Here is a 72,089-nt window from a genome sequence, read left to right as displayed (position 1 = left end):
ACCAATACAACTGGCAGCATTACTGACCAGTATCAGCCAGCAGCATTACTGTCCACTACCAACCTGCAGCATTACTGACCAGTACCAGCAAGCAGCATTACTGACCAGTACCAGTCTGCGGCATTACTGATTAGTACCAGCCAGCAGCATTACTGACCAGTATCAGCCAGCAGCATTACTGTCCTCTACCAACCTGCAGCATTACTGACCAGTACCAGTCTGCAGCATTACTGACCAGTACCAGCCAGCAGCATTACTGACCAGTACCAGCCAGCAGCATTACTGTCCAGTACCAGCCAGCAGCATTACTGACCAGTACCAGTCAACAGCATTACTGTCCAGTACTAGCCTGCAGCATTACTGACCAGTACCAGCCAGCAGCATTACTGACCAGTACCAGCCAGCAGCATTACTGACCAGTACCAGCCAGCAGCAATACTGTCCAGTACTAGCCTGCACCATTACTGACCAGTACCAGTCTGCAGCATTACTGACCAGTACCAGTCTGCAGAATTACTGTCCAGTACCAGCCCTCATCATTACTGATCAGTACATGTCTGCAGTATAACTGACCCCACATAATGCATAAAAATATGTAAACATGAAAATAAAAATCTTGAAAATTGCAGGACACGGTAGGGTGCTGGCCCTCGACTCATCCTATGTCCGGTTTTGTGCTGAGAACCAGTTCCATTTAAACATAGGACGAGGCACATCATGCCAGGGTGAAATTGATGCACTGTGTCATTCTTGCCTGGCTCCTTTTACATAGACATCAAAAGAATTGTTGCTTGGACACTAGAGTAGACGCCCCAACAATTCCCCATGTTCTGCAAGCAGGGCTGGCTTTAGCGCTTGTGGCGCCCGGTGCAACAGTCATTTTTGGCAACACACCCCAAACCTGACCTCCTCCCCGGATTCCCGCACTACCACCAGGCAAAATTTCCCTAATCTCTCCATATCCCCTTTCTCACATATGTTTAATTTGTTCTAAAGCACTGAGGATAACAAAAGACTGGGGACAAAAACATAATGTCCTAACCAATTTTGTGCAGTTTGTATTCAGCTCTTTGATGACAGTTCGTAATAGTCGCTGCTCGATATTAGGATTGCATCGTCTGATCTGCGGTAACAAAAGGATCTCTGTGACATAAGCAGTAATACACTCAGCTATCCAAATAAAATGGAGATCTGTGATCTCCACTGTGCATGTTCTTTGCAGCAGGCATACTAACCCTCTGTGCTATTTTATGGTGAGTCACAATTGCCACTGACAAACCTCTGATCTCTCTCTTCAGCAGAAACATTATTCACAAGAATTCTCTTGACCTTTTTTTCCCGAAAAATTGATGCACAAGGAACACTCCAGGGGTGTTTTTCAATCAGAAGTTATTGCTAAACACAGCACCCCACCCCCTGATGTAAGCACCCCTTTCCGCGAGTCAGCTCCCAGTGTGGCCGCACTGGTTGAACAACTCTAAAGCTGTCCCTGGCTAAAAGTTTGAATACATCTTATGAAAGCCTTGGGAGTCCTATCTCCGCCCTGCCAGGTCCTGGCTCTTTCTGATTGTCTCTTTGTATCATATGTTTTACTTATGAGGAGATAAAAGTCATATTGCTATGAAAGATACAACTCTGGCTTTAGTTGGGATTGCTGAATGTTTCTTTCTGTGCTGCATCTGAGTTTTAACTCCTGCATCCATTTTTACTGCAGGCCTTGTCTCTCCTAGGAGAGTTGAGTGCCCAAAGGAAGTCAATTGTTTATTCATTTGGAGTGCAATAATATTGTTGGCCCTATGGTCAATGGCATGATATTTATAGAGCGCTTGCACACCAAAGCCTCTTGGCGCTGCTCTGAGAGGACACTACCTGCTCCAGAGATCCTATAAAGTCTTCAGTCATCACTTTCTTCTACTGGGCTGGAGAACTATGATATCTCCCTAGCCACTGATCACTGGCCCAGGCCAGGTGGTGGGCAGGCCTCATGTTATCATGCACCTTGGACCCGCAGGTCAGTCACTCACAAACCTCAGATGAACACCTGCACCTGCAGAGTAAAGGTTTAGGGGTAGATTTACTAAGGGCTCGCTTTGTCCTTGCATCATGCAATGTGATTTACAGGATTTACAGACACACTCAAAGCCACCTTGTGTGGTCTGTATGGTTTAGTTAATCCGAAGTAACACAAGACAGCAGCACATTTCACTACCTTGCATTACCTTGCGGCAGGGAGGTGTTCCATGGGTGGAGCATGGCTGTTTCCACTCCTCCACCTATGGTTTTGGGCACAATCCCAAATTTGCAAAGGTCTGTAAAACTGGGATTATGCCAAAACGGCACACCTCCCTGACTTCTATGTAACAAGAAGAAATCTCTTTATTTTGTCCTTGTTACTTCCTCATTATCTACAGGCTGCATTTAGAAGCACACAAACAAAGAAGAACATGCATTTCAGAATTTTTTTTGGGCAGGACACTTCCCTTCACACACAAAAACAGATCCTGCTTATAACGGAAGCATTGTTGTGCCATGGCGCCAGTGCTAGGAGACAGGAGAAGTGCACCATATCTTACTACATACAGGCGTTACTTCTCCTTCCCTTTCATGTAAAGCAGCGCAGCAAGTTGTCCGGCAGCGGTGTGTGAAATCTCATTAGCGATGTATATCGCTAAGATGCGTAGCGTTAGAAAATCGGCTGCTAACATGCGCTGATGCATGTTAGCGCCGCCTTGTTAATAGGGCGATAAGAATATTGCCGCTTTAGCGGCAAAAAGTGCTGCTAAAGCGGCGTAACTGCCCTTGATAATATGCCCCTATATTTTTTGTTAAATCTAGAAATTATGCAAATTATACAGGAACTTAAATCAATAAAAGCTTTATTCGGAGGCAAAGCACATCCATATAAGCGAGGTACAAATACAGCAATTTTAGCTAGTTAATAAAAATTCATGTTATAGCAATACATACAGAAAGATCTAACAGTTCAAAATCTTTTAAAATTAGGAATAGTTGATCATCAGAACATTTCGAGGGTAAATGAAAACCTAATTATCAGCAAAATTTAAGTAATAATATAAATTAGTTTTTGTATTTTGCGAGGTTTGATGATATACAGCTAACGATCAAAAAAACTAGATAATTAATGTTTAAAGATTTGATCTGTGCCTTAGGCAAAATTTTAAAAACATAGCAATATTAAAACAAATTGCAGGAGACTCTAACATTTGTAGGACCAGTAATGCTGGACGACATTTACGCATTGACAATTGTTTCAGAACAGGTTTCAACCACCGTTTTCTAGGTTCAATAAAATATTTACAAAAAAAAGTAACGTGTAAAAGGGACTGTAAAGAAAGATCGTCGCAGGGACATGTGGAGAGAACCTTTGACCAGTCATTTGGGTTCGGAAAAGTAATTAGTCGGTGGAAGTTGTTAAATCTGAATCTGGTGAGTAGGAAAACATCGTAAGTTTGAAAGCAGGAGGACAAATAAGGCTCAATTTTAAAAGAAGTTTGGATTAGTAGGGAGTGCTGGACGGAAGGTTTGTTGGCTTCCGTTGTTAACCGGAGATTGTCAAGGTGTTTTAGACATTCCATTTTGAGTGATTTGCGGGATATTCTTAGCATATCGCGTGGTGAGGAATAGAAATTCGGGTAACCCAAGTTGTTAAGGAAATTGCAGACGAAGTTTAGCCAGGGAATTTTTTCAAAATGATCCAGTTTTTGACAGTCAGTAATGATTTCTTTGGTTAGTGACGTCTTGTCTGAAGTCCAGATACGGTGCCAGAGGAGGATTGGTTGCAGACGAATGAGATCGGTTATGAATGGCATGCCAAGTTCTTGGTGGCAGGCGTAGGTAGATGAGGATTGAGGGAGTGATAGTAAATATCTCAAGAAGGAGTTTTCTGTTTTTTGGATGCAATCTACTCGGGCATGACCCCAGATACCCGCACCATAAATGGCAGTTGAAATGCATTTTGGGCGATAAATTTCCAGGATTTCCTTCGGGGATCTCTTTCCGAGTCTCTGGGTAAAGGACATTAGAGCCATGGTGGCCTTTAAAAACTGATGGTTTCTCGACTCAATTGCCCTTTTCCAGGTCTCCTTATTATCTATCACCACTCCCAAGTAGGGGTATGTTGTTGTAATTTCTATCTTAGTGGAGGTAATGTATATGCGTGAGTCCTTTATTGATGTTTTACCAGAGGACATAATGAAAGTTTGGTGCGGATTGATTTTTAAATCGAGATTGGACATGAAATTGTGATAACGGGTCAGGGAGCGTTGAAGTTCAAGTGGAGTGCGGGCGAGAATTACCGCATCATCGGCGTATAGTAATGCGGGGATTGGTCGGTTTTTGACCAGGGGTAGGTCCTGGCTCCCCTCCAACATGGCTGCCTCCAAGCCGTTGGTGTAGATGGTAAAAAGGAAGGGTGCCAGGACACATCCCTGTCTTACTCCCCGTTCCACTTTAAAAAGTGATGAAAGTTGGCCCCCTGTGCCGAATCTTACTTTGGCAGTGGCGCCAGAGTAAAGTTCTCGGATGTAATTAACTATGGTCTTATCCACCCCTATGTCCAACATGATTGACCATAGTTTTGAGTGAGAAACGCAGTCGAACGCTGCGGAAAGATCGACATAAGCCATGTGGAAATTGCCTCCCTTTGCGTTCACGTATTTTCCTCTAATCAGTACAAGATTCAGGACCTGGTCGATTGTTCCCAGAACCTGTCTAAAGCCATATTGTAGGTCTGAAATGATATTGTTATGGTCTGTCCAGCACTGAAGTCGGTCAAGTAAAACACGACCCACCACTTTGCCTAGAGAATCAAGCAGAGAGATGGGTCGGTAACAAGTCGGACTGTTGCGATCCCCTATTTTGAATATTGGAACCAATATGGACTCAGACCATGAGTCCATCGGTCCTGTCTTGCTGGATGCATTCAGTACTCTGAGTAGAAGGGGAGCCCACAGGTCAGTGTTGGACTTATATAAATCTACCGGGACCCCGTCCGGTCCTGGAGCCTTTCCCCCCTTACTGGCTTTCAGAGCTGAAGTGATGTCATCCAAGGTGAATTCAAGGTGAAAGGGGTGCGAATCGTGGGTAGAGGACTGGGTAACCTGCAGATGGAAATTTGAGGATGATAGAGAAGAGTGAGTTAAACTAAATATCTGAGAAAAATGATTAATCCATTCTTGCTCCGGTATGGCCACCTCTAGAGAGTTTTGATTTTTTAAAGCTGAGAGGAAGGATGAGTTGATTACCTCCCAAAAGGCTGTAGGATCCTTCGTTTTGGAGCTGTTGTGGAGGGCAGACCAGAGTTCTTCTTTTAATTCTGATTTACGATTCTTCAAGCACTCGTAATAGAATTTTGTAATTTGAACGACCTCAGATTTAATTCGCGGGACTTTTTTTAATGCTAGCTTGAGCGCTTTATGAGCCTTAGAACAGGGGGAATTAAACCAGCTAAATGTAGGTGTTTTTTTAGATTTGAAGGGAATGGTTAAGGCCTTATTAATTTCTGTTATAATAATCTGGAAGTTTGATAATATCTCGGAGGAAGAGGAGGAGTCTGCCAGACAAGATAAAAAGGCTGCCCTGTTCCCTGTAATAAGCTCTTTCAGAATTATTTCAGGGTTGATACAAGACCACTTTAGGGCATAGCCATTTGGCCGGTTCATTAAGAGGTTATTCTGGCGTAGTGAATTACAGGGTGAGTGAAGAAACCGGGTAGATCCAGAGTGATGGAGATGGGAAAGTGGTCGCTGTAAATGCAGTCGTGAGTGGTAAAATTGGTAATCAAATTGACTGCACTAAAAGACAGAAGTATACAATCTATACATGACATAGCACCTCTGCCGTGAAAGGTTGTAGTTAGCTTGATTGGTGGAATTGATGCTGAGCAGAGTTTTCTGTTGAAGATTTATTGAGTTTTTAAGCTCAAGTTTTGTCTATATGTTATGATTAAAATTACTGATTTTTAATTACTAATTATTAGTTTTGTTAAAAGTCTCGATTAACCAACATTACTAATGAGAGAAAATTACACGTGGGAATGCATATATGTTGCTTAATTAATACGTGGACTAAGTTGGTGTGCAGTTTAATTAAATGAGTGTCGCAAAAGTGCTATTTGTTTCGTGTTTGCGCTTTTAACTAACGTGCTCTAATGCTTTTTTGAGTTGCAGACGGCTAGGTAATTACATACACATAAGGGTATTAGTGGGGATTAACACTGTATAATCATTATGATGTGGTAACGTTGTTTTGTGTTTCTTTTAATTAGGATGGTCCGCTTTGGCCTAAACCAAGATGGCTGCTATTTACAGCCTGCGCTCGAGTGATTGAATTTTGACGAGAGGCCCTGCTGAACATGGTTGAAAGTCACCTGACCACAGCCTCTGTCTGATTCAAAAGTTTCCGTGAGGACAGCAGCTCCGGGCATGCTTCCAATTGCCCTTGGAAAAGAATAAAGCCACAATGAACTACGATAAACCTGTGGTGGCTTCGCTATGGTACCAAGGAAGAGTATTCATAAATGTATCGCTTGCAAACTCGAGTTTCCTTCTTCCGTGTTTTTTATTTTTGTGATTTTTCCTGAGCGGAGGTTTTTTAGATGTTGCCAAACAACATCCTTTCCTGCTCGCTCTGCTCAGCGGCTCAACGGACATTCAGAATTTGTTTGTTACTTTTATTTCGCTAGTTTTATTATAAATAAAGTTAGACTAGGGAGGGTCTGAGGCCACTTCTTCCTGAACCCATGTTTGTGAGGATCGATGCTGATTGAGAGGACGGCGACTCGGGAGACTTTACTGAGAGACCTGTCCTGACCCATTTAGCTATAATAGGTAATTATGAGAATAATGATCTTGCTATTGATTGACTTTCATTGAACTAATTTAGATAAAAAAAATGATCTTTGTTTGAATATCAGTGTCGGGTGGTTATTTCTTTGTCATTTATTGAGTTTCAAATGTATTTCCTATGTTTAAAATCATGACTCAGGACAATATCTTTATGGTCGCATTGACCTCGTTTTAGATGTAGATTGGTTTAGGTTTCTCTCCTTTATTCAGTGTGGATAGAGTAATAGTATGAATTTCAGTGTGATGGGCCCTAGCGTATGATGAGTGTATGTGCGTGCGACTGTGGATTTACTCTGTCCGTGGAAGTAGGGGAAATTTATATGCGCCGATCTGCAGCAGTTTCCTGGTAGCAGTATGATGGTATTAGATTATTGTTTTCATCTGATTGATTGCTTGTACATAGGCTTTTGATTCATTGATTTATTGGTTGATGTTGGTATATGTACTAATACTATATGTTGAGGTTGTCGTATTGAGTTTTATGTAGTGTGTACGGCTTCTGGAACGTGGGGAGCTGGTGATGGTTCCGTAGTAGGGCAGAGGGAAGTGAGTGCTGCTCTCGGGAAAAACGGGATTGTTGGCCCTGTACGTATGCGGGGAAAAACATGTGACAATTGAAGTTGCGCGTCACATTGTCTGGGTTCGGAATCAGTGACATCGTCGTGTGTTACTATTAGAGACATATTTTCAGTATAAAAGGAGTGTGTATGGTCGCGAAGGTTATCTGTGAAACTCTGGTCTTAAGTCCCAGGGATCCGTAAGGTTTGCCGTTAAAGCTTATCGCTGGAGAGGTAATAGGTATTCTCTGAGCTTGTCTGAAGGACTGGGCAGAGGTAAGCGCTGTTTGGTTAACGTGTGTTATAATTCTGTAGTGGAACAGACTGTTCGCTGTTCTCGGGAAAGGCAGGATTCTGTGTGGTTGTGCTATATTTTTCTGGTGTGAAAGTGCGTGAATGTATGAGCATTTAGTTAATTGTGAGACTCTTTTGGAGCAGTCCAAGAGGAAACAGTTAATGGATACATGTTAGAAGGGCAGAGTAGAGGGATGTGCTACTGTGTCAATGAAAGTAATTATTCCGTAGTGGAGCAGAGGTAAGCGCTGTTCTAGAGAAAAGCGGGATTCTTGCGAGAAAGAATTTACTTTACTATTCTGTGGTTAGCGGAGCAGACAATGGAGATGTTTATATGTTGTAACTAATAGATTTTGTAGAATCTGAAACGAAGTCTACTGAGAAGGCTTTGTAAAGGAGGGGTAGACGAGTGGCAGGAGACAGAGCAGAAGCGACTGCAGCGACTACTGACGTCATACAGACCCCGCTGTGATTGGGCAGTGGATTGGAACAGTGCTCGCACTAGGATTGGTGCGTTGGTGTGAGCTGCGCAGGGGATTGAAAGGAGTACAGGGTGACGTAGACGCTCCAGGATTGGTGCATTGGTGTGAGTCACGCTGTTATTCGACAAAAGATCGTACAGTTGCGGAAAGGACTAGAGTGTTGTAGTAAACGCGAAAATGTATTATCAACCGGAGGAAAAGAAAAAGAAATCCTTGTTCGGTAAAATTAAAAGATGGTTCGACAAGGATAAAAACATAATAACTAGAGAAGGTGAATTGCTACCTCCAACGAGAACTCCAGCATCCTTCATGGTTGCGAAATATGGGTATCATACCTGTATTTGGTTAGATAACTGGGCTAAGTACACATAGGTGCCAATTACGATCCTGTAAAAACCGGGTACGAACCGTCGGACGGAGCATATTCTCCGTCCGACGGGTACCCGGTCGTACAAAAATACAAACATGGAATTACGATTCGCACGGGAACACCATTTCCGTACGAATCGTAAAAAACCCCGACCGAACAAAATAAACCTACAAATGCGATCCGGGAAAGCGCCGACCTGACGTCGGGACGCTCGCAGCCTGCCATTCACGAACCAGGAATTACGATTCGCACCGACGTCATCCCGCACGGCGAATATTTTCCGGCTGCCAAAAACTGCCGGGAAATCAGGACGACGCGAACAAGGACCACCAGTACGCGACGGACAGACAGGATGACGCGAACAAGGAGGACCAGTACGCGACGGACACCCAGGACGACGCGAACAAGGAGGACCAGTACGCGACGGACACACAGGACGACGCGAACAAGGAGGACCAGTACGCGACGGACACACAGGACAACGCGAACAAGGAGGACCCGTACGCGACGGACAGACATGGACCCGAACCTACGTGTCATTCCGGCCCTCATAGCAGTCCACCTCCTCTACAGGTTCCGACGCAGACGCCGCAGAAGGTCAGAACAACTAAGGGAGGGGGGAAAGGGGTGTGGGGGGGGTGGCAGGACCAGGGCAGGCCACAAACCCCCCACCAAAGTCACACAACACACATGCCCTGGACATACCTGACTCCCAGGCACTGGTCACTACGAGGGGGTGGGGGCGTGTCCAGCTAAGCCAGCGACCGCCACAACGGAAGTCCGTCACGACGCGAACCCGCAACACAACCAGACATGTACGTCCCGTACCCACGCCTGAAGAGCGTGGGTACGAGTCGAACCACGCCCACACCCACGTCACCCCAACAATGGCGGGACGGCTCGTACCCACGTGGCAAAGGCCTGGGTACGGGCCGCACAAGCGTCACATAGCGTGGGGATGGACATGTACGGACCGTACCCCCACCCCGTATGCATGGAGCGTACCCCCACCCCAACAGTGTAAGTACGACACGTACCCTCACCTCGAAAGCATGGAGCGTACCCCCACCCCAACAGTGTAAGTACGACCCCTACCCTCACCTCGAATGCATGGAGCGTACCCCCACCCCAACAGTGTAAGTACGACACGTACCCTCAGCCGCGTACGTATGGAGCATACCCCCACCCCAACAGTGTAAGTACGACCCCTACCCTCACCTCGAATGCATGGAGCGTACCCCCACCCCAACAGTGTAAGTACGACACGTACCCTCAGCCGCGTACGTATGGGGCGTACCCCCACCCCAACAGTGTAAGTACGACACGTACCCTCAGCCGCGTATGTATGGGGCGTACCCCCACTCCAACAGTGTAAGTACGACACGTACCCTCACCTCGAAAGCATGGAGCGTACCCCCACCCCAACAGTGTAAGTACGACCCCTACCCTCACCTCGAATGCATGGAGCGTACCCCCACCTCAACAGTGTAAGTACGACACGTACCCTCAGCCGCGTACGTATGGGGCGTACCCCCACCCCAACAGTGTAAGTACGACACGTACCCTCAGCCGCGTACGTATGGGGCGTACCCCCACCCCAACAGTGTAAGTATGACACGTACCCTCAGCCGCGTACGTATGGGGCGTACCCCCACCCCAACAGTGTAAGTACGACCCATACCCTCACCTCGAATGCATGGAGCGTACCCCCACCCCAACAGTGTAAGTACGACACGTACCCTCAGCCGCGTACGTATGGAGCGTACCCCCACCCCAACAGTGTAAGTACGACCCCTACCCTCACCTCGAATGCATGGAGCGTACCCCCACCCCAACAGTGTAAGTACGACACGTACCCTCACCTCGAAAGCATGGAGCGTACCCCCACCCCAACAGTGTAAGTACGACACGTACCCTCACCTCGAAAGCATGGAGCGTACCCCCACCCCAACAGTGTAAGTACGACCCCTACCCTCACCTCGAATGCATGGAGCGTACCCCCACCCCAACAGTGTAAGTACGACCCCTACCCTCACCTCGAATGCATGGAGCGTACCCCCACCCCAACAGTGTAAGTACGACACGTACCCTCACCTCGAATGCATGGAGCGTACCCACATCCGTGCATGTCATGAGCGTACATATTGTGAAATTGGAGAGGTGGGTGCAGAGTCCTCCCAGCAGTGACCTGAGACAGGAGGGGTGGGTGCAGAGTCCTCCCAGCAGTGCCCAGACACAGGAGGGGTGGGTGCAGAGTCCTCCCAGCAGTGCCCTGAGACAGGAGGGGTGGGTGCCTATCACTCCCAGCAGTGCCCTGAGACAGGAGGGGTGGGTGCAGAGTCCTCCCAGCAGTGCCCAGACACAGGAGGGGTGGGTGCAGAGTCCTCCCAGCAGTGCCCTGAGACAGGAGGGGTGGGTGCAGAGTCCTCCCAGCAGTGCCCTGAGACAGGAGGGGTGGATGCCTATCACTCCCAGCAGTGCCCTGAGACAGGAGGGGTGGGTGCAGAGTCCTCCCAGCAGTGCCCTGAGACAGGAGGGGTGGGTGCCTATTACTCCCAGCAGTGCCCTGAGACAGGAGGGGTGGGTGCCTATCACTCCCAGCAGTGCCCAGACACAGGAGGGATGGGTGCAGAGTCCTCCCAGCAGTGCCCTGAGACAGGAGGGGTGGGTGCAGAGTCCTCCCAGCAGTGCCCTGAGACAGGAGGGGTGGGTGCAGAGTCCTCCCAGCAGTTCCCAGACACAGGAGGGGTGGGTGCAGAGTCCTCCCAGCAGTGCCCTGAGACAGGAGGGGTGGGTGCAGAGTCCTCCCAGCAGTGCCCAGACACAGGAGGGGTGGGTGCCTATCACTCCCAGCAGTGCCCAGACACAGGAGGGGTGGGTGCAGAGTCCTCCCAGCAGTGCCCTGAGACAGGAGGGGTGGGGCCTATCACTCCCAGCAGTGCCCTGAGACAGGAGGGGTGGGTGCAGAGTCCTCCCAGCAGTGCCCTGAGACAGGAGGGGTGGGTGCCTATCACTCCCAGCAGTGCCCAGACACAGGAGGGGTGGGTGCAGGGTCCTCCCAGCAGTGCCCTGAGACAGGAGGGGTGGGGGCCTATCACTCCCAGCAGTGCCCAGAGACAGGAGGGGTGGGTGCAGAGTCCTCCCAGCAGTGCCCTGAGACAGGAGGGGTGGGTGCAGAGTCCTCCCAGCAGTGCCCTGAGACAGGAGGGGTGGGTGCAGAGTCCTCCCAGCAGTGCCCAGACACAGGAGGGGTGGGTGCAGAGTCCTCCCAGCAGTGCCCTGAGACAGGAGGGGTGGGTGCAGAGTCCTCCCAGCAGTGCCCTGAGACAGGAGGGGTGGGGGCCTATCACTCCCAGCAGTGCCCTGAGACAGGAGGGGTGGGTGCCTATCACTCCCAGCAGTGCCCATGGAACGCAAAGGGTGGAGTAGTCACATATACCATGCCCACAAATGTGAGTCAGGTGCACAAAGACCCTGCAGTACATGTACCACATGTGTGCGAGGATGGAAGTATACGCATGCATAGGGCCAAAAACAAAACATTTACACATGAAGTCATGTCAATAGTCCACATACACAAGTACAATGACTACCAAGGATGCCACGAATGATGCAGGTGGAGAATGGCTCAGCATGCATGTGCAAAGTTGAAGGAGTCCGTCACACACCCAGCTAATGTACTCACAGCTCTGCACTAAATATTAGGAACACCCTGCAGGGAAGAAGTCAGGGTACACAGAGGAAGGAAAACACCTTGGGACAATTGCAACATGCAGCAACTGCTTACATGAATGCAGAAAGGTAGCTAACACCGTGTGAGGCACACTGATCCCAGGGTCCCCCCTATGAGCAGCACACCACTACATTTCCCACACACCCAACACATGACCAACACCCACAACCATGTAGCAGCCCCACCAACAGCAATGCCAGCAATGCAGGAGTGTTCCAAGGGCAAAAAATAAATAGCTTTATTCAGCAAGAGCAAAAAACTAGTATGACGTATGTCCAATAATAACAAAGGCCATAGGGCAGTCCAGGAGTCCCAGCTGGATGGGGACACAGTGGGATGCGTGTCCCCTAGCTTGCCTGCACAGTTACAAGTCCTCGTCTTCCACAGGGGTGAGGGCATCATGTGTGGGGGAAGGAACAGGCACCGCAGGGACAGGAGGGCAAAGGGTAGGCGAATTGGGTGCAGGGATGGAGGACTCCACCACAGGGGGTGGGGCAGGGCCAAAGGTGGATTCTAGGATCTCACTGCACACCTTGGCAAGGTCCTCCAGGGACTCCCCTGCACCCGAAGGAACCACAGGCCCCAAGGAGGGGGGGGGTCAGAGGGATGGGTCGCAGCGCCACTGGGGGAGGATGTGGACAGGGGGGGGGACTCAAGCACCCTGACCGAGGACTTCCTTGACCGCTTGCGTGGTGGCGTCACTGTGGGGCTCAGGGACAGAGCGGCCATGAAGGAGTCTTTGGGGGAGATGTGGCCAGGAGAGCTGAGGGGAGGGGATTTGGAGGGAGTGGATTGGGTGGAATGCGGACTCCCACTCTGGCTGCATGTCACACGTTTGCCCCCCGACCCAGTGGGTGTGCCTACTGCACCCTGTGTGTGCGTGTCAGGAGGTGTGCGGCGGACCTTCCCTGCTGGTGTGGTGCCTGTGTCTGTTGTGGTGGGTGCATGCTTACGTCTGGGTGTATGTGGGACAGGCATGGGAGTGGGAATTGTGGAAGGAGCAGGGGTAGGGGGTGGGACGTAGCACTGCAGGAGACCCACTGCTGCAGTCAGTGTGGAGTCTATGGACCTCAGCAAGTTGCGTTGGTCAGCCTGCGATGAATGAATGCCCTCCAAGTATGCCTCCATGTTGTTGAGGACCTGGCTGTGGCCATGGAGGACATTAAGGATCGCAGTCTGACCAATCTGCAACTGCCGCTGGATGTCCACAGACTCAGCATTGGCGGCAGCAGTGGAGACAGGGGCAGGGGGTGCGGTGCCTGGCAGGAAGGAGACATGTGGGGACCGGGCACGCTGGGAAGGGACACGAGCACGTGGGAGGCGGCTGATGCCAATGGAGGGGGCGGTGCCAGATGTAGGGCTGCTGTCAGATGGTGGTGCAGCCACCGCCCACTCGGAGTGATCCTCCTCGAACCCGTCGGCTTCATACTCTGTTGTGCCAGTCGACAGGTCCCCGGGTTCACTCTCCACCGCCTCTGTCCCACTCGAAGTGCCAGCCCCGATGTCACCGCTGGCACTGGTGCTCCGTCCCTCCGCGCCGTCTGTGTCCATGTCTCCCTCCGTGTCCCCCGACGATGCTGTGGGCAGGGTGAAGAGACAGAAAGTAATCATACACCTGTATACATATGTCACATGAGTTAAATCTACGTAGGTTACAGTGCATAGCCTGAAACTAAGGAAGAGTTACATCTACAAAACAAGGTACATATGTAGGGCATGCAAGACACAGTTTTTCGACCCACCATGCCATGGAATAACTATGGAGAGCATGACACACTAGGAAATGAGATGATATGGAATTTTGAGTGAGGATCAAGGCCCCGGGGACAATCCAGCACTGCATCAGCACCACACAGCGTGGCAGCAAATAGGGATGAGCAGGGACCATAGGCAGGAACAAGAGGCACATGCACCATAGGTATTACTGATCACATGCCCACCCTGACTGGCACACTACACCTTGAGTGTATGTCCAGGCAAACATCACACACTGGCCACTCCTAGCAAGGAGATATCAGGTCTTGACATGTCGGACATGCCCGCACCACCCACCCCCTACATGACACAAATCTATGGAGACACAGGAAGCACGTACATCTCTTAGTCTGGGTGAAATACACATGGGATGCAACAAATCAAGGTTGCACACCAAATACCCAAGGTGCGCCTGTCCAAAGAATCATGTACAAATGGGCATCATCAGATGATTGCTACAAGACACACAGGCAATGGCCACCGTGAGTATGTACTTGGAAAATCAGGTCAGGCTGGACAGTGGACACTTGTAATACATCGCACGTCAATATACATGGTGCCAGGGGACAATGGCACAGAGCACAACCTATGCTGTAGACACAGAGATTGTCGACATATTCGGATTACACACATGAGACCTAGGAAAATATGCCCCTGGGGACAGTAGTGGCCACACAACTCCATGCTCCTGAATGGGAATGACTGCAACACACGCTAACATCCCTGCACTATGCGTACCGCACACTCATGCACATCATGTCACAGGCCACCACATAGGACATGCGTACTGTAAGGCCTCACACTTGAGAGACTAACTCCCATGTCTGGACTCAGCATTAGTGCCAACTGACATGGAACCCACAAGTCCAGAATGGGACAGGGCACAGGCAAGGGCCCAAATCCTCTTACACACCACCCCCACACATGATGCTGCAGGCATTGTACACTTGGAGAATGTGTCAGGCTACATGACCTTGTGATGGAGCGACTACACACAGACCAGGGAACACATTGCAAGGAGGGGAAGGGAGGCAGGAGAGCACAGCAATTCTGTGGGGAATAGGATCAGCACAGCACCATAAACCCTGGAAGTGTATCCATGGAACATTGCACTTACAAATGCTGGTGAAACACAACAAACACACACATGTACCTACCCCCTTCCGGCTGCTGCATGTCCTGTAGACGCCTGTCCAAGTCAGGAAAGACCACCGCCAGCACACGTTTCTGGATGTGGGAGAGACGGCGGCGTCCGCAGTTCTTGTGGCTCTCAGGTGAGTCCCCCAGCAGGACCCGTGCGATCCTCCGCGTCCAGCACCGGATATCCTGCCAGCGTTTCCTCACCCGGGACATGCACCGCCTCCGACCTTCCGCACTCCTCACGGCGCTGACGGCGTCCAGCCATATCTGCTCCTTGGCAGAGGCGTCTACCTGTGAGGATGGACACGTGACACTACATCAATACACCTGGCACATGTCACAGGGACACAGATTAGAACACATTCGCTGTTCACAACAAGGCCTAGTATGCATCCAACGCATTGCACCTTTGTCATAGGGACATGATCCTCTGGGGAAGGGCAAAAGCAGTACGTGCCATTGAAAGGACACAGGTGGAATGAGGGCAACGACACAATCAATGATCCAGGCTCACACTGTGCATCACACCCACCCCTCCTGTCTCAGGGCACTGCTGGGAGGACTCTGCACCCCCCCCTCCTGTCTCTGGGCACTGCTGGGAGTGATAGGCCCCCACCCCTCCTGTCTCAGGGCACTGCTGGGAGTGATAGGCCCCCACCCCTCCTGCCTCAGGGCACTGCTGGGAGGACTCTGCACCCACCCCTCCTGTCTCAGGGCACTGCTGGGAGTGATAGGCCCCCACCCCTCCTGTCTCTGGGCACTGCTGGGAGTGATAGGCCCCCACCCCTCCTGTCTCAGGGCACTGCTGGGAGACATCAGGCATTCCCCCCCCTTGGGAACCCCCCTACAGTACATAGCATGTGTGTCACACCTGGACACATTTCCAGAAGTCACAGTCACAAAAAAGGGACACAGTCTGTGGCAGTGGACACTGCACTCACCTGATAACCTGGTCGCCCATACAGCATGGGGTACCGTGGGAGGATCACATCCACCAAAGCCATGTTCTCCTCCAGGGTGAATGGCTGTGACCTCTCCACAGCCCTTGACATGGTTCCAGGGAATCAGTAGCAGCAGCTGGGTCGTGGAATACAGAGATGTGCAGGCAAGTGCTCCCTCATGGGACCTGGCTGCCTTATATCTGCCTTGCTGGCCCATCTCATGCACAGGAGTACAGAGTGATTGGTCACTCACATATGCATCCTATGTTTCCTCCAATCCCTTCAAACCTAGCAGTCTGTGGGTTCTCTATCGGTTTCATTCTCCTGCATGATGTCAGCCCCACAAACACATTGCAACAAAGTAGAAGAATTCCAACTGACTTCTCCTGTGCACCTTCCAGAACAATTTCGAAAATTGAACTTGGTCTCCATGACAACCAGCATGCATGTAGGCCTTAATACTTGTCCCCTATCTAATTTTGAGCTTCACACACAGGTACGGTGCGTTTCGGGGCCCTAGGGCACCCCAAATGCATTCCAACGGCCCGTACACGCGTGCCTACGTTCACTATCACTATGGGTGTCCTCGCGTATGCGTACTTGTAGTGGTACGGGCCGTGCACACACGTATGTACGCTCACTATCACTACGAGTACGCATACGCGAGGACACCCATAGTGATAGTGAGCGTACATGCGTGTGTACGCTCACTATCACTATAAGTCGCCTCGCGTATGCGTACTCGTAGTTGTACGGGCCGTACACACGCATGTACGCTCACTATCACTACGAGTATGCATACGCGAGGACACCCATAGTGATAGTGAGCGTACATGCGTGTGTACGGCCCGTACCACTATGAGTAAGCATACGCGAGGAGACCCATAGTGAATGTGAGCGTACATGCGTGCGTACGGCCCTATCACTATGGGTCTGCTCGCGTATGCGTACTCTTAGTGGTATGGACCGTACTAATGCCTGTACGCTCGCCATCTCGATGGGTACACATACGGCAGCACTCCCATAGTGATTTGGGAACGTACACAGGCCCTCTTAGCAGCAGTACGGCGGTTTTTACACATCACAGTGGTGATAGGCGGCACACAGGTAGGAATAGGGCGAACATACTTGTCCATGGATGGACATCAAGCCATCGTCTGTGCATTACTACATGTGTGGGGCACAGGTGTGACAGGCTGTGATGTGGAACATTACTCCTGAGTGGAGAAGGCACCAGATGTATGAGGAGATGTGTACAGGTGTACTGTGTGACGGTGCAATGTGTGCCAGGCATGACTCTGACTCATTTGACATGTATGCATGTCGTACTGCACCCTTGGGGTGAGCGTCACTGGCATGGCACGGACACCAACACACGGAAGTGTCCCCTGATGGCCGGAACAGGGGTTACCACACCTGCCTTGTCACTACCCACGGTGCACAATGTGACTATGTCATGTATGTGTGGGGGGTTCCCATCAGGTTGATGTTGGAGCACCCTCAAAAGCTGCAGCTGTTGCAGCTACCAACATGTGTCTGTGTGTAGATTGACATTGCACACTGTTCCGCACACCATGCCACATGTGGTATCGGATGTGAGGTGCACATGTATGCATGGGACACGGAGTAGCGTGACAAGGACATGTCTGCATCCTCACAATGATTGTGTGGTGAGTCATGACATGTGCACCTTCATGGCAAGGTGTGTGGGCTGTCCTAGTGTAATGTCATGTGACCTGTGGCTCTAGTGTTCCGCTACCAGTCTCTGCAATCGGCATCCTACTTCTGCTGATGTGTGGGCGTATGTCACTCCTGTCTTGCGTCTGGCTGTTCACTTGCACTGGGACACAGCTATTCCCATGGCATGGAATGGGGAGGTTCTCAATCTCCGTGTGTAGCTGGGTCTTGGTAGGAGTGTCACCTGGCAGCCATACGTGTCCTGGGCATGTAGCACATACCTGACTCCCTATGTAGCATATGTGTATTGACAGATTAACATGTGCTCAGTACAAATGATTTGTTGTTGTGGTGCACTCACCCTTCCTTGTCACTTCCAAATTACTGCAGAGTGCCGCCTCTTCCCCGAGCAATGCCGGACTTGGCTGACATGCAGGAGAATGATCGGATCCGGTGCTACCGCTTCCCACGACGGTTGATTCTGGAGTTGACGGCAAGACTGGCACCACACCTGGAACCGCAGCACAGGTATCCTACGGCACTGACACCCCAGCTGAAGGTAATGGCAGCCCTACATTTTCTTGCCACGGGTACCTTTCAATATACCATAGCTCATGTTGGTGGCATGTCCCAGAGCATGTTCTGCTGTGTGCTGCATTATTTCTTAGAGGCCATGTTGATTCACCTGGATGACTTCATCAAGTTCCCAACCCCTGAACAGTTGACTGCGGTCAAGCGTGGATTCTATGCCCTGGGAGGGATGCCCCATGTCATTGGGTCCATAGATGGTACACATGTAGCTTTGGTACCACCACACGCACGGGAGGTAGTGTACCGCAATCGGAAGCACTACCACTCCATCAATGCCCTTGTGGTGTGTCAGTCCAACATGTTGATTTCACATGTCTGTGCTCGTTTTCCAGGATCAGCACACGATGCCTACATCATGAGGTGTAGCAGGATGCCTGAAATGATGATGCAGCTGCGCAACGAAAGAGCATGTGTTGTTGGTGGGTACAGTCTGTCAGTCCTGTATTATGCATAGCCTACCAGCACGACCGCTTCACCAGTTCTAACGATGTCCATGTGCTTCCCATGTAGGGGACGCTGGCTATCCCAACATGCCATGGCTGCTCACACCTCTCCGCAACCCCATCACGCCGGCCCAGCTCCGCTACAACACCGCCCATGGCCGGACAAGGCGAGTGATAGAGAGGACGTTTGGCATGCTGAAGAGCCGCTTTCGGTGCCTCCACAAGACCGGCGGCGCACTCCCATATGCCCCTGCGAAGGTCTGCAAAATCTTCATGGTCTGCTGTATGCTGCACAACATGGCAGTTGAAAAAGCTGCGCCACTCATCCTAGATCAACATGACGAGGACCATCCACCCGTGGAGGACGAAGGCCTTGGCAATGGGGCTAGTGATGTGGAGGATGTGGAACCGCAGGAGGACATCCGGACTCGGCTCATACGTGACTTCTTTGCTTAGTGGTGAGTACCTGTGTCTGTTTGTGTACGCATTTGTCCCCGTGTGGCATGTGTTGTGATGTGTGTGTCCACCTGCATGTATGGCACGTGAGTCAGAGGTGTGTGTGGGTGTGTCACTGGAGTGATGGTGCCAGTGATGGTTGTATTTCCCCAGTCATAATTGTGACCTAGCATGTTGTCATCCTAACATGTGTCGAGTACATGCACATGCATGTGGCTGTGCTTTTTGTGGCTGACTCCTTGTGTGTCTTTCTTCCCCAGGTACTTGCGCATGCCGTCTGCTGGTTGCATTGTTGTGCCACTGCTATTCCTCATGGACACGTCATCGTGGGCTGACTCAGCGTTACAGGCACGGACACGTTTTGAAGTCTCCATAGGGTAAGGGATGCATCAGGGGTGTATTGGGTGTGGCAGTTGTTCACGATGTATGCACACTGCCCCTGTCGATGTTTGGTTCCTCTGCAGCCATGTAGCATCAGCATGGGACACGACATGCAGCTGGGTACACCTGAATAGATGGTCTGACTGATTGACAGTCATCAGTGATGGGATAGTGGATTGTGATGATGGCATCAATGTGTGTGACACTGCCCTCGGACACATACGGTTAGCATTGGCTTGACATGGTGTGGGACTTCCACATCAGCGGATCTATGGTGTATGGCAGGCTCTCTGTGAGCAGCTGTGGGTGTTTAGCTGTTAGCCGACGCTTGTGTGCCAGTTCCATGGCTAACACGCATTTGTGCTGCAGAAGGGGGGTGCCAGTGTTGGACCCACATGTTACTCCACAAGATGTGTTCATGTGTACTTCAAGTTGCCTCTGCACTCCCGAAAACATGACTAATAAAGGTGTCCCTATGCCTCCAAGGTGCCTCTTCTCAGTCAATGCTGGTGTGTTGCCACGGTGCATCCAGCATGTCTGGCATGGTATTCCCTGATTGTGGCTATGTGTCAATGTGTCGAGTAGCAAGATGCAAGCTGTGTGTGTGGGCTGAGACTGTGTATTGGGCATGATGTCCATGACTGTGTGGGTATTGTGACATGTGCCATCCCCATGCATCCAACGTTGGCCAGGCCCCCATTCTCTGCATCCACCGGACTCAAGCTTGCAGGACATGGTTCTGCCACCTGTCTACACATACCTGCGTGCACCCCAGGACACTCGACATGATCCCTGACCTCTGCGCATGACTGTTGCTGTACTCAATGTGTCTGTCAGCACGGTTGTGCGGCCACCCCCTCAGCTGGTTGGGCCCATCACAGGTGTGTATGGTGCTCCATGTCTGTCTTGCCTAATACACTGTGACCCATGTGTCCTGTGCCAGACTCAGGCCCCAGGGTGTGGATGGTTGAAGTCAAAAGATAACTCAGGCATGTTTAGACTTTACAAGACACATGTAAGGTAATAATGCAACCAGCAGGCATCTTCTCTTCATAGTGTGATTTATTATTGGGGGGGGGGGGGAATAAGTGAGGGGCTTTCCGGGAGTTTGGAATCCAAAGTTCAGTAGGGGAGTTGGTGTCCTTGCCATTGGAAATCCTCATAGTCCATGCCACAGTCTTTGTCAACATTGGTCAGACAGTGACCAGCAGGGCCATGTGGCAGAGAATGTCTCTTGATGCTGTGATGCTGTTGCTCCAGTGGGCCAGGTGCCAGGCCAGGTGTCCTGGGAGATGGTGATGTTGCGCCGACCCTCACGGTCTTCTCCGTGGACGACCCGCCCTCCTGCGGGGACCCTCAGAAGCAGGCCGTGACGACGTCTGGGATGCTCCATCGGATGTTTCCTCCTCCTCCTCCTCCTGATCCCTCCCTGTGGGTGGTGATGTTCTCCGCCTTCTGGCACAGGGAGGGTCGGCCATGTTGTCGGCCATCCGACGGAGTGTATCGTGAATCCCCTGGAACACCGTCACTTGCTCAGCCTGTCTGTCCTCCATCCGTCCTTGGTGTCGCTGTAGACAGGCATGTTGCTGGGCCTGCTGGGTCTTTATCTCATCGAGGGTCCCCTTGATCTCATTGAGGGTGGACACAACCTGGGCCATGCCCGTGGTGTCCTGCCGGTATGTGTCCATGATGTTACGGACATGGGCAAATACCGGTTCCCCAGCCAACTGGTCAGGCTCGCGCCTCCACCGTCCTCCACTCCCACCACCCCAGCCCACTTGCACCTGGCCTGCCCTTGTGGGCACATCGGGTCTCCGGGACCCCTGAGGGGTGGCATTGGCGTTGTCGGCTGCCTCCTCCTGGGTGCCCGGGACACCGTGTCCCTCCTGGCCAGCCTTGCTGCATTGTGGTGTTGGGGCAGGGATCCTGGGTGTCTCCTGGGATGTGGCAGGAGTGGGGGTGGTGGTTGGCACAGTTGTACCTGACGCAGGTGCTGCAGGTGGTTGGACACCAGAGGGGCCAGGTCGGTCGGGGTCGTCCACAGAGTGGTGAGAGTGGTCGCTGCCGGTGGGATCGGGCTCCTGCAGATCCGGGTCCTGTGAGTCTTCCCCCCCAGTGTTGGGGGGTGAACCACGACGTTGACCTGTGTGTGAGAGAGACAATGTTAATTTTGGTGCATGCAACATCCATGTTTCATCAGTTTCAAAGTTGGCACATTTCCTCTTGGAATTAGGATCTGTCTTGCATTCCACTCACAGTGCACTTGTGCATGGGTGTGTCCCTTGGGCACCACTTTGGCCCCTTTAACTATGTGTGGCACGGTCTTACTTGCTGCGTCAAGTGTGACTGCAGTCAGCAGTGGAGTGGGCAGGTGTGGCGAGCCATGCATTGGCGCCTTCCGTGTAGCACTGTACATGTGCACATGGAGTGGATCCACACACTTTTATGATGCAGGTAGCTGTCGTTGTGCTCGTGAACAGGTTGTGACATGGCCCTGTGTTTTGCCATGGGGAAGAGGGGGGGTTCTGGTACTGGCCACCCTTGTCTACATGCACGCTGTCTACCTGCTGACGAGCAGACATTCGCACACGCCACACGGCTGATTTGCTCTCCCTGTGTCTCGCTCCCTCTCTGTCCCCCTCTCCCTCCCTCTCTGTCCCCCTCTCCCTCCCTCCGTGTGTCAGCCTCCTCCCTCTGTCCGTGTCCCTGGGTCTCCCACCCTCTCTGTCCCCCTCTCCCTCCCTCTCTGTCCCCCTCTCCCTCCCTCCGTGTGTCAGCCTCCTCCCTCTGTCAGTGTCCCTGTGTCTCCCTCCCTCTCTGTCCCCCTCTCCCTCCCTCTGTGTGTCACCCTCTGTCACCTCAGGCCAGCTTCCTGGGCACACACTGTTAGCAGATCTTTGAATGGCCCTTGGCTTGTTGAAGTGAGTTAGTTTCTGATCTCCAGGCACCCATTGGGTGTAGTGTCTGTGTGTGCGCTGCTGCTGTGGTGGTGTGTGCTGCCACTCTTTCACAATGTTGGCTGTTCATTAGCTGCTGTCATGTGCAAAACAGTGCCTTCACCCCCATGTGTTGATGCAAGGCGTCCGCCATTTGCTGGCGAGTCTTTCCTGTGTGGGGACACAGTGTTTGTCTGGCTGTGACCTAGGCCATATGGGCAGAGGGCATTGTTGTCTGCTGCTGAGTTGCACTATGTGATTTTTGGGGCCCACCCTCCCGCCATCCGGGTTACCGTGTCATGTGTTGGTGTCTTCTGTGGCCTGTGACTTGACATTGTCCAGCTGGGTGCATGGGGCATGGTGGCAGCAGTGGCATGTGCGTGTTCATGGAGTGTGGTTGAGTCATGCGATAGGTTGGGGCGGTTGCGTGCCTGTTAGTGATTTTGGTTGTGGATGACGTTCCCCCCTTGTGAGGTGCGTTGTTTGTGTACTCACCCGGGTCTCGGAGTCCTTCTAATCCGTCCACTGCCTCCACCGGCAGTATGGCCATCACCCTCTCCTCCCAGGGCTGGTAGTGTAAGGGTCTGCGGGAGGGCCCTCCTCCAGTGGCGTTGGCCTGGTTGTGTTCCTCCTGCATCTTGGCTCGGACCCTCCTCCGCAGATCGTACCACCTGGATTGGCATTCCTGCCTGGTCCTTCTGGTGTCCCCAACAGCATTCACAGCATCGATGATGGTCTGCCACATGGCTGTTTTTGCTGCCATGCTGGTGTTTCTGACCAATGTTCCAAAGAGCTGTGGCTCGACTCTGAGGATTTCATCGACAAGAACCTCCAACTTTCGGTTACTGAACTTTGGATTCTTGGTAGTGGGCATGGTGAGGGGTGTGGGTGTGGATGGTGGGGGGGGGGTGTGGATGGTGGGGGGGTGTGTGGATGGTTGTGGGTGTGTGGGTGTGGTTGTGCAGGTGTGTGTGTGTGTGAATGTGATGAGGGTGTGTTTGTGAAGGTGGTTGTGTGAAGGTGTGCAAGTGTAAGGTGTGGTGAAGCTTGTAGTAAGGTGCTGTAAGTTGTCTGTGGTGTCTGGCAGCAGTGAGTCTGTTGCAAAGGCTCATGGTTTGTGTGTGTGGGCCCTTTTTATTGGTCCATTGGTGGGTGTGGCTGTGTTTGAAGTTTGGGTGGGTGTGTTATAAGGAGTGGTGGTGTTTAGTGCCTCTGTTTGTTTTTGGCAGTTGCAGGTCAGTGTATGTGTTTTTTCAGTGTTTGTTGGCCATGTTTAGTGGCTTTGTGCCATTCGAATAGTGTATTCTTGTGTTGTTTTGTTTTGTCCTGGTTGTGTACGTGCGTTTTGAGCGTGTGTACGGTGTGTAGATGGGCCATTTGGTTGTACGGTGCTGTCCTTGTGTGTGGCTTGGTACGACTCGTACATGCGGTAGTGATGTTGGGGCCTGGGGTGCGCTCCGTACTTAGGAGGTTGTGTTGGGGGTGCGACTGGAACGTACTGGGGTGTACATAGACGGTGGTACGACACGTACAGGGGTGGGGGGGTGTACATAGACGGGGGTACAACACGTACAGGGGTGGGGGTACGACTCGAACGTACTGGGGTGTGGGTACATGGGGGTACGACACGTACAGGGGTGTTGGTACACGGTGGTACGACACGTACAGGGGTGGGGGTACGACTCGAACGTACTGGGGTGTTGGTACACGGGGGTATGACACGTACATGGATGGGGGTACGACTGGAACGTACTGGGGTGTAGGTACACGGGGGTACGACACGTACAGGGGTGTGGGTACACGGTGGTACGACACGTACAGGGGTGGGGGTACGACTCGAACGTACTGGGGTGTTGGTACACGGGGGTGTGACACGTACAGGGGTGGGGGTATGACTCGAACGTACTGGGGTGTAGTACACGGGGGTACAACACGTACAGGGGTGGGGGTACGACTGGAACGTACTGGGGTGTAGGTACACGGTTGTACGACACGTACAGGGGTGTGGGTACACGGTGGTACGACACGTACAGGGGTGGGGGTACGACTCGAACGTACTGGGGTGTTGGTACACGGGGGTGTGACACGTACAGGGGTGGGGGCACGACTCGAACGTACTGGGGTGTAGTACACGGAGGTACGACACGTACAGGGGTGTGGGTACACGGTGGTACGACACGTACAGGGGTGGGGGGGTGTACATAGATGGTGGTACGACACATACAGGGGTGTGGGGGTGTACATAGATGGTGGTACGACACGTACAGGGGTGGGGGTACGACTCGAACGTACTGGGGTGTTGGTACACGGGGGTATGACACGTACAGGGGGGGGTATGACTGGAACGTACTGGGGTGTAGGTACACGGTGGTACGACACGTACAGGGGTGGGGGTAGGACTCGAACATACTGGGGTGTTGGTACACGGGGGTGTGACACGTACAGGGGTGGGGGTACGACTCGAACGTACTGGGGTGTAGTACACGGGGGTACGACACGTACAGGGGTGGGGGTACGACTGGAACGTACTGGGGTGTAGGTACACGGGGGTACGACACGTACAGGGGTGTGGGTACACAGTGGTACGACACGTACAGGGGTGGGTGTACGACTCGAACGTACTGGGGTGTTGGTACACGGGGGTGTGACACGTACAGGGGTGGGGGTACGACTCGAACGTACTGGGGTGTAGTACACGGGGGTACGACACGTACAGGGGTGTGGGTACATGGTGGTACGACACGTACAGGGGTGGGGGTAGGACTCGAACGTACTGGGGTGTAGGTACACGGGGGTACGACACGTACAGGGGTGGGGGTATGACTCGAACGTACCGGGGTGTAGGTACACGGGGGTACGACACGTACAGGGGTGGGGGTACGACTCGAACGTACCGGGGTGTAGGTACACGGGGGTACGACACGTACAGGGGTGGGGGTACGACTCGAATGTACCGGGGTGTACGTACACGGTGGTACGACACGTACAGGGGTGGGGGTAGGACTCAAACGTACTGGGGTGTAGGTAGACGGGGGTAGGACACGTACAGGGGTGGGGGTACGACTCGAACGTACCGGGGTGTAGGTACACGGGGGTACGACACGTACAGGGGTGGGGGGGTGTACATAGACGGTGGTACGACACGTACAGGGGTGGGGGTACACGGTGGTACGACACGTACAAGGGTGGGGGTACGACTCGGACGTACTGGGGTGTACATTGACGGTGGTACGACACGTACAGGGGTGGGGGTACGACTCGAACGTACTGGGGTGTACATTGACGGTGGTGCGACACGTACAGGGGTGGGGGGGTGTACATAGACGGTGGTACGACACGTACAGGGGTGGGGGTAGGACTCGAACGTACTGGGGTGTACATACACGGGTGGGGGTTCGACACGTACACGGGTGTACATACAGGGGGGGTATACATTAACGGGGAGTATGACTCGAACGTATGGGTGCTGGGGGGAGTGTTGGGCGTGTATGCGGGCACATGTCTCCATGGTTGCAATGGGAGTTCGGTGCGGACGGTGTTTTTACCATACGGTTGTGAGTTCGGACGCACGGGTGGGTTCGTGATTCCTCGGTCGGACTTCACTTTTCACATTTGTACGGTAAATCATCCGAGGACGTGTCGGACACATTTTCCGACCCGAGGACGTGTGGGGAATGATTCCCAATGCTGTTCGTATGGACTTTTTACCATGCGAATCGTGATTGCCAGTTCGTACGGCACTTGTACGATTCGTACGGTAAAAAGACCGGATACGAGTCGCACGGGGAAATTTTTTACCGGATCGTAATCGGCACCTAAGGAGGATGGTGTTTTAGCATTTCCAGAACATGGTTCATTTAATTTGGCCGTGTTAAGAAATTTACGGGAAAAAATGATGTGTCTAGAGCCTAGACCAAGGCCGACACAGTTCGAGGCGCTGGTAGAATGGGAAGATGAGGTGCATGAGCGAGAAAAGCAGAGGAGTGGAGGCAATTATAGGTACATGTTCGGGAGGAAATATGATCGTGAAACTCATCATGATCGAATGAGGAGATGGCGAGATGCTAGTATGTCAGAGGGATTATATCCTATGAGGACAGTTGACGAGAAGGAAGAGAGGAAGGCTACAGAAAGGGTGCCTGATACAGAAGTGAGAAGGTATGGGGCTAATGATTATGAGGATGAGGTCTTGGATGACATGATTTACAAGAGACCACCTCCATATAGACCAGAACCAGAAGAGAGCACGCCAGTTGCTACTCCAATAAGAGATCCTTTGCGAATTGTGAAAACTGAGGTTGTGACACCTGATCTGAAAAATGGTAGCTCTTTCATGGAAAGGGAGAGAGAGAGAGAGCGGGAGAGAGAGAATCGAGTCAGTGACGAGAAAACAAGAGAATTACCCAGAACCACATCTGAACTGACTGAGAAAATTAGAGAGCTGACGAAAAATCTGGAAGCTGTTACAGTGCCTGTAACAATAGGTCCGGTTGTGCCTATTTTTGATAAACAAAGAATGGGTGAAAATGGTTTGACAGTTCCCTATGTTGGAAATGGTTTGGTTGGTACTTGCACTTTGGAGGAATCAGGAATGAGGACAGGAGGAAATAATTTGAGACAGTCAAGACATGACACATGTAGTGGAGGATTAGATGTACAGCCTAATTCAGGATTGAATACTGGTTGTCTGGGAGGAACGATTTTGGAACCACAGAGGATGGCAGAACAAGTGGGTGCAGTGAAAAAGTCTACTGAAATAACAGCTGAAGATTTGAATGATTGGTTGAAAGTTCTTCAAAAGAAGGATAAAGATTCACAGGCAATTGATGTAGCAAGGTTGCGCATAGAATTGGAGGAGATTATTGCAGGAACAATTCCTACAGAAATATTGAAAAACCATGAGAGAGAAAGAGAAAACAGTGGATGCTTATCCTATGAGAGAGATTCCTGGAGGAGGATATGTTCATGTCCCAGGCAGGATATTTTGTCATTTACGAATGATTTCCCTCGACTGAGAGAAAAGCCCGTCGAGTGGTATAGGCAGGTAGACAGGTTTGTGAAATTGTCAAAAGTGCTGTGGATTGACCTGAATAGTCTGTTTGATATAATTGTTCCAGCAGACTTGTGGGCAGAGTGTAAAATAGTTGTAGATTGGCCTGCTAAGGAGTATCCAAGAGATCTGAAAACAGGAGCATCAGATCCAGAGGTGATGAAGAAGTATGATCAGGTAATCGTGTTCCTGAAAAATAAGGTACCCCCAAAAGAGACAGACTGGGTTAAGATAGATCGAACACATCAGGAAGCAAAAGAATCAGTTCATGCTTTTTACGAAAGGCTGATACTGGCTTTTAAACAATTTAGTGGAGATGAACACCTGGGTGACAAGGATTTAAGTCATTTTGTATACAGATTTGTATATGGCTTGAGACCTGAAATCAGTGAAAGAATACGTGAGCATACGGTTGATTGGCAGAGTAAAAAGATTGATGAAATCTTGAGACATGCAAAGTACTTCAGTGATGAGATTGAGGCAAAACAGAGAAAGCTGAAAGAAAAGGCAATGTGGACACAGGTGAAAGTTGCTGAGAGACAAAAAGCACAGTTGGTGGAACAGGCAAATAATCCAGGAAATAGACCCAGATATGCAGGAAAAGGGAAGGGGAATCTAGAGGAAGCAAAGAAGAAGTTCCCTTGTCACAACTGTGGACAATTGGGGCATTGGAGATCCGAGTGTACCAATCCACCGTTAGTAAGTAATGAGAATAAACCCTTGAATCAACAGGTGCAGAACGAGGGGTGTAATCATCAGCAGCAACAGCAGAAGGTTGTCAGACAGCAGAGTCAAGAGCCAAAACCACCCTTGCCGCCGAATAGAGGGTCCCACAAGTATAACCAGGACTCAGGATTCTACAATGATGAGCAGGTAAACAAACTGAGACGTTCAAACCCGGTACAGCAGTACTGGTTAAAGAATGAGGGGAGTGAGTCTGAAGGGGACTATTGACGGTGCCGAAGAGAGGAGGAAGAGTGCATACTTGGTGCAACTCTAGAAATAGACCAGGCAGGACCATTTGTAGATGGGAAAATAAATGGGGAGAGTGTTACTTTTTTGGTAGACACAGGAGCGACGAGATCAACTGTCAGGTCAGCAGATATTAGAAATCTTCCTCTCTCGGACGAAGCAATCCAAGTGGTTGGTGTAGCAAATACACAGATTAAGACTCGTTTTACCGAACCAGTAAGGGTAAGAATAGGGAAATTCTCAGACATGCACAGGTTTGTAGTCTGTGACACTAGTCCAATGAACTTGTTAGGTAGGGACCTATTGTGCAAGATGAATTGTACAATTTTCTGTACTCCGGATGGAATAGCTTTTGAAACACCAGATGAGGATGTTTTGTATCGGATGACTCTAGATAATAGAGAGAGTGAGATTGTTGGTACATATGCAGTGTTTAACCCAGATGATTTGCCTCAGGAGTAGAGACACACAGTGAAAACAGCAGTTTGGGATTTTACTGGAGAAGATGTGGGATTGATGAATAATGTAGATCCAGTGAAGATTTCAGTGAAAGAGGGGATTGTTTATCCTAATATTCCTCAGTACAGATTGACACCGGAGATAATTGAGGGAATTACTCCTATAATCGACAAGATGATTCAACAGGGTGTTTTGAGAGAGTTACTGAGTAGCCCGTGTAATTCACCGATAATGGGGCTAAAGAAACCTAATGGAAAGTTCAGGATTGTGCAAGATTTGAGAAAGGTTAACAAAATTGTGGTGGCATGTTGTCCCATTGTGCCAAATCCTTCAGTGATTTTGTATCAGATTCCTCATGATGCTGAGTGGTACACAGTGATTGATTTGTGTCATGCTTTCTTTTCAATTCCATTGCATCATGACAGCCAGACGATTTTTGCATTTCGGTTTGGGCAGCGTATTTTAGCATGGTGTCGTATCCCACAGGGGTATACAGAGAGTCCTTCGATATTCAATCAGTTATTGAAGAAATCATTGGAGAGTTTGATCATGCCTGAAAGCTCAGTACTAGTGCAGTACATCGATGACTTACTTGTGGCATCAAAGACACGTGAAGCTTGTGAAGTAGATACCATAGCTTTACTGAATCATCTGGCAGATGGAGGGTTAAAGGTATCTCCAGCCAAATTGCAATTTTGCAAGAAAGAGGTGCATTATCTTGGACACAATATTGAGAAGGGTCTGAGAAAGGTGACCGATGACAGGATCAAAATTATCAGAGGAATGAGAGCCCCAATGACCCAGAGAGAAGTGAGGATGTTTCTGGGGATGGTGGGTTATTGTCGTCAATGGATAAGTAATTTCTCCCTGATAGCAAAGCCACTGATTAAGTTGACTAAAAGTGAGGTGAGAGACCCATTGGAATTGGATGGAGAACAAATGGCAGCATTTGAAGAGTTGAAGAGCAGAATGTGTGAAGCCCCTGCTTTGGGAATGCCAGACTATGAGAAAGAGTTTGAGTTGTACCGCAGTGAGAGAAATGGATGTGCACTTTCAGTGTTAATCCAGAAGCATGGACAACTGAGAAGGCCAATTGCGTACTTCTCATCAACACTTGACCCCGTAGCTGTGGGTTTGCCAGGTTGCCTGAAAGCAGTAGCTGCTACATGCAGAAGCTTAGAACAGAGTGAGGGCATAATAATGGGATATCCTGTACGGGTATTCGTACCTCATGATGTGGCAATTCTTTTGACAAGAAGCAGGACTCAATATATGTCACATAGTCGGCTGACTAAATATGAGAAAATCATTCTGGGAGCATCAAATGTGACTCTCGGGAGATGTGTGAATGTGAATCCAGCAACTCTGTTGCCAGATGCTGACAATGTGAATGTGGGAGATGATGTTGATCATGATTGTTTGGATGTGCTTGATTACTGCACAAAACCAAGACCAGACATAAGAGATCTGCCATTACCTGAGAGTGATCATGTGTTGTTTGTGGATGGATCATGTCTGAGAACTGATGATGGTGTGCTAAGTGCAGCATATGCGGTGTGCAAGGTTTCAGAAGTTATGGAAGCTTCGCCTTTGAAAGGAGTAAGATCTGCTCAAGTGGCTGAATTGGTGGCATTGACGAAAGCTTGCAAAATTGGGAAGAATCTGAGAGTGACTGTGATGACTGATAGTCAGTACGGATTTGGAGTCGTTCATGATTTTGGCCAGCTTTGGCTACAGAGAGGTTTCTTGACGTCGAGTGGGACTCCAATAAAGAATGCTGAAGTGATTGGAAAGTTGCTTGAGGCGATACAGCTGCCTAAAGAGTTAGCAGTTGTGAAGTGTGCTGCTCATGGACAAGGAGATGATTTTGTTACTCTTGGTAATCATTTTGCCAATGACATAGCACAGTATTGTGCAAAGAACAATCATTCGATTAATAGGGCACGAGAAAGGGAGATGTCTTTTTGTTCTGTGATGTTTACTAATGTCCTAGAAACGTGGGATGAAGTGAAACAGTTGCAGGATGAAGCAGGAGATGAAGAAATGAGAGATTGGATCAAGGCAGGTTGTGCCCCAAGAGAGACAGATCATGTTTGGATCTATAGAGATGGTAGACCAGTCATGCCCAATTCCATGTTGTCAACAATGGCAAGAATGTATCATGGCCAGGGACATCTGGGGAGGGACGCAATGATTAGGTCCTTTAAACAAACCTGGTACAATGCAAAGTTCAGGTTAATTGCAGAGAGCATCTGTCAGAGATGTTTGATTTGTCAGCAGTTCAATACTGGGAAGAAGACAGTGGTGAGTCTAGGAACAATAGGCAGAGAAGGAGGTCCTTTTACCAGAATGCAAATAGATTTCATTGAAATGCCCCAAGTGAACAGATTGAGGTATGTTCTAGTGGTAGTCTGTTTGTTCTCAAGATGGGTGGAGGCCTATCCGACTAGGAGGAATGATGGAATAACAGTGGCAAAGTTACTGTTAAGAGAGTTGATTCCTAGGTACGGGTTACCAGTGACAATTGAGTCTGACAGAGGTGGACACTTCTACAATGAGCTCATGGGTTTCATTTGTGAAGCATTGAGCATACAGCAGAAACAACATTGTGCATACAGACCAGAGGCTTCTGGCGTCGTTGAACAGATGAACGGCACAATAAAAAACCGAATTGGTAAGATGTGTTTAGCCACTGGAATGAAATGGCCTGATGTCTTGCCTCTAGTGCTGATGACTATTAGGTCTACTCCAGATAGAACCACAGGGTTGAGTCCGCATGAAATATTAATGGGACGTGCGATGAGACATGCATTTGTGCCTGTCAACAAGTTGATGACAATAACTGATGACATGATTTTGGATTACTGTAAAGGCCTGGCTGACACAGTTCATTCTGTGTTTCACCAGGTTGGAGAAGACGCTACCACACTTGAGAAGAAGCAAGCCCATGATCTGAGTCCAGGGGACTGGGTGAGGATTAAGGTACACAGAAGAAGAAATTGCTTGGTTCCAAGGTGGGGAAGGCCAAGACAAGTTATTTTGACTACAACGACTGCAGTAAAGTGTGCTGGTGTGAAAAACTGGGTGCATGCAAGTCACACTCTGAGAGTTCAAAATCCAAAGGATGGGACTGGTAAAGAGTATTTTGAAGAGTCAGATTCCAGTGATGATGCAGAAAATGAACCAGTGAGAAGAAAAAAGAATCCTGAAAGGGGTGAAGGAGAAAGGGAGTCAGGTGATTCTTTTTTCTTTCCAAGGGAGGCTTCAAGAGAAACATTGAGAGTCTCAGAGGAGAGATCGGATTCTGTAAGAGTGCCTGAAGTTCCAACAAGCAGTGGAGAAGAAAGAAGAGAAAAGAGCAATTCCACAGTGACTACACCTGAATCAGATGAAGAGGTTGAGAATCCACTTGAGATTACACCTGAAGAAGCAGGGTCAGTAGAAGATAGAGAGGGACAGATTGCGGAAGACCCCCGAGGAGGTGTAGGGAACATTCCTGATAAGCTAGGTGAAGGGACAAGTAGACAGCAAGAAGATTGCGTGTCGGAGACCCGAGGAGGGACAGAAATAGGGAAATCTCAATCAGTGGTGGAAAAGACTGTGGAGCGAAAGAAAACTGTTGAAGAACAAGAGGCAAATGAAACAGAATCAGATGCGAGTGAAAATGAGAAATCAGAGGGTCGAGTTCTGAGAAAGAGAACTTGGATTGGAGAAAGAAATAATAAAGAAGTGAGACCAAGGAGGGTTGTAAGGGGAGATCTTTGGCCTAACAGGATAAAGAGACTGAGGTACAGACTGACACGAGCAAATTCATCGAAAGCTGAACAGGTGAACGAGGTGTCGAGTCAGAATCAAGCAAAGGGTGAAAAACAAAAGGTCTCAAAAGAACCAGAGGAGATCAAGAGAATCAGAAAACCTAACCAGAAGTATAGGTCACCGGAATGGACGTACGTGGCACTGTCTGAAGGTGAAGAGGCAGAGAGTCAAGGAAATCCAGAGGGGACCGTACGAGAAGTGGTTGAGGAGAAAACTGTTGGAATCCTGAAAGTTATCCTGACTGACATTGGAGAAGAGTCGGATGCACAGGATGTTGTTGAAGATTTGATACAATTTGATGTTGCTGAAGAAGAAGTGAAAAGTGATGAAAATCCAAATTGAGTGAACTAAAGGAGTCACTTGGAGAAAAGTCTGAAATTAGCTGTTTGAAATAATCTAGAGTTCTAAAACTCAGTAGTGGAGTAGAAGAGGCTAAGTCAAAAGACACTGCCAAAGTAGTAAAATGGCTAACACAGAGAATAATCAAAGTAGATGTGCCTTTTTGAAAAGATGGTGTAGAATGTGCTGCTGCTGTACTGGATTATTAATGCTATTATGGGGTATACTAGCTTTACTAGTTACTTTTAGAATTACAGTAGATACTTTTGGAATACATACTGAAATGTGACTAACATAGAGAAGAGTTCACAGAAAGTAGTTCCAACTGGAATTAGTAATATTTACATACATAAAGATAGGTCAATTAATGATTTTTCTAGCAATGTTTTTTCAAAATTATTGTATGAATACGTAAAGACAATGGAAGTTAGGGATTGCTACGTTTGTATGCAATTACCTGCATCCGTTTCAGAAGGTGTTACTTATCACCATTTACCAGCTACGTATGGAATTTCATGTAGAGTGCTAAGTAGTGTTTTTTATTTGTTAGGGAAAATAGATTATGAAATGTCTAACAAAGATAACATTTTTGGGCAATTGCCTATGAACAAAAAGCTGAATCCAGCTAAAGAAGCTAACATTTTTGGTGAGATTTTTATTGAGAAAGAAGAATTAACATTAGATTACATTTTTAGAAACAATTTAACTTGCAGTTTGAAAGAAGAAGAAACGGCTTTCCTAGACATGGTAGAGGAAAGGAGAATGAGCACGCATGAAAAGGCAGGGAAATATAAAATGAGTGAGACAATTTGGGATATTGAGATGGGAAAGGAATTGAGGAATGGGGCCAGTCCAACTTTGGCTTTAGATACACCACAGAAGGGTAAACTATGCATTACCAGAAAGAAATCCCAATATTATAGGTATTTTGTTGGGACTAGTGAGTGTCATGATACATACTTCATTGCAACAGGATGGGGTTTCAAGGGAGGAGAAGATCCAGTTTTCCCGGGAGTGTATTACGTTTGTGGGAACAAGGCTTATTACAAGTTGCCTGACCATTGGTATGGCACGTGTTATGTGGGCCTGGTCTTTCCAAAGATTTTTCATATAGATAGGATAGAAGATGTAGAACACATTAATTTACTAACACGTTTTAAGAGAGAAACTTGGTCAGAAATCGTAGGTGATATTTTTGGAGCTTTAATTCCAGCAGTGGGAATTTCTTTAAATGCATATGGAATTCGGAAACTGTCAACAGTGGTGGATCGCTTATCGACAAGTACCGCTCGAGGGTTTCTTTTGGTAAATACGGAGATGATTGCCGTACGTGCCATGTCCATGCAAAATCGACTTGCCCTTGATATTCTGTTGGCCAAGGAGGGTGGAGTCTGTGGAATGCTGAAAGTTCAACATTGCTGCACTTACATTCCTGACGAAAGTAGAGATCTAAAGGTCTATATCAAAAATATTACTAATTTGCATAAGGAATTAGTACCACTGGAAGCTGAAAGTATCTGGACTAAAATAGCTAATAAGATAGTTGCTGTTAAGAGTTTTATTGCTAACATAGGTAGTACCATTATTGGTAAAATATTATTTCCATTGACATGCGTAATTGTTGCTTTATTGATACTAAGATTGGGGTGTTTGTGTTGTGAAAACAGGGGAGGGGAAAAGAGAATAATTAGAGGAAATACTGAAAAGAAACGAAAGAGGTTAAGGAGAGACCCACAAGAAATAAAATTAGAAGAATTGATGGAGAGTGTTTATTTGGAGTCGAAGAGGGATGATGTGAGAGAGTCTGGTGTTTAATGTTGTGTCATAAAAGACATTTTCAATTTCTCCTAAAAATTGGGACAACATTTTTTTTTTGGGTTGGTTTTTGTGGTGATAATATATCACCAAAGGGGGGATTGCTGGAGCAGAGTTTTCTGTTGAAGATTTATTGAGTTTTTAAGCTCCAGTTTTGTCTATATGTTATGATTAAAATTACTGATTTATAATTACTAATTATTAGTTTTGTTAAAAGTCTCGATTAACCAACATTACTAATGAGAGAAAATTACACGTGGGAATGCATATATGTTGCTTAATTAATACGTGGACTAAGTTGGTGTGCAGTTTAATTAAATGAGTGTCGCAAAAGTGCTATTTGTTTCGTGTTTGCGCTTTTAAATAACGTGCTCTAATGCTTTTTTGAGTTGCAGACGGCTAGGTAATTACATACACATAAGGGTATTAGTGGGGATTAACACTGTATAATCATTATGATGTGGTAACGTTGTTTTGTGTTTCTTTTAATTAAGATGGTCCGTTTTGGCCTAAACCAAGATGGCTGCTATTTACAGCCTGCGCTCGAGTGATTGAATTTTGACAAGAGGCCCTGCTGAACATGGTTGAAAGTCACCTGACCACAGCCTCTGTCTGATTCAAAAGTTTCCGTGAGGACAGCAGCTCCGGGCATGCTTCCAATTGCCCTTGGAAAAGAATAAAGCCACAATGAACAACGATAAACCTGTGGTGGCTTCGCTATGGTACCAAGGAAGAGTATTCATAAATGTATCGCTTGCAAACTCGAGTTTCCTTCTTCCGTGTTTTTTATTTTTGTGATTTTTCCTGAGCTGAGGTTTTTTAGATGTTGCCAAACAACATCCTTTCCTGCTCGCTCTGCTCAGCGGCTCAACGGACATTCAGAATTTGTTTGTTACTTTTATTTCGCTAGTTTTATTATAAATAAAGTTAGACTAGGGAGGGTCTGAGGCCACTTCTTCTTGAACCCATGTTCGTGAGGATCGATGCTGATTGAGAGTACGGCGACTCGGGAGACTTTACTGAGAGACCTGTCCTGACCCATTTAGCTAGAATAGGTAATTATGAGAATAATGATCTTGCTATTGATTGACTTTCATTGAACTAATTTAGATTAAAAAAATGATCTTTGTTTGAATATCAGTGTCGGGTGGTTATTTCTTTGTCATTTATTGAGTTTCAAATGTATTTCCTATGTTTAAAATCATGACTCAGGACAATATCTTTATGGTCGCATTGACCTCGTTTTAGATGTAGATTGGTTTAGGTTTCTCTCCTTTATTCAGTGTGGATAGAGTAATAGTATGAATTTCAGTGTGATGGGCCCTAGCGTATGATGAGTGTATGTGCGTGCGACTGTGGATTTACTCTGTCCGTGGAAGTAGGGGAAATTTATATGCGCCGATCTGCAGCATTGACAGTTCATTGGAAAAAGTTATTTGCAAAGAGGACATAATTTGATTCATCAGAGAACCTTTAAGGGAATGTGAAAAATGAGTAACGGGGGATTCGTTGGAATCCATAAGGCCACAAGTGATCTTATTTTTATCGCATAGTGATAAGTTGAAATTTCCCCCCCAAATCAGGAAGGGATTGTTAAACTGGGGCTGATGAAAGTAGTCCACTAGAAAAGATTGAATTTCTTGCAATAATCTTAACAATTTTGTGTCTTGCAAATTATTATAAAAATTAACTATCAGAAAGTGAGTGTTACTGTTTTTATTTAATATGATGGATATGATCTGATAGTTAGATTCGGCTTTTAGTACATTAATGAGTTGACCTGGAATGAGATTCGAGATGTAAATCACTAAGCCTCCCTTCGCCCGCCCTGAGGGTGAGGGAAGCGCGGGGGAAGAGAAAGTTTTGTAGCCATTTAAATGAATAGGTAAAAGAGCCCAGGTTTCCTGCATACAGATGATATGGTAGCAACTGACAAAGTCAAGCCAGCCCTCGTTTTGAATTTTTGAGTGCAAGCCTGCAATGTTCCAAAAAATGTACCTTAGTGGGTGACAAGAGGAAGGTTTTAGGGGAATATTTGATGTAACGAGTTGTGAAGTTGTTTGAATAGGAAGAGGAACCTCGGGGATTAGGGTTAGGTTAGAGTCTATGTGAAAAATATTTTGGGAATTATCTAGAATGTCTGTAAGAGTTGGGAGAGTAGATGGGACTAACTGGGAGAAGATGGGAGGTGATGAGACATGGAGAGGAAACAGAGATGGTGGGTTGCTCATTGGAGGGGGTACTGGATCAGTATCAGTATTTAATTGAGATCATTTGTTACTGGGAAATTGAACAGTTATAGGCATTTGAGGGGACTTTGGGGCCAAAAGTAGTCAATCAACTTCCTCAATTGGTGAGAGGGAGTTGAATCTATTTTCCATTAGGATTGAGGCGGTCGGAGGGTTGGGCAGATAAACAGAAGGACGGTAGAAAAAGCCAAGAGGAAGAGCAGAAATTGCGGTTGAGTTAAGGAAAGGATCCTCTTTTTGCGCTAGGATCGAACTGGCGAATTTACGATGATGCAGTCGCCCTGGATCGTTTTTTCTGAGGGACCAATCCAGTCTGTTCTTCGTGCCATGATGATTTGGCTTGAGTTATGACCATTAAACTGTCTGTGTTTAACAAACCAGTCGACCACTTTATTTTTCAGGGAAGGCCAGGACTCGGTCGCTCCATGATGCAGGGAGGGGACTCCAGTTAAAACCACTATGTATGGACAAGTGGCAGGCGGCAAATTTGGGCGGACTGATTTTGGAAGAGACCGTTTGGTAGGGTTATTGAGGTTGGAAGGAATGCTAGAGTTTTTTTGTGAACAAGGCATTGTGGATGAGTTATTTTCTGTCAGACTCCTGCTAGTTGGTAAACTGAGAAGTGTTTGAGGGGAGCCGTTAGGCGGGTTGTTTTTTTCAGAGTGGCAGAATGAGTCTTTTTGATGATTGGCGTTAGTGAAAACTTCAGTGGGAATAATGGAAGGATCACCAAGAGGCATAGGTTGTTCTTTAAGATTTATTAGTTTGGTCTCAAAGGATCTAAGTGCTTCGTTCATTTTAGCATAAAGGCTTGAGGCCATAACATCCAATTTTTGTGCAAAGATGTTTCCTAAATCGTCAAGATTAATATTTACAGTTGGTGGTGAATTTGAATTAGGTAAAATTACTTTGGAGTAAGACTGGACAGTGGGAGGGAAATCCGCCTGGTCAGTTTGAGTGCCTTGGGTTAGCTTTTTTAGTTTAGTAGAGTCGGTACGTTGTTTAATTACCCTAGGCCTTTTCTGGGATTTTCCTGATTGCGTGACTTGAGAATGTTTCGTTCTGCCTCGCGTTAATGGGCCCTTAGAGGAGGCGATGGGAGAGCGAGGGTAAGTATCATTATTATCTGATGCGATTTGGGTGATTGGGGGGTGAGATATAGATGGGGAATTGAGGTAAGGACTTTTGGGTATGGAAGAAACTGTGCTGTGGGAGGAGTGGCTGGGCGGGAAAGGGTGCGATGGCTCAACGGACAGTCTACGTTCTATGAGATCGATTTCATTACTTATAATTGTATCCACCCGCAGAAGGTAGGCGTCCAGAGTCCCTGTGGAACAAATACGTTTCTCCATAATTTTTACACACGTTTATAGCAATGTCAATGGTTTGCAATAGGATACAAATGTCCGGAGCTAATGGTGCAGGCGGGACAGTAGGCCAAAAGATACTCACAAAATTACTGCCTGAGTGATCTGAGTGAGGACTAGATGGGATTGCTGTCGTCGTGACTCCACACCAAGGCAGGATAGAAGATGACTGGGACGTGGCCCAGCCCAGCCTGCTTCAGCCTACGACGGCCTCAGACGGTCCCGCCCTTGTCCCGGGCTTCTCCCGGCGCGACCTCGCGGGAGGAGGGACCAAGCTTGGCTTTATAGTGCCTCCTGGCGCACTGCAAAATTGCTGGCGGGGGCGTTGCTGCGGGGCTGCTGGTCTCTGTAGTCCCGGACCTGTTCAGATCGAAGAACCGCCGAGCCCGGCCGGCACTGTGGTAGGTAGTAGAGTGAGTCCAGTGCCTCAGCGGGGCTCGGAAAGGGTCAAGGGTACTGTGTCCCACGAAAAGATCACCACTGGACTCGGCCCCAAGCGTGGCTTTATAGCGCCTCCTGGCGCGCTGCAAAATCGCTGGCGGGGGCGTTGCTGCGGGGCTGCTGGTCTCTGTAGTCCCGGACCTGTTCAGATCGAAGAACCGCCGAGCCCGGCCGGCACTGTGGTAGGTAGTAGAGTGAGTCCAGTGCCTCAGCGGGGCTCAGAAAGGGTCAGGGGTACTGTGTCCCACGAAAAGATCACAGGAACTTTGTTAAAGCCCTAAATATGTGGTAAACACTGCAGCCACAGAAGCACATACATCCACTGGCCCTCACCCTTCTCCTAAGTTTTTGTAAACAATGTAGTCATGAAAGGTAAACAAAACCTAAACTTTCTAATTGCAGTCAGTGGCCATTGTTACATTTCAAGCCATCCACCCTCATCTTTGTAGTTTATGGTACTCACCAAAACCCCTCAAGGACAATGCTGGACATTATTACACATAATACAGTTATTCGTTGTACATCTTTTATATTTTCATTATTGATTGAATTAGAGAAGAACTCCCCAATTATAAATCGAATTGGGAAACAATTTCACTTCACCAAATGTCTCTTCCTAATTAGAGCAAATGGAAGATGTGAGTCTATAAAAAGAAAACCTACACTTCTGACAACTTAAATAAAGACAGTCCCAAATAAGCAGGGGTACAATCAGTCTTCTTCCACCAGTGAGATAAGAGACTCCAAACATGGATTACAGATTCTTACGTCAGATGGGTTTGCCACCTTTCCGAAGGAGTCTGCAAAAGACGAGACGTCAGGCTTAAATAGAACTTCATATAAAACCATCTACATTCAATCAGCCAATCACTAGACTCTTTATTCGGTAGTACAACTATAAAGGATGGAGACCACCATTACAAAATACAATTCATGCATGAAAAGCACCAGAAGTACTGGTCTAAAGCTAGGGGATCTCTCTTCCTTACACAATTTACAGAAGAAGATTCCATGTCGGTGCATTCATGAGAGAGATCCTCACACTGGACCTTACCGTTCACCCATCTTTGGATGAATGCAACCCTTCCTATCTCAGCTTCCAAAGAGACCTAAAACGCCATCTCCTCAATAAATACTGGAGTCCATCATTTCTTGGAGAAGGTGATCATAAAGTTCACCGCCCTTACCTGGAGGCGTCAACATAAACCTGTGTTGGGCATCGGTAACTGCGGATTAATGGAATTACAGATGCAATGAATGATCCATGAACGCTTCCCTCTGAGATTGCTTCTCTTCACAAGGATTCAATCAATGAAATCAAGTTTATTTTCATAGTTAATTGAAACCATTGCATACCATTACTGTAAAAATAGAAATAAACTATTCTGATACATTCTTTTAATACACAAAGAATGCAGTTCTAAAAGCCTTACTTTAACGAGGTAAGCCTCAGCTAAAGATGGCCGCTATAGCACAGTGAACCTAGTCATTGGACCCGGGTCTTTCGTTGGCAGAATATTGCACCTATCCTTGCTCAGTTCGCTGACAAAGTACAACTTGCGGGTTTGCAGGTATTGGTTTCAACAGTTTTTTTTCTTTGAGCCAGAGGCACTGGACACAGGCAAAAATGTGTTCTAACGACTCTTGCTTGTATCCACATTTTTTGTGTTTTCCAGCCAGTCCAGAAGAAGATCTTTGTTGTCTATGACCGCATGAACCGCTGCTGTAAGGCCCTAGAAATTCTGCTGAGAGGTATTCCTTAGGTTTCAAGTTGATATATGAGTAGGGGTGGGCGGAATTTGCGAAAGTGACTTTCGCAAATTATCGCGAAAATGTTACAAATCTCCGCAAACACGCGGAAATATTGCAAAGATGCGGAAGTTTTTTTCCCGCCCGTTCGCGGTATTTTCTGCATGGTCGGGGCTCGCCAACTTACCCATGCGGTTGCTTGCGGGCGCGGCCATCTTGTTTTCACTCTTCTCGCGGTGCATGATCGCAAGAAGAAAGACGTGATCAAGCGACCAATGGCATTACTGCGGGCACGAACTGTCGCAAGACAGCGCAAATGGCTACCAACAATCCAACATCTTGTGGAGAACGCGAACGGATCGGGAAAACTTGTCGGCGAACGTGGGGATTCAGGTAAGGCGATCGAGCGCTCGCGAGAAAGTATTATTTTACAGCGCGAGCAAGAACCAAATTATCGCTAAGCTGCGGAATGCGGAAATTTTGACATTTTCGCGCTCTCCGCGGAACGCAAAAATGTCAAATTATCGCAATTTCCGCAAGCGGAACGGAAATTTAGCCCAGGCCTATATATGAGTTAATCACGACCAGGCATGCCCTCTTCGTGCTAGGGCGTTTTTATCTGTTAAACGGGAAAGGATCCCAGCTGAGGCATTAGTTCTCTCTTTTAAATTCAGATTTTCTCATACTGGTAGCCCAGGTTTCCTGCATGCCTAATTCCTTGATGGCCTGTCTTAAGTATTTCCCCCCCGAGCCTTTTAAGTTACTGTGCTGTTGCTCCTTGATTTCCAGCCAACATCAATTGTTGATGGAACCGCTCTCAGAAGCACACACTCTCCGGCATAGTTTGATCAAAGTACTCTTGATTTGAAATGATTGATTTTTTAAGCCAAACTCTAGACATACCTGGGCCGGTGATGCTGATTTTGGAATGTACAACACAGTTTTGTGTACTTTCGTTTGGATCCTATTAAGACTGACTATTTCATGACCCCGCCTCATTTCCGTGACTTCTTTTTTCCCTCCAGCAGTTTTTCTAGTATTGCGCTCTCCAGCGTCCCAGTGTGGTTTTGTCCTCCCTCATATATTGGTTTATCTCCTTTGCCCCTTTTCTTGTTTCTCTTTCTATTTTCATGAGCAAAATAAATGATTGCAGTATTTGAATAGCAATATCTCAAGGCCCCCGATGAGCTCCAGCTACAACATTTGATAATAGGGGAGTCTGACTCGAATTAAACAATCAATTAATAACACATTTTTAAACTTGAAGTTACATTTTAAAAAATTTAATAATTATTTAAATTAAGTTGATATGTTTAGGCCATAAATAGATTTATTAAAAGGTCAGCATTGGCTTTAGCTGTACACACATTGAACCCAAAAGTTAACGACTGTGCTTTAGCCTGAATAGCGGCGAGATGTTTGAAAGTCATTTGTGGTTCCACGCTGACTCATAGATACAGACTTTTAAACTTTAAATTAAATATTAATATATTTAATAATTATTTAATTGCTTTTTTACATTTGTATATATTATTTTTATATTAACAGGTTCCGATGCTTAGGCCATTATTGGATTTATTAAAGTACATTAAGGGGCCGATTGAGATGCAGCTGTAAAGCTCTGACCCTCAGTCAGAGCCTTTATGTCCGCATCGTAATGGGCAGGTCAGTTTACTTTACGATGTCCTCATCATGATGGAGGTGGTCGTAATCTAAACCTGACGGTCATTCTGGCCAGCTTCCGGCAGGCTCGTAGAGCCCGTTGACCAGTTGGAATCCGGCCTGCAATCTCAAATGGTGGGCATTTCCACCATTGAGATTACAATGTCAGGTTTCGGCAGCCTTTCCATGCCGGTCTACCTGACACGGAAATGCTGTTGGAACTCAACTTTGGGGGCCCCCTGCAGGGCCATCTTGGGTGTCCCCCTGTTGATCCCTGCACAGTGCCTGCCACAGGGTGCAGGGGTGAGCTGCACCTCCCTTTTCTCAATGGGAGCTTGTATTACGCCAGGTTTCTGGCTGTAACACAAGCTCCCATTTAGAGAATAGCTCATTTTAATTAATGGGCTGGTCGGGACAGCCGACCGGGTGTCAGTCAGTCCCAGGACCGAGTCGGTGTCCGACAGAAGGAATTCCACCCGACATCAAAATGAGGCCCCATGTGTTTGAAGAGAACTACTTTTTCTACTCTTCATACTGGAGTGGGAATAGTGATTGTAAACCCTCAGGTGTCTAATGTGTTCCTTCCTGTTGCACAGACTGGAGTGGAAATAGTAAATTTGACCCCTTTAGAGTCCAGCACTTTCTCTATTTTTGCCCAGACTGGAGTGGAAATAGTGTGGCTGTTTTCATTTTATATTATTATATATATGTGAATGATGTTTCATTTTTGTAATTAAAATGTTATTAAATGTATCGTTTATGTTTTTTTTCTTTTATTTTTTATATTACTAAGTTAAAAAAACACAAAACATGTATGTAATTTATATATATACCTATATATATATATATATATATATATATATATATATATATAATCCAAGTCTTATGCTCCAAGAGAATCCAGGAATAAGAAGACAGCACACCAGGAAACCGCACAAATACTTTATTGTGCGCTAGCTTTAGAAGGACGACGCGTTTCGGCGTTTGCCTTTGTCAAGTTACTTCCTGTGTGCCCATCGGCCATAGAAATACGAATGCATCATTCATAAACATAGAGAACATACTTCGAGAATACATTATTTCGCAACCACTATTACCGTAATGAATTCATTAGGTCATGTTAATAATTCAGGCACACCAATAAATACATATATATGGATTAGAAGGCAATTGTCTTAAAGAAACATGCTGTTTTACGTGCGTCAAAATATTGAAAATAAGGTTTGTCCGAAATGTTCGGAAACAATAAAGTTATAGTGAATAAATAAAATACGCGTGAGAATTCACTGCTTGTTATGAACAAAGTAATTCAAATTCATTCTAATGCATATACCTCTCCGTGTGCTAGCATGCTGGAAGCGCCTACAAATAAATCTATGTGGGCTGCATCAGTAATCCAAATGGAAGTAATCGCTCCACCCAATCTGAATAGACATGCTAATCACACTGCGAGCTAACGAATTCACGATTACAGCATATGATTCAAAATAGTAATGATGAAGAACGGCATGCTGCCTAATCAATGTCAATACACCTTAATGAAAAGAAAAGGTTGCGCATATTGAGAATGAGATTGACACATCATCTCAAACAATAATAGTTCCTTTGTAGCACCTTGGATAAAGAGTTAATACTGCGCGCAATTGCGCTTATCACATGGCAAACAGAAAAATTAGTAATGGACACAATTAGCCATATGTGTAATTAATGGTACTGTTGCCTTAATATGTATCCAGAACCAAGGGTCAAATGTTATTTGGCTAAGTAGAGAGCCTTTAGTGAGTGATGCTGGATGTGTCAATAATTCCCAGTGGTTAGGTAATGTACTCTCTTGATATCCAACCGGTTATGTGATGGGCAAAATTCGGAAGTATCCTACTAGTGAGAGCTGGAGATGGGGGGGTGAAGGGAAGGTGGTGTATATAAAAAAATAAGTGATAGAGGAAGGGTATAAAGGGGCACAAGGGAAAGCTCGTGGCTGTATCCAAGAGCAACCGCAAATACGGTAAATGTTTGTATACTGTCCCAATTGGGGAAATAATATATTAACCTAAGTGCACCTGGATCCCTATCTTAATAAAAGTGAGATAAAAGGTGAAAGAAATGAGAATAAAACAATTTAAACTTAAAATCCCAACGATATATCGGGAGTGCTCATATTTTTCTTGGGACCATATAGTAATGATCAGTTTGTCTGAGAGGCCATATAATGGGTAACTACAAGCCTATGTGAGTTGCAAGTTCCTCCCCACTGTTGAGCCCTTTCGGTATTTTACAATCCAGATCAATGATGAATCTGGATTCTAATACTCTTAGGTCTTTTTCACGATCCCCTCCTCGAATATGTTTCGGGATTCTCTCCACTCCAAAGAATCGTAGGCTACTGTTGTCACTATTTTGGAGTTCAGTATAGTGACGGGCTACCGGATAGTTGTGATCGCGGTTGGAGATGGCACGTAGATGCTGCAAAATTCTGAGTTTAAGTGGCAATTTTGTACTGCCCACATACCTGAGGCCACAAGGGCACTCAAGTACGTAGACAGTAAAATCGCTGTTACAGTTAATTTGGTGTTTTATAGGTCGTTTGTAGTTAGTACCTATACTAAAATTGATGAAAATGTTCGAGGCACGCTCGAAATCTAAGTCCAAAGAAATAATAACCAATTCAGATGATCTAGAAACACGCAATTTACAAATACAAGACATGGAACTACTAAGAATTATGCATGACCTAGAAACTGAAGACAATCATTGTAGCGACGACAATTCGTTATTGCAAGCATGTGGCGTTACCAGTATGCAACACACGCATAGCGGTCTCAAAAGGAAATCAAAGTTCAACCCCAATGTGCCTTTTGATAACATTGAAGCATACAACTCAGCGGTCATTCTTGAACTCAGGAAATCACGAGAGTCATTCCAAAAATCGAAATGGGACAATCTTTCAAAGACACAACGGGAAGCCATCAAAACCTTGGAATCTGACACCAAAATCATAATCAAGCCCTCGGACAAAGGAAGTAATGTTGTAGTAATGAACATGGAACATTACAGATCAGAGGCGATGAGACAGCTCTCAGACGAAACCTGCTATGAACTCATTGATTGGGCACAATACAAGGAAACTATTCAGGACTACCATAAATTATTAAGTGATTGGTATTTTCATGGTCTTATTGACACTGATGAATACAGCTTCTTGAGAACGGATAAACCACGCATACCATGCATTTATTTTTTACCAAAGATTCATAAGCATGCCACTTTACCACCAGGGCGTCCCATTGTCTCATCAAATGGAGGACTTCTTGAAAACACATCAATTTTCTTGGACTCTTTTCTGTCTAAATATGTTCTTAATTTAGCATCATATTGTAAAGATAGCTCAGATTTCCTACGCCAACTTCACGACATGCAATGGGAAGACAGCTACACTATGATTAGTTTAGACGTCTGCTCCTTGTATACGTGTATAGACCAACGGAAAGGGGTGGAAGCATGCATGCACTTTCTAAAGAGTAGACATATAGACCTCTGGGAACACAACAAAATGTTGGAGACCATGATGTTGTTCTGTCTCCAAAATAATATCTTCCTCTTCGAAAAATCTGTGTATCGCCAGCGGTCAGGTACCGCGATGGGTACTTGTTTTGCCCCCAGCCTAGCGAATTTGTTCCTAGGTTGGTGGGAAGAACAGATAGTGTGGACTGATGAGTGGAAAATGTATACCGACCATATACTTGTATGGATCAGGTATATAGACGACCTGTTCCTGATCTGGAATGGCCCCCAAAATCTTGCCAATGAATTCATTGACAAATTGGGGATCAATGATCTGAACTTACAGTTTACTCACAAGATCAGCCCGACCTACTGTGAATTCCTGGATATTGCAGTTGAAATTAAAGAAAAGAAAATTACAACACGTCTCTTTAGGAAACAGACTGCAGGCAACACACTATTACACGCAGCTAGTCATCATCCAGTCCCCCTAAAACAAAGCATACCCTATGGGGAGCTTCTTAGAGCACGTCGTGCTTGCAGTACCAACAGGGACTTTATGAATGAACAAGAAACCATGCTCACACGTTTCAGGGTAAGAGGATACAAAGAGGAAACCTTAGAGAGAGCCCAAAATAAAGTTAAGGATTTAAATCAGCATGACATACTCTTTAAACCTTCCATGAGTACTATTAAAAGAACTAATAATGACAGCAACCAAAGGAATATTCCGAGAATGATAACCAAATTCAGTAGGGGAGCATGGACTCTCAACAAAATTATGAAGAAACATTGGAGCCTATTAAGAGCAGACCCCATTATTGGTGAATCTATAGGCACCAGACCACATATCACTTTTAGAAAAGCCAGGTCACTTAAGGACAGATTAGTCCATAGCTACCGTGATGAGACTACACAATCACATTGGCTCACAAGGCCTAACGGTTTCACTACTTGTGGAATGTGCAAGGCAGATCGCAATGGCATTAACTGCAAAGAATACAGTATAGGTACTAACTACAAACGACCTATAAAACACCAAATTAACTGTAACAGCGATTTTACTGTCTACGTACTTGAGTGCCCTTGTGGCCTCAGGTATGTGGGCAGTACAAAATTGCCACTTAAACTCAGAATTTTGCAGCATCTACGTGCCATCTCCAACCGCGATCACAACTATCCGGTAGCCCGTCACTATACTGAACTCCACAATAGTGACAACAGTAGCCTACGATTCTTTGGAGTGGAGAGAATCCCGAAACATATTCGAGGAGGGGATCGTGAAAAAGACCTAAGAGTATTAGAATCCAGATTCATCATTGATCTGGATTGTAAAATACCGAAAGGGCTCAACAGTGGGGAGGAACTTGCAACTCACATAGGCTTGTAGTTACCCATTATATGGCCTCTCAGACAAACTGATCATTACTATATGGTCCCAAGAAAAATATGAGCACTCCCGATATATCGTTGGGATTTTAAGTTTAAATTGTTTTATTCTCATTTCTTTCACCTTTTATCTCACTTTTATTAAGATAGGGATCCAGGTGCACTTAGGTTAATATATTATTTCCCCAATTGGGACAGTATACAAACATTTACCGTATTTGCGGTTGCTCTTGGATACAGCCACGAGCTTTCCCTTGTGCCCCTTTATACCCTTCCTCTATCACTTATTTTTTTATATACACCACCTTCCCTTCACCCCCCCATCTCCAGCTCTCACTAGTAGGATACTTCCGAATTTTGCCCATCACATAACCGGTTGGATATCAAGAGAGTACATTACCTAACCACTGGGAATTATTGACACATCCAGCATCACTCACTAAAGGCTCTCTACTTAGCCAAATAACATTTGACCCTTGGTTCTGGATACATATTAAGGCAACAGTACCATTAATTACACATATGGCTAATTGTGTCCATTACTAATTTTTCTGTTTGCCATGTGATAAGCGCAATTGCGCGCAGTATTAACTCTTTATCCAAGGTGCTACAAAGGAACTATTATTGTTTGAGATGATGTGTCAATCTCATTCTCAATATGCGCAACCTTTTCTTTTCATTAAGGTGTATTGACATTGATTAGGCAGCATGCCGTTCTTCATCATTACTATTTTAAATCATATGCTGTAATCGTGAATTCGTTAGCTCGCAGTGTGATTAGCATGTCTATTCAGATTGGGTGGAGCGATTACTTCCATTTGGATTACTGATGCAGCCCACATAGATTTATTTGTAGGCGCTTCCAGCATGCTAGCACACGGAGAGGTATATGCATTAGAATGAATTTTAATTACTTTGTTCATAACAAGCAGTGAATTCTCACGCGTATTTTATTTATTCACTATAACTTTATTGTTTCCGAACATTTCGGACAAACCTTATTTTCAATATTTTGACGCACGTAAAACAGCATGTTTCTTTAAGACAATTGCCTTCTAATCCATATATATGTATTTATTGGTGTGCCTGAATTATTAACATGACCTAATGAACTCATTACGGTAATAGTGGTTGCGAAATAATGTATTCTCGAAGTATGTTCTCTATGTTTATGAATGATGCATTCGTATTTCTATGGCCGATGGGCACACAGGAAGTAACTTGACAAAGGCAAACGCCGAAACGCGTCGTCCTTCTAAAGCTAGCGCACAATAAAGTATTTGTGCGGTTTCCTGGTGTGCTGTCTTCTTATTCCTGGATTCTCTTGGAGCATAAGACTTGGATTATATCACAGTGGCTGCTGCCGCCACTGACAGCACCAACGTTGCAGGCCTGGGGGCTGCTCTCGCAGCAAGCTACGGACATATATATATATATGTACATATTTATTGAATATTAGTGGTTTGTTATAGATACGTATATGTAAAAATACATGCACATGTGTTTTTATAATTTTATGTTTATTTTAATATACAGTGTTACTTAAATGTATGTAGTATACATTATGTTCCAGACACCTTTAAAATGTTTAAGTTTTACTATTTTTAATTGTGTGTTTATTGGTAAAAATATTATTCTTTTAACGATACAAGTGCAAACGATATTTTTTACTCTATCTTTTTATACTTCGTATAAGCATAGGAAAACGATATTTGTGTCAATGATATTTTTGACACAATATTTGTGTTGTCAATATTCTTTCTGTCACTGATCCATTCTGTCATATTTTCAGAATGACCACCTCGTCATAGGGGAATGTCTTTTAGATTACTGAGGTTGCGCATCGCCTCAGGGGGTAGATATGACATAAGAGAGTTTTAATCTGTTGATTGGCTGGTATAGTGTGGACTGTGTCTAGTAGGCCTGGGCTAAAATTTCGTTCCGTTCGCGGAAATTGCGATAATTTGACATTTTCGCGTTCCGCGGAAAGCGCGAAAATGTAGAAATTTCCGCATTCCGCAGTTTAGCGATAATTTGGTTCTTGCTCGCGCTGTAAAATAATACATTCTCGCGCGCGTGCGATCGCCTTACCTGAATCCCTGCGTTCGCCGACAAGTTTTCTTGATCCGGTCGCGTTCTCCATGAGATGTTGTATTGTTTTTAGCCATTTGCGCTGTCTCGCGACAGTTCGCGCCCGCAGTGACGTCATGCGTCGCGCGATCACATCTTTCTTCTCGCGATCATGCACCGCGAGACAACTGAAAACAAGATGGCCGCGCCCGTGAGCAACCACATGGGTAAGTTGGCGAGCCGCAACCATGCAGAAAATCTCGCGAACATGCGGGAAAAAACTTCGGCATCTTCGCGATATTTCCGCGTGTTTGCGATAATTTTTAACATTTTCGCGATAATTTGCGAAAGTGGATTTTGCAAATTCCGCCCACCCCTAGTGTCTAGCTTGGTTGGCAAGGTTGGTACAGGTGGAGGACAGACCATCTTTCTAGTGTCCCTGGTGTTTATGGCGTCTCTGGCGACGCTTTGTCATGCAGCCTGTGTGTTTAAAGACCTCCAATAAGATCCAGGGGACTATTAAAGGTCAAGGGCTTGACTAGCCGTGACTGCGTGTGGTAGTTTACTTAGCTCGCAGATAGAATTGACACACAAATAACTAGACATTTTTTGTCACTAACTGTGCATTCCAGGGAGGATAATGTTGTTTTTATTCCCTGCAATCTAAATGATACTGAGTCCACTATATCCTTGATGACTCCCTCAAAATATTTTAGCAATTGGTCACTGTGGCTAATATATAATGTGGCGTCTGATGCAACACCTCCCATCCCCACATCTCAACAGAACCCCCATTATGGAAAGTACAGGTCAGTATTATTAGTTAAATTTGCTTTTGCAGGAGGAGGGCCCACTTGGAGCCTCGGGAAAGTTCTTCAGAATGTTGATGGTCCAGAAAAGCACATGAACAGATTTACATACAGATCGAGGTAGATTTGCTGTCTCCTCAGTGGTGGAGGGCTGTTTTTCACTACAGCTCCCAGTCTAGTGTCCAGCCTCTCTTCAAACCCCCGAAGTGTTAGTCAGAAAACTACTGATGGGGGGAGTAGCTGAGCAGTCCATACCAGAGGGAATTGATGGGATCTTCCATTATTTAAGCCTTTGAAAATAGTGGTCCTCAAAGCTCAAATTTAGAAAAACCCAAAGTTCTGGTCCAGCCCAGGCTCCACTTTGCTAAGATGTAACCGGTCACAATTAAAGTACAGCGTGTACTTTGTGGTGCTGGGAAAATGAACCTCTCTACCTAATTACATGGGGCCCTGGTGAAGCATCAGTTGAGCATTCCCTAAAACATCCATGAGAGCAGTTCTGCTAACTAACCTCCTTCACAAAAATTATTTAGCTGTGCCACCACTCAACAACCACTTCCTTTCCCTCTACTACTGATTCCTGCTGAATCCTTGTTAGGTTAATAAAAAACTGTCATTGTAATCAGTATTTGCTTCACCTTAATCGGTGGTTCACTTTGTCACTTCCAAGTAAAGCAATAAATAGGAAATTATCTTTCATTTCCTAAAGCAGACAGGCCTCCATCCAAATGGTCCTAGTCATAAAACTTCCTCATTTGGACTGTAGCCACAAGGAATGTTGACACCGCAAAGCAAATAAACAAATTATACAAAGTTATAATGTTGATCTGAATGTCTTTCTTTATCAAAGCGAGCTGCAGAGATTTACAATGAGGAATAGCATAAGTTTTGCAAAGGAAAGAGAAAAGCAAATATTATTCTTTAGTGCGCAGGTCTTCTTGAAGTCTGGCACCAGAACGCGTTCATATGAGCTCCTGACCACGTCAAGGTAAAGTCCCACAGCAATACAGGATACGGTCACAATATAAGTCCTAACAGAGTGGCTACATAGTTCTATCTGTTTCTACTCTGTAAGGACTAGTGACCTGTCTCTTGTGTCAATAGACTTGATATCCTTTTTCAAATTCATAGAAGGAACGACCGTTGCACTTGCAAACCTTACTTGTGTTACAGTTTTCTGTAACTAAGTCAAGAGATTGCATTCGCATAGATATTTGGAATATACTATAATTGCACAAATGACCTTACTTACCTTAGCTGGGTTCTTTCTGACAGGTGAAAGATGAAGTCCTGAAATACAGAATCCTCTTTAGGAAACTGTCCCTCAGGGACTAAAAGTATCATATATTTCAATGAGCTACCGCCACTGATTTTTGATGTCTACATTTTAACACAGAGGGACTATAGGAGGCTCCTTACTTGACAGAGGGATGGACTCCACCATGATTTTACTTGAACTGCCTGAAACAAGGTAAGTACATTTCAACGTAGGGACTGATTACGATGCCGTAGGAAATGGCTCCAACCCTCGATCAGAGCCATTCCAATGGCATCATAATCTCCTGTTTGGATTAACTTCAAACTGATCCATTTTAATGAAGTCAGTTGGAATTCAATCCAAACAGGATTTCCGAATGGCTTACGACGGGCTCAGAGAGCCTGTCTGCCATTTGGAAAGGGGCCTGTAATCTCAGGGGCAGCTCTTTCTGCCCAAGGGATTATGATGGCAGATTGCCACAGCCTTTCAGTGCCGGCCTTTCTGACACAGAAAGGCTTTGGGAATCTGACTTTGGGTTCCCCCAGCAGGGCCCCCATGGCTGTAAGGTTCAGGATGGCTGCATAGGGCGTACCTATGGTGCACCCCTGTTGATCCCTGCACCCAGTAGCAGGCAACTTGAGTTGCCTGCCACGGGGTGCAAGGATGAACTGCATCTCTGCTTTTTACAATCAGGGCATTCATTCCCTTTGCCATGTAAGCTCCCATTGTAAACAAGAGGACTTCCTGATTTGGGGCAGCCAACAGGAGGTTGGTCGGTCAGTCCCACGTCCAGATCGATGTCGGACGGACTCATTCTATATATCAGTTTTTATAATTATTATTGCATAGTAAAAATATTTGTTTCATTAATGTGGGAATTTATTTTTTAATTGAAACTTTAGGAAAATATTTTTATTTGTTTCTATATACTTAACTAATTGAAAGTTGTAATTCAAAATTAAACAACAAAGTGTTGTAGCTTTTTTCTTTTGTTTTACATTTAAAATAAATATATAAATGTTATTTCTAATAATATTTAATATGGTAATATTTTTACAAATGTATTGTAAAACGCAATCAACTATTTTGAACTTTACCTATATTCTACCAACGGGTAATCTCTCGTTGGTAAAGTGGGCAGGGGGTGCTCACTGATCATTGTAGTGCTAGCAAATGTCGATGCGTACCCCATCCCAGCCTGGAGACTTTGGTCGTGTTATAGAGTTTGGCAAATGAGATGCTCCTGTCCCTCCAACATATTGCAAGTGCATTATATCCTATAGCACTTGTCGTACAACAGATGGGATGTCGTATTTTCAAATACATGAAGCTGTAAATGAGACCCTTATTCTTTGGATTCGCACCAATCCACTTGCAATGAAAAACTAAATTTTCATAATTGATGGCAAACAAGGAGCAACTGGGCCACCGTTCCCATACAGATTATGTAAAAATAGGAGAATGTGAATTTCCTTAATGCCTTCAGCTTCCAAAAACATGTAGAGGAGATGTGTTGTGAATGTGCAGAGAAAGAGAGCTCCTTATCCAGCCTGTTTCCCACATTTCTGTCTGACTCTGAGGGGATTGGGGGTGGATTAATTTCTGACGGCCACCACAGAATGGGCAGAGGGGAGGGACACCTGGCTAAAGAACAGAACTTCCATTTATTCTAAGAACACCAGTTGCATGTTTTCTGCATAAGAGTAGCCAGTGGGGTGAGGTAGATGTTAAAAAGCAATGGGCGCGGTACCAAGCCTTTCGGTACCCCGCACTTCAGAGGTTTCTGCAATGAGAGGAAAGGGCGAAGAAACACCTGTTGGGAGCGAGTCTCCAAAAATGATCATAACCAAGACAATGCTGTGTCACGCACTCCTGCCTGATTTAATCACTTGAGCAAGATCGTATGTGCTACCATATCAAGTGCTGCCGATAAATCCAGCAGCACCAACATGGCAGAAGCGCCTTGGTCCATGGACTCTCGTATTGATTCACAGACTTCTAAAAGAGATGTCTCTATGCTATGGCCTGCTCTGAAGACCGATTGGGAGGCATGAAGCAGACCATTGGTTTGTATGAAGGTTGCCAGTTGCTTATGCACCATCCTCTCTAAGATTTTGGCTGGGGTAGGTAGCAAAGAAATAGGTCTGAAATTGCTAAGAACCCCAGGATCAGCCGCTGGTTTCTTTAGTAGCGGAAGTAGGAATGTCTGCTTCCAAGCCTCAGGGTATACACCTAATTTCAAGGAGGTGTTCCAGATCTGATTAAGTATGGGGTTTAACCAATGCGCCAGCATACTGAAAAAGAGGACAGGACAGGAATCACCGGGGGAGCCTGATTTACATCTCAGTAGCTCAACTTGCAATTCATCCAAAGGCATAGGGACATCTCACATTGAGGTGTGGGAGTCTGGGAATGGCAGTGGGATGGAGGGGTCCTCCTCTGGAGGAAAGGTAGAATAGATATTGTGAATCTTAGTTTCAAAAACATCCAACAAGTTTGTGCAGAGCACAGGAGAGGGAAGAAATGGGCGGTCTAAAGCTATAGGATTCATAAAAGATTTTGCAATCTTAAAGATTTCTTTGGCGGAGTTGTCTGCACTCTCACTGCAGTTGGCAAAATCTTTTCTCATCTTGCAATGCATCAGACTGTGAAATATTTTCAAACCTTCTTTATATAAGTCCTTGTCTGCCTGATTATAGGACTTTCTCCAAGTACGTTCCAACTTCTTGCATCAACTCTTCTCCCTTTTCAGTTCCTCAGAGAACCAATAGGCTGAAGGTTTGGATCTTTTCCTAGAGGTCGGCCTTAGGGGTGCTATTGGATCTGGCAGCAGTGACCCATTCATTGAAACGGGAAGAGTCATTGTGTGGGTCGCCAATCAACTGTGGCAGAGAGTGCTGGCCCCAGGGCCTATCTGGTAGCTTTCTGCCAGTCCCTTTTCCTTTCAATGTTTGTCCAATACGCTGAAGGTCTAGCCTCTTGTGCTAAAGGTAAACAGTACTAGAAAGTGGTAAAACCAAGTCAAACATAGGGGGTACCCACTCTAAGGTTTGCTTTATTGGAAAAAATCATACCTAGCATGTGGCCCGCTCTGTGGGTAGGTGCAGAGACAAGTTGCCATCCTATGTCTCCAAACACTGGACCACCTAGACGCAGCTATGGTAATCTGCATGTAGATTAAAATCTCCTAAAACTGTGAGGTTGGTGTACTGAAGAGAGAGTTGTGCGATAATATCATAGATCTCTGACTAGTGAGTGGAAATGGAGTATGGGGGTCTATACAGTAGAAACGCAACCAAGCAGGTGGATGGTGAGGGCCTGATGCAAAAGGAGAGAGCTTCAATATTCCCAATGGGACCCAATCTCTCTGAGGTAATCTCCCACCCATCTCTAAGTAGAACTGCAACTCCACCCCCAGTCCTATTCTCCCCTCGGTTAGCACACACTATTTGAAAACCAGGGGAGATGGCTAACATTAGGTCAAGATTACAACCTTCCTTTAGCCAGGTTTCCATTAGGAACATCAAGTCCCAGCCACGCGTATCTAGGGAGAGCCAGATATCGTTCTCATAATTCAGGAGGGATCTACAATTAATTAGGCAGGCTCTAACTGCCAGCTGATTGTTTATGCTGGGACTTGGGGGGCAGTGTTTCCTCTTAACAACACTACCTCTTTCACCCGTTTAAATTTGCAAAAGTTACAGCAGTATTCCGTTTCCTCTAACATAATGTCCAATTTGGCCTTACCTAAGCAGTTGTTCATGTTCAAGGCTAATAGCGAATGTTTTGACCAGGAAATGGTGTGATCACTGTGGATGTGGGCAGCATGGCTGGCGCTCGCCGCAGTCTGGACATGGACATGACTCTCATTTTATGTGATCTTGGGCATCCAGGCCGGTCCAACCACTAGCCTGCCAACCCCCAAGATGGCACCCAGACGGTTTCCCGACCGAGAAGAGGAGAAATTAACACTCCTTCGGCGGTAAGGAGAAAACCCCAACACTCCCTTCCGGGTTGACAACCGGACATCAGTAAGGTGTGGCCGAACCCTGCACCCTGCAACATGTAGCAAAGCAGAGAGGCCTAAGTTATTTAAGAATATACTTTAAAAGAATTAAAAGACAAAACACAGAAACATAAAGCGCTTTACACAGCAATAATGCAGCCCCACTTCAATCATAAGAGTCTGCTCTTTGGGTGCACTGGGCCATGCCTACATTTATTTAACAGAAAACTAATATTAAATGTGGGTCTGCATTACGCCCCTATGCTTGTGGGCCCCCCGGGCAACTGCCCAGCATGCCCATGTGTTAAGACTGCACTGCACTAAGGCATTGTTCAATATGATTACCATTAAATGTTCTGAATACCAGTTTCCAAAAAACTGTTTTATCAAGTTTGTTGCACACCTCCCTCCACTCGTTCCAGGAGAACTAACCTGTGCTGTCTAAGAAAACCTGGTAGTGTTTTTATAGTATGCTCTCTGATCTGCATATAACAAGCTTCCTCTCTGCCACAGTTTTAATGGTGGTTGAGAGGAAACAACGGGGGACCTACAGGGCTCGCTGTTACCTCAGGGCCCCCAGGTATATGCAGAGGGGCAAATGTTTTGCCCCCCCTGTGTGCCTGCACCCCATTTCCTGCTCAGCATGGACTGCAATGGTCCATGTTGTGCAGGAACTGCCTGTGGTGCTCCCATTGCGGTGCCCTTTTTAAGGGGCACCACCGTGGGACCACAAAAAAGAAATGCCCGCCAGATGTGAAAAAGCTTGTAATCTGATGGGTGGTGCTCATGCTGCTGTGGCGGTGTGGGAGCGGGGTGACGGCATGTACAACCCCACTCCCACTCTGCCAAAGTCTTAATCAGGCTCTAAGTTATGATAGATAATTGATGGTCCACACCTCCCTAGTGAATCCATGGAAGTGGATATAATCTGTCAAACTCCTCCTCTGAGAATCAATCCTTCCATCCGCATCCTTGCCATCTGGGATCCCATAAGACATGTAGGGTTTCCGTGCTGACAGCCCTGAATCTAGACCAGACCATATCTTGGCATTAAAATCACCCATAATGACATAATGACAGCAAGCAAAGTACACCATGATGCCTCATGCAAAAGGTCTTTATTGCTTTCAAACATTTGTAAGATTAGTTAGATGAGACAAAAGCATCCCTAACTCAAAATTGTACCACAATCTAGTGTTTGTTGGATCTTATAATTTAACCTCAAGACAGAAAATAATGGCTAACAGCAAAGGCTACACCTTCTTAAGTAGTGAGGAGTTAGAGAGCACCCCATGTTCTGTGCCTGAAAAACCATATATTTTGTGACTCATTCATGTAGTTATCCCCTTGAAAATTAGATATTTTCATTTATATTATTGTCAGAAACATGTGCCCTAATGTTGGTACTAACAAATGCACAATGCCTTCTATTACCATGAATGGAAGTGTTCCTTTAAATTCACCTGCTGGACAAAAAACAATCCAGCATTCATAAGCACATATACATGCATAATCTGCTATATTATTCGCTTCTCAAAATGATCACCAATGCAAACACAGGACTTTAATTTATAAACTGGCAGGGCACTGTATTGGATTTCAAGGTTTGTAATGCCCACTTTAACTGTGTTATAGCTCTTATTTGACCCTTCTTTTGTTCTAAATGACTACAGCTTCTTTCAGAGGATTAAGGGCTGGGGAAAATATAGTTGCAATTGTGTATACTCCTTTTGAGAGTGCCTGGAGCCCATTGTCTCCGACTTTAAACATGGTTTGCATAATTCTTTGGCAGTTTCTCTAATTCTTTGTGAAGGTTCCCTTTCTGAACCATCCGCTTTAGAAAGAAACCTGTTCATAAATACATCTGCAACTATTGGCAATAGGTGAACTCCATCTGAATTAAATGCAGTCTAATTATATGTTCCTTTTAGCACCATGTCATTCCGGTAGGCATTGGTAATGTTTTACTTCTGTTGCCAGCCTGAGAAATGCGTCAAATCAACTTTTGGAATACATGATGTCTTGACATCTCTAGTAGAGGCAAAGGCCATTCATTTAGTTTGCTGGATCGTTTTGTTAAAAAATATAATTTTTCAGGGAATCATGCATTCTTTAAATTAAGTCTCTGAACCTATAGCAAAACGTGGTTACCAAAGCACTTATTACATTCATATTTTCCGATATTATAACCATGAATACCAAATATATCAATGAACTATGCCAAAAAGATTAACCTGCAGTTGGTGATCATTTTTTTTATTTTTCTTGTTCTTGGGAATAAGGAAAGCCAGAGGGTCTGGCCTATCATTACTATTAAAGTATGGGAACCTTATCTCGAAATATCTAGGAGTATTTATGAGTGGGGCCCTACAATACTCTCGCTGTATATAATGATATATTTCATGAGGGCTATATTTTCAATGAATGTAATGTTGTCCATAATGATGAAAACAGAATACCTCTTGGTGATTTTCAGCATTTAACCCTATCTAACATAGCATAGGAACTGAAATCAGGCATCAATTGTTTAACATCATCTATGCCCCATAAAATCACTAAGGGGCCAGGAATTATGATGACATCAAAGGCAAAGACAATTATAAAGCATAGGGCATTTGCATACTTTCGGTTGGATCCATAATTGTACTGGGAACCTTTTCCAAAATGACACTGTGCAGCACCTGATATGCAGTGATGTTCACAACATGAACATATTGGCATGCTCTGTGAGAAGAAGAATGAGGCTGCAATTTTTGAATCAAGGGAAACTGCACTATTCTATCAGGACCTGAGTAATCAACATTATAATTCACATTAAAAGGGAAAAAGGTCCAGTAGCGATTTCTCCAATATTTTTCCTCTCTGTCCTGCAGTGTAATATCTCTGTGCACTGAAGACAAGGCAATGTACATCAAGAAACTGACCATGCATGCAAGCACCACTACAAAAATCAGACAAATACTTTGTTTTACAACAAAAGTGAAAAAGGTAAATTTTCACACACGTAGCTCCATCTAATAAGGTATTTTACAATACAAATGCATGGCATAAATTGTTTATACAGGTATCTGCACTCCAGGTTTAGAAAAGGACTCCATAGGTTGTAACGTTATATGGTTTTGCTGAACATTGTCAGTTGGAGCACTGTTCATTAGGTGGGGAACTGTTGGGACCCTATACAAGAACATATAAACACAGTAATTTGCACAATTACATAACATATTTAGATGTTGATCCACAATCTACTGAGCAAAGTTCTAACGTTCAGGCTGAGAGGTAATTTGGGAAACGTGTGGCATCCAGGTAAACATGGACTGTAGGAGAGGGGCATTCAGAATATGTCAAGTGCCATCACTAAATGTTTGAAATGCTTGCTTGTCTTGTTGGTCCTGTTATGTTTCATATAGGTACTCTCATATAGGTCCATGGAAAGTCATACCCTTTCACCTACATCATCTCCCCTACATTTCACATGAGCAAGCCATTTAGGGACATAACGCCTTATCAGGACAAGAACACCTAATAAAGACAGAATGCCTTATAAGGATTGAACGCCTTTTATGGACTAAACCTTTCACCTAGTTCCATGCAGAGGGAGGGTTTTTCCCAATCAATACTGCCTAGGATGTCTTTCTTAGCACATATGAATAATTTATGAGGATACTACCCAGGGGGTATACTTCACCTTCCTCCTATCCACGCACAAGGTTTATCCCATACCTCATCCTCATACTAAACAATGGCTAACACACACAAGGCACAAAAGGACTCAGTATAAATACAGCACCTCTTGCTATCAGTAGTTGGAGGGAACCGAGACTTCAAGGCCGACACACTGACCAGAGATGCTGACTCTACTGCATGCAGTCGCTCCAGCTGACAGTGGTCTAAACATCCCTTGCTGGGTGTCCAACTTGAGACCAGGACTAGGTCCCACAGGTAATGGGGTTCGACTAAATTCTAGCGGGATTCTTGGCTCGTAGGCTTGTTAGCTCTTTTGCACCTACTCACATGCTAGGTACACTTAGGTACATCTAGACAGGCATCATAGGAGTATGCACTTTATTTTATAAATGCATTTTATATTCATGTATATGTTCATGACTATTGCAAAATTGTAGAACTGTACTATTCCTTTTTATTCACTGTACTGCTGATCCTATATCTCTGCTACTGTGTGACAGTTATAGCAGCACATATATTTTACACTAGAAGAACAATGGTGCAATAAATTTTTATTGCAAACACGCTTGACTGTTTCTTCCATGTATCTCTCTGAGACCAAATGAGCAAGCACGAGTGACTGGGTGAAAAGTAGTATATTGTTTCCACGAGTCTGAGGAATCAGGGTTATTATGTTCAAAGGTTGCCAAAAACTAATCTCTCTGATAAAAGGAGACTCTAGTTGCATTGTGAGCTAGCGAATGGAAATAAGGCTAACAAACGCAGTGGGGGTGCACAGAATCAGTCTACCACCAGACTCACTGTGTATGTTATCAAAAAGCACAGGTCCAGCAGGGGTACTATAGGAACTACACTACATGGCGCCACCAACGTTTGGTTTGGTACTTATTTAGCAGTAGATTCTGAGTAACTCAGTCGTGCTTATTCTCAGAGACCCCTACTCACAAAAACCAGAGACGTCTGGAGGTAAATAGGTGAGATACCCTATTTATTGGCTGTTGGTTAATCAAGCTAGAAGGACATTTATCCCCAAATTGTGTGAACCACCTAACCTTAATTGTGTTGGACAGGTATTCCGTGTTCTTAACAATGACTATTGAAACAGGAGATTTATACCAACGGACATAGGCACTTACTCAATCAGAAGACGAGGAAGATGCCGATGCAATACATATTTCAGCCAGTGTAATACACACATTGACAGTTAAACTCGTCAATCATGGGTTACTACCCAGAGGAGGTGCAGTAATATTTGTGATAGAGGCACACAAAGATTTCCAAACAGAGGTGTTCTATTCATGGGTTACATTCCCAGCAGCAAATGCTGTAACAAAAACTTTTCATTATTATATACATGACGAAGTCCCAGCAGTCTATACTCCGTTTGAGGAGACTGAAATTCCGCTTACCTACCAGGAACTTTACAGAAACATGACACAATTCGTCATGAGCATACTTGCGGTCCAGCCAACAGTAATTACACCAAATATAGCTCCTACACAGAGCACAGCTACTACAATTACTCCACAAACATTACACGCGGTAATGGGTAAATTGCCCACAAAATGTGAATGTTGAAAAACACAGAATGTTAACAATCTGCTTTCCCATGGGGATTACACGACAATTAGAGTATTGTACATTTTGGGGTACAATATTTGCTACCATATATATCAGAACTCATGGTTTTCCTTCATTAATAGTGATACCAGATGTATTAAGACAAATGCAAAATGAGTACGGAGCAGAGCCTGCTCTAAACTTAGGAAGTTATTAAATAACTACGACCAGGTATCGGCCATAATACTAGCTAACATTAAAGGGGAAGCAGCATCAGTGACAACCCAACAACGCCTACAGGAGTTCTCTCCATCAGAACAGGAAAATGAACAACCCCAAATATTTGAAACTGCGTATGCAGAATTAGGCAAGGATCGTTTTGGGTTAAAAGCTTTAAAACATCAACTACTGGGAAGTCTCAGAAGGACACTTCTAAGCAGACATCTACTTCTTTTAAAAAGAAAGTGGGATAATAAAAAACAACATTTTAAAGACAAAAGATCTCAGTCCTGAGGTAGGTCTCCTCCACAGGAGCCCTCTGAAAAGAGGAACAACCTTAGGAATAGGGATATTATTAGGAAACCTGACAGGTATCAGGATACTGATACACGTTCCTCTCGTTCCTTTCAGGGCTCGAAGAAAAGCTCCGAAAGAGAAGGACGGTCAGAGCATAGAGAGGAGCGTACACAGTCCAGAGACAAGCAGCGCACTCAAGACTTTACTTCTAAAAAAGAAGATAAGGCAAAATCAAAACCTCAATTTAAGAAAAAGAAAGTTGCTGGTCTGAAAATCAGACATGCCCAGAATTCTGAGAACACAACTTCTGAACGGGGAATGGGCTCTGACGATGCTAGACAGTGCGGCAGAAGTAACAATAGCTTGCCAGAATCTGAAGGAATTTCTGGGGACAGTGGACTTGAATGATTACATCACGGTGGAAACACCAGACACCAGGGTAAGCGTCCCACATAAGTTACATGAAATAACACTCCGGATGGAGGGGGACAAGCCCAGGAAAGTAAAAGGTCTTTTTTGGAAGAACTTATCATCTGGTTATGATATCCTGTTAGCAGAACAAGATTGGCCGCCAGCATTCGTAATGTAGTGCCCCAGGGGAGACAGTATAACTTTTCTTGCATTTTCCGATCATGTTCCCATTCACCTTAAAAATACATATGCACGGGAATGGGCAGTAGCCCAAGCTCCAGCATTGTACAAAAATCTTGCTGAGTGGGATGAGAACTCAACCTACCACGTGATCCCGTTAAACGTTTCACCTAATGCTCAGAGGCAATACCCAATAAAGCAAGAAGCTAAAAAACAGGTCAGGGAGACCTTAGATCAACTTAAATACCAGGGGGTCATTGAAAAATGTACCTCTCCAATGAACAATCCTTTGTTTCCCATCACTAAACCCTACAATACATATTGTCTAGTTTTAGATTACATACATTTAAACTTATACACAAAGACATTTTCTGTCCAAAATGTACACAGTGCCGCATTAATGAATAACATTGTACGCAAAAAATACAAAACAACACTTGATATCTCAAATGGATTTTTCTGGCAAAATATAGCACCTGAAAGCAGGAATATGACCGCATTCTGTGCATTAGGGTCCCAGCGGCAATTTTGTCGACTAGCCCAAGGGTTTAAGAATAGCCCCGGCATATTTTCAGCAAGGGTAACAGAGTTACTTCAAAAATTTGATGAAGAATCGTTGTCCTATGTGGATGATATTTATCTAAGGCACTTGACCAGGGTAAACACCTATATTATGAGATTTGCCACTGAGGGCTACAAATTTAAATTTAAAAAATCAAAAATAGCCCACCTCAATGTCCAGTTTTTTGGATATGAGCTGTCAAGTGAAGGGAAAAGTCTGGAAGCAAACTTTTTTAAAAAGTGTGCTCTGCTTCTGTCTCCAAAATCATTAAAAAATTGACAATCAAAACTGGGATTCCTAAATTTCAGAAGAACATACATTTTAGATTACGCACAAAGGGTAAACCCTTTCTACGACTTAATAAAACCTGACTTTTCAGCCAGAAATTGGACACAAGAACATACTAATATTCTACGTTCACTTCAGGAAGACATGATAGCTTCCAATCACATACAAATACATGCAAACGTATACCACTTGGTGATCCGTAAAATTGCGGGTCAAAGCGGGTACACTTATTTAACCTTCAATGAGGGCGGAACAGTACCTATCGCATACAATTCACACATGTACACAAATGCAGAAATGCTTTTCACTTCAACAGAAAAAATCCTGACAGCTGTTCAGACGGTTGTAGCGAGATAAAGAGCACTGGATCAGGGGAAAAGCATTATTGTCGTAACCCTTGGACCGGCTTTCGAAGATGTTACAAAGGCCAGCATTACGAATGCGAAAGCGTTACATCCAAGATGGATACAATGGGTTAATTCTCTTACTGCAACAGATGTTGAATACAGATTTGATCCAAGCTTAAAAACACAAGCATTCCTGCAATACGGAATCGAATATCCTCTACCAAATGAAATCTTGCCTCTCGATCAGTTTAAATATATTATTTATACTGACGGATCTGCGCAACCAGCCATAGAAAGTAAGCAGCAATACAGCTCGGCGTGTGCTATCATTAAAGGTCGCATGCGTGATGGCAAATTCCATCCTAGTTGCTCAAAAATGCTATCGATATGAGATTGCACGGCACAGTTGGCAGAACTAAAAGCACTGATACTGGCACTTGTAAATACGGATCACAAAATCCCCATTCAAATTGGGTGTGATTCTCTTTACTGTGTACAGTCGGACAATGAGTAACTGTGGGCAATGAACTCCGCTGCAGTGCAGAGATTTGGTAACCACACATTTCATTGATAAGACAGAATTCATGCAATAATTCCCACTCCGCTACATAGTGGAATAAGGTACTGCACCCACAACCCTTTGATGAAACAACTTTACCTTTACTTGCTAAAAAGCATACAACCATTCACAAAAGTGAACTTTGAAAAATACCAGGCAATGAGAGAGGTGATGATTTTGGTGTCACCCCTAACCTAGGGGGAGGGCAAGCAGATGCCTTGAACACAAGGAGCATGTCATGCTGAACGATTCGGTGGTGGTCCCATCCTCCTAGGACCACCTCAAGCAAAGTTATGGGCAAACATACAAAGCCAACCAAAGGCCCAGCAGAGCATTATGGGGTGAGATTCTAGACTTTAGTGAATATTATAGTATTAGCTCTCAGCTGAGCCCAGGAGCCTGCCCCTTGAGGAATGTTTTGATATTGGATACTATGACACTGCACTCTAGAATATATTCCCATAATGCTTTGCAGGGCCTTTGGTTGGAATTGTATTTTTGCCCATAACTTTGCTTGAGGTGGTCCTAGGAGGATGGGACCACATCCGAATCGTTCAGCATGACATGCTCCTTGTGTTCAAGGCATCTGCTTGCCCTCCCCCTAGGCTAGTGAGGACACCAAAATCATCACCTCTCTCACTGCTTGCTGAATTTTCATTTTCACTTTTGTGAGATGATTATATGCATTTTTGTATGTATAGAGAGAGTTACTTGTTATATTGTCAAGGGTATGTGAGAATTCCGTTTTATTAATTGGGGTGAGACGGAGCAGAGTTCACAGAGTTTTTCATCAACTCTGCAGAATTCCGCATAGTGGTACTCTGCCAACTATGCCCACCCTTAACAATGAGTACTTACATCACTGCTAGCAAAATGGGTTTAAGGATGCAAAAGGTGGCACAATTAAGCATAAAATGCTATGGGAACAGGTAGCAGAGTTGAAAACTGAGCTACCAAGGACTCACGTGATCCATACACTGAGTCATAAACGTGATGGCTGATGAAGCCGCAAAGGGGGCTGTTCGCGCTGCTTCCGTAGCTGCATTCACCCGTTCAAAAATGAGAATAGACGGAGATATGATGGTAGCTGTCAACACTTCACGCGAAGGCAGCATTGCAGTACCTAAAACATTTCCACTCAAATACTCTTACAAGTTAGATGCACAAAACATTCCATATGCTCACATTCCTGGAGTGGGGGATAGAGTAATACCAAATATGGATCGTAGGCAGGGTTTAATACTAGCTGCACATGAGGGCTTGGGCTCTGCTCACACAGGCATTACAGCAACTATTTTTTAACTGAAACAGCGATATTGGTGGCCAGGATTAACTAAGCAAACTAAAGACTATGGGGCATATTCACAAGGAGTTAACTCCGATTTAGCTCCACCTTAACGCAGCAATAGTGGATATAGATTTAACACCCCAGTCACAAGCTGGTGCAAACGGCAGACAACACCAGTATTCCCGCGATAACTGCCCCCAAATGTATCTCCACGGTGGACACCACCAACTAACACTAATGAGAAGCAGAGTAGGCATTCCCGTGTAAAAACACACGAGAAAACCACAACACCACATTCACAATGAACTGCCAGATCTGCGAAGCAAAGCAAAAACAGGGGATAAACCGCGGTAGCACCAGGGATTTTACACGTGCCTTTTGCTGGTGCTAAGCAGGACGACTACCCACAGCATGGAAGGGAGCCCAGCCAAGAGCCACACCTGAAGACCTACAGATGCCATGGAGGCAAGGACCATGCAGCTCCGATACCCATCAGGATCACAACACCCACCGCCACCACCCCCAGTCCCCCCACCATATTTTTTAATCACCTGCTAACCCCTCAGTATTCACCCGAGAATGCATTTCCATCTATCACTTGACATCCTGACCCTCACATCCTAGGGCCATGTTCACAATGCGATATCGCCTGGGTTGAGAAAGGTGAGTTATCTGGCGATGATGTTCCTATCCACAGCTATCACCTGCTAACGCAGGAATAACTACCGCCATTGGGATGTTGTTGTCACCTGTTTTCTCTGCCAGTCACTGTAATTATCGCCATGTAGCGCGGGCTTATGAATTCCACGCTGTCACGGCAAAAAAAATCAGGGTTAGGCAGAGCTAACTTTTTGCCTATAATTTACTTTGGCGATAGTAATCGCACGTTCTTGTGAATATGTCCCTATGTCTTGAATTGTGACATCTGCCAGCAGATGAAAGGCTCCACGGTGTCAAAACCCGCACAGACACCTTTATTAAAATCAGACAAGCTTTTTGCATGTGTGTGTCCTTGGACAACTGCGCCCCCTTCAAACGGACGGGGCTTACAAGTATATCATGGTTGCAGTGGATTCCTGCTCGAGATTCCTATGGGTATGGCCTCAGCGCTCAGCTGATGCTCAAACTGTTATGAAAGATTTGCAAGTCTTTATCGGCACATATGCAGTTAGCACGTTACATTCTGACCGCGGCCCTGCGTTTAGCTCTCGGGCTTACAAAGAGTCCATGGAAGGAATGGGCGCAGCATTGCGGTAATCCTCTCCATACCTTCCTGAGGGAAATTTGAGACAAGAATGTGGGTATCTGATCTTGATTGTGAAGGCGCAGTGGCGGATGAAAAACCATTTGATATCCATGAATGTTTGGCTATTTTACAGGATCTAAATGAATCCAGAACAAAACAAAGTAATGTCCATCTAGAGCAGACTGCCACTGGGGAAGTCAAGGTAGTCATGGCAAGAGTTGTCTGGATCCCAAAAGTCGGGGATCTGGTCACAGAGAAAACTACAGACAAAAAGGAATTTGGACCTTCATACAGAACACCTGTACCAGTCCTTGCAGTACAAGGAACAAGAACTGTACTTTTACCGCCTCTTTCCATGAAAAAGTAGAAAAGATTTGTCTCAATTGACTTAATCAAACCACACTATGTGGCTGATACTGAATAGTAGGCCTCATGGACTCCGCTGTAGCAGACGCCTTCCACTCGCTACAATCCAAGAAGTTCAAACAGAAAGACTCATCACTTTTAAAGAGCCACCTGTAAGGAATGAAGGACTAATTCACAACAATGCTATGGAATTTGTTCCACTTGAACCAGACATTCAAATTCAAAATGAACATCAGAATAATTCACAAGTTGCAATTAGACCTAATACAGAAGTCTACATCAACATGTCTCGTTGAGAGGAAAATAATATTTCAACTAATCCTGATGCAATTCCTACAGTTGATCGAACTGCTTCTGCCTATTTCATGGACTTTGATACGTTTTCACTGGATCCAAGCGAGCCGGAATCGACGCCAGCTAAAACACCATTCAAGCAACAATTAAAGAACTTTCTTCTCTTTCTTCAAAAGACATACCTAGTATTGCCTTGGATTGAACTCTGGGTAATTTCTGGGATATTGTTTTTTCTTTTCTGGCAAGGCTTAGTAATAACTTTTAGTATGCTTATTAATGGATGCTCTCTTCAACAAAGTTCCACAGCCCAAAAGGTCAACATCCTACTGAAGCCACATCCATCATCACATCGTGAACAAAGAGACTTGTCATCAGTGAACATTCCAAAAGTTCTATACCGGATGGTATAGTATAGGACAAGGTTGATTTTAACATATTCGGCCTGACCGAGCTTTTAAAAATTAATCATGTGTTTAAAATGTTATTAAGTGATATCATTACCTCAAGTACATGTTCTGATGATTGGGACACTGAAACAGTAAATAACATGTTGTCTGATTTAGAGAAAGTAGCTGCATTTTCTATTAATGAAATGTTAGAGGGTACTTTGGATTATGATACATTGTACTGTTACCAACATTATGGTCATCATTTCCTGCACAAATCCATTTCACCTAGGAATGTTTTTGAGTACCATCAGTGGGAACATTGCCCGACACCACCAAAAACGAGTTCATAAGCGTTTGCACAGAAATGTTCATACTTTTCAGGGTTTAACACAACAGATCCAGCCTCATATTACTCTAAGGTTGCACCAACATCAGCACTGAAAATTATGTTGACAAACACTAAACAGATTTAATCTGCTTCCTTTTTGGACCAATTATCTAAACAGGGTTTCGAGCTTTGGGAAGACAAAATTGACTCAAAATCAATTTGGGGTTCGGGGGACTGGCAAGTGCAGGGTACAGAGGCTCTATTTCAAGGATGCCTCATTCCACAGCAGATTATCTTTTTAAATGATACTGTGCAACAGACATCCTATTTGGACTAGCCAAGAACAAGGACCTGAACACTTCTAGATTTCCAACACCAACAGAGGGGTGGCAGAATTCAACTACAAAAGAAGGGGCCACAGTAGATGACATACTAAAGTACAATAGAACAGACCCAAATTGGAAGGAGTGGGTGGTTTGGCCCTTAGACAGAAACATATGTCATAAAAGATTCCTGAACATCACCGAGGGACTCAGTATCCAAAGGCCAGACCCATGTTATGTATAGAGAGAACATCCAGGGGTAGTGAAGAGGGAGGGAGCTCATTCCAATATCTTGGTGCAAGATATGAGAAGGCTCTACCACCTGTACGGATGAGGCGAATTCGAGGGACCTGGAGGAGATCCTGAGCAGAAGATCTAAGACTCCTACAAGGGGAATATTTTATACATTTTTTCCGCAAATATAGGGGACCTCTTCCATTCAGTGCGTTATATGTAAGGCAGCAAATCTTAAAAAAGGATCTCTTCTTCACTGACAGCCAATGCAATTCCCTTAGCAAAGGAGCCGAAGATGAGCCTGAAGGACGATTTAAGATCATCCTTGCTGCAGTGTTTTGTACTTCTTGGAGTTTGGCCAAAAGTGTCTCTCCCACTTCAGCTAACAAAGCATTGCCATAGTCGAGGCGACTAATTACCATCACCTGGACAACTGTTCTGCGGTGGGGAGTAGGCAAATAAGGAAGAATTTTCCTAAGAAGCCAGAGACCATAGTAGCACAAACTCCTGATAGTCGCGATGTGATCCTCCATAGTCAGGACCCGGTCCAATTTTAGACCCAGATTTTTTACTGACTGTTTGGGGGAGTGGACCAAGCCCAACTGAGCGGGCCACCAATCCTCCGACCAAATGTCCATGGCTTTACCCATTAACATGACCTCAGTTTTTTCCGGATTCAACTGGAGACAATTTACTGTCATCCAGTTGGAGATGGCAAGCATACCGGTAGCGAAATGGATTTTGTCAAGCTCTGGATTTGGTCCGATGGTAAACAGAAGCTGCGTATCATCAGCATACGAGATGATCTCAAAACCCAGCCGCTCGACTAGCCCTGCCAACGGAGCCATGTATAAGCTGAAAAGAGTTGGGCTTAAACAGGAGCCCTGCGGAACACCCTTGTCAAGGTGCATTTTCGCCGAGGTGTAGGGACCCAGCATGATCGTTTGCGTTCTCTCAGACAGAAAGTGCTTAAGCCACTTAAAAGCTACCCCCTTGATGCCAAAAGAAAGAAATCTCTTCGTCAGCATTGAATGTGAAATGGTGTCAAATGCCGCAGAGAGATCTAGGAGGATCAGGATTGCTGAGCCTCCTGCATCTATAGTCTGTCTGAGAGAGTCGGTCACGGCTAGTATAGCGGTCTCCGTACTAAAACCTGGCCGGAAACCAGACTGCGAAGGTTCCAGGAGATGATTATTCTCCAAGTAAGAACTTAATTGTCGGTTAATGATACCTTCCAATATTTTGCGCAACCGTGGTAGCAAAGAAATAGGATAGTAATTACCAAGAATTGAGGGATCAGCCGTGTTTTTTAAAAAAATTGGGCGAACAAATGCTTCCTTCCACATTGCTGGAATAAAACCAGTGTGGATCGAATGATTAAATATATCACGAATTACTGGGGCACAACTTGTGGCTAGGAGCGCCATTATTTTTGGAGGGCAGAGATCTGACGGTGACCCAGATTTGGCGACAGCAAGACCTTTAATGACCTCCTCCGTTGTAATCAATTCAAAACTATTTAGGGAGCAGACTGCCATCTTATTTTCTTACGGACATACTGGAACAGGATTTAGCCATATTACAACATGGCCAATCTCAGTTACGTTCTATGATGTCATTAAGCTAGATGCTGCAATCTTTGCGTACAGGATTTGTGCCTTGGCGTTTTATAAACGGTACGTCTCTGTTTTCAGAATACAATCTAACAGATACACAGAGAGAAATAGCACAAAGAGGAGCTAAATATACAATGTTGCAAATTGAAAAACTGGATAGGCTACCATTCACAGTGGTGGAATTACCATCAACAGAATGGTTACTTCATGGCCAAATCACTCTTCCGGTCACAACAGTTTCCCTGTTGCCTTGAACAAAGACAGGCAGGCAGATATGAAAAATTGGGTAAAGAATACATTAAGAAATCCTGGGATTTACCATATAGATTTCGATGCCGGAGTGGGGATCGAGAAGTGTTTCTTAGTGGTACAAACTGCAAGAACGCTTTAAGCAGTTCTCTCATGTGCCAAGATATTGTTTTGTACGGAGCATGTAATAGTTCAATAGCGAATCATCTGGCCACATGAAAGGAACTTCAGCTGCCGTGATCATGCCAGTGTTTGAGTTACTGTCGAATGGGAGTTACTTGATGCTGAATGATCAAGGTTGCTGTGGCATGCTTCCGGGCATCGCCTTTCTGGTCACCGTGAACACCGGGTTGCTGTATGCAAGTATTGTTTACACCAACAAATACAGTCAAGGAGGTGTCGCTATAGCCTTCAATGAATGTTTCTTTTATACAGTTTGATGCTCTGAGCAAAATGAAAGCGATGCTTTTACAGCAGACCGTACCCTTAACCTCCGCTCGAGAAACCTTTGAACATCAAATAGCAAGGACCTCGACAGAGATACAGGCACTTATACGTACAAACTTCCCCATAAATTTCATAGAAATGGTGGTTTGTATCTTTAAAATGTCAGATACAAGTGGTATTGCACACCTATTTAAGACCATTGGGTCAGGATTCCTTAGCACCTTTCAAACAATCCTCGGAGTTATTCCAAACTTTATACACTCTGTATTTGAAAGCCTTTTCGGGGGTCTACCTTTGATCCTGCTCACAATATCTTGAATCCTGATTGTTGTTTACCTGCTATGCAATGAACGGACCAACCACCAGTGAGATAGCAAAAGTTCTACTGGAGAGGTATTACCGTGAGCGCATGATACAACATCTGGGTGCACCTCACCTTCGAGAACAAAGTGCTTCTTGGTTCCTATGGTTCTGACCAGTCTATGAGGACTGCATCGTACCTGTTTTCCGATGCCTGTTTTGTGGAGGAGAATGCGATTTGGACATCTGTCTGACACCTGAAACGGAGACGCCAGCGCACTTAGACTCCAGGCTGGAACCACAGCGATCCCATGCTTGACTATGTCCTCAGCGTATTCCCATCTTGACAAATGCATTCCTCGAGGATCCGCAGGTACCCTTTCCAACTGAGTTGAACTTCAGCTCCACTATAGGCACCGAGGTATCGACTACAGCACTGGCTTCCTCTCCACCAGCTGTTGGCAGCACTGAATTTCATCTTTGCACCCTAGATGTGCTATGCGAGGTAATACAATGTTTGTCCCCTGCGGCAGCAGGCAGAGATGATGTTGCGTCTCCCAGCCAGGACATTCAATCTAAATCTGGCTCATCATGTGCTAGGAAAGAATTCGGATTTTACCCTTTCATTCAACAAAATTCCTCAAATTGATACTTTCAATAACAAAGCATGGCCTTCTGAGTACGCTTGTAGTAATTCAACTTGTATGATCAAACTAATTTAGGACTGTGATTTACAGAACTTTAAAACAAGAATAATACTTCAAGAGAACATTTTTCTCTCCTCGTTTTTTAAAAACTGTTTTTAAATAATTTTAACGTTTTTAGAAACATTTTAAATTACTCATTGACTCATGCCCTGACACCTAGTAAAATGTGTATCTAAAATGTGTTTTAATTAATATTGTTGAATATTAGGAAGAGTGGGTGTTATGTTTCATATAGGTACTCTAATAAAGGTCCAGGGAACATCGTACCCTTTCACCTACACAATTTCCCCTACATTTCACATGAATGAGCCTTTTGGGGACAAGAACACCTAATAAGGACAGAACGCCTTATAGGGACAGAATGCCTTATAAGGATTGAACACCTTTTATGGACTAAACCTTTCACCTAGTTCCATGCAGAAGGAGGATTTTTCCCAATCAATACTGCTAGGACGTCATCCTTAGCACATATGAATAATTTATGAAGAAACTATCCGGGGGGTATACTTCACCTTCCTCCTATCTACGCACAAGGTTTATCGCATATGTCATCCTCATATTAAACAATTGCTAACACACCCACAAGGGACAAAGGGACTCTGTATAAATACAGCACCTCTT

This window comes from Triturus cristatus, chromosome 12 (assembly GCF_964204655.1).
Source record: "Triturus cristatus chromosome 12, aTriCri1.1, whole genome shotgun sequence".
Taxonomy (NCBI): domain Eukaryota; kingdom Metazoa; phylum Chordata; class Amphibia; order Caudata; family Salamandridae; genus Triturus; species Triturus cristatus.
This window is presented reverse-complemented; position numbering follows the sequence as displayed.